The sequence below is a fragment of the Zootoca vivipara genome, chromosome 8, assembly GCF_963506605.1.
Source record: "Zootoca vivipara chromosome 8, rZooViv1.1, whole genome shotgun sequence".
NCBI lineage: Eukaryota > Metazoa > Chordata > Lepidosauria > Squamata > Lacertidae > Zootoca > Zootoca vivipara.
The window spans coordinates 85012208-85073155 of NC_083283.1; the positions used below are offsets into that span (position 1 = coordinate 85012208).

A 60948-nucleotide genomic window follows, 5' to 3' on the forward strand; every position below is an offset into this window, starting at 1 on the left:
TATGGGATTCGCTAGACGAATTTTTCGTTATAAGAAAAGACCCGTGGAACGAATTGAATTCGTCTAGCGAGGCACCACTGTAGTTGTTTATTTCCTTGACATCTAGTGGAAGTACATTCCACAGGGTGGGCACCACCACCGAGAAGGCCCTCTGCCTGGTTCCATGTAAACTCACTTCTCTCAGTTTATTTATTATTATGATTGAGAACAATAATAATCAATGGATAACCACAGAAAGCCCTTTGATCGCTACAGGCCTTTTCTGTCCAGCCCAGGACTATTTTGATTTTTGATTTTGATTTTTACTCAACGTGTGCTACTTATTCATAAAGTTTACAGATTCATATTTTGGGAACTTTGTCCATATTAAGTTTTTAAAAATGATGTAACCTGAGTTTGTCAAGAAAGAAACCTATTCAGAAATGAGATTTTATTAGCAATCCTTAAGTTTCAAAAATGTATGTTTGAGGGGGGGGAAACCACCCCCAAAACCAAAGCTAAAACAAAAAAATAATCGTTTTGTAGAAAGATCATGTATATTGCTCTTCGTTATAATGATCATTGGGTCTTTCTAACCATATCAAATATGGTTTCACTGAAGCCATTTAAATGGCTTGATTAGATACCAATGGCAATGCCACTATTGTAAGCCTTTGGTGTCCAACTCATTTTGCTCCATTTACATTTGAGTTTGAAAATTGACAGAATGAATCAACGGACTATCTAGGCTTAAAGGTAGCTGCTCTACAAGTCCAGATTGTTGAGGCAATGTCCCATAGCTGCCAAGTTATCCCTTATTTTAAGGGATTTTCCCTTATGCTGAATAGGCTTCCTCGCGAGAAAAGGGAAAACTTGGCAGCTATGCAATGTCCTGGCTCTCCCTCTTGGGTGCAGTACTTGGACTGGAAAGAATACATATTGTAGCTCGCCACCCCAATCTCTGAGCAGTGCAGGATTCCAGGAGTTCCAGGCACGTTTATGCAGGATCCTTGTTTTCTTTCAGGAGTAAGGCACAGCTGAGACGGTGGCACCTTTATGACATATGGTTTCTTTTCACATATATACAACCTGAGCTTATGACTGAGGGGTTCATAGCATAATCACCCAAGAAAGTCTTGCTTCCCAGTGACACAGCTCTGGATTCAAAACAAACATCAGCCATTGTGTTCTGACCCTCTCTCCAACTTGCTTTTCTCTCTCCCCCTCCCCCCCCCCCGCTTCCCTCACTAGACTCCCTCCCATTTGCGGTCTGGTTAGACTAGCATGGTGCTGATAACGCCAAGGATGCAGGTTAGATCCCTGTATGGGACGGCTGCATATCCCTGCATTCCATGGGGTTGGACTAGATGATCTTCAGAATCCCTTCCAACTCTACAATTCTATAACTCTTTGGCTTTCCTAATGACTCATTACCTTCCCTTTGTTCTCTAAATGGCTCAACTCCCAGGTGATTACCTGATCAGGAAACTGGGTGGTCTTATATTTTTACATTTACCTTGATTAAATTCTAACCCCTACTGGACCTAGACATTTAGGGGAGTCTGGCACCCTCAAACATATAACACTATTCTTTGAAGTGTCCCACTGACTTCACTTTTGAAAGTTTATTTCAATTCCAGTGAGACCTAAAATTTTGATAGCACATCATACTTGGGAATCTTTAGAGGCTTCATGAGAAGGTTATTCAAAATCCACAGCATGATCATAACTATGCAGTAAAGTATTCTAACCAATTTTTAAGGTGTATCTATAAAGGCTAGAAATTTACTTTTTATTAAATGAAAGTAAAGTTGACTGTCTAGGTGTGTTGATCTACTTCCTGGTGTTTGCTGGAGATCTGGGACATTTGCCTGGGATCTGAGACATTCATTGATTTCGTTTGGGCCAGAAAACTTTCCAAACATCTGCCTCTTATCCTCCCAGTCTGTTTTGGACTACTCTCCATGTAAACTAATGAGCAACTTTAAACTTGCCTGCAGATAAGCAAATTAAGAGAGCATGAATACACGACAAATAACTGTTTTGTGTAGCACCCTCTGTGAGAAATGCCAGTCTCTTAGTGACTGCACATGCTTTCGGACCCTTTCCAGACTGCCATCAGACTAAGAAGGCATTAGAAATCAAAACTACAAGGAGGTTGTAATCCAAGAACATTTTCCCGAGAGTAAGCTTCATTGAAAAACAATGAGACCTACTTTTAAGGAGTGACATGTAGGCTGACACTATTGCTATCACTCTGATTGCAGGATCAAACCACAGTGTTGCTCTCTAGCCTTTTATTCTTTAAAAAAATAGTTTTGTGAAATAGGCTGAATGGCCAGAACTATCCCAATGCCACCTCCATGCTATGGAGATTATAAAACTGTGAAAACTATACTTTACCCAATAATGCAGAAATCAGAACATCTATTGATATACACAAGGATTATTGTTGGTGAAAAGCGTTTGGTTTTTCAATACAATACATTTTGAGGCAGAACAAAACTTGCTTCCTGCACTCAAAATAGTCTTGTCATGCTAAGGTTGATACGGTAAAGTAAAGGTAACAGAAGAAGCGGCTATGAAGAATATTTATACTGCAAACTGTACATGGATGGAGTGGAGAAGAGAGAGGTTGCAATAAAGTGTAGGACTTAGTGCACTTCCTTCACTAGACTTCTTAGACCCTACAGATCTTGTGGTGATTGTCTGCCATTGTTTCTCTACTCAGATGGCTCTCCCACTGCTTCCCCCAATTCTTTGCTTGCTCGCTCACCACCTCTTCCCTTTCCAGTTTCTCTATAGTGACCAGTTTAGGGTGCAACCCTTGCTTGGTCTCTGGTTTCCTATCATCAGTTTAGCTCTTTGTTTCCCAGCCTTGGATCCACTGGACAACTGGGAGGCGGCAACAGGAGCACCAAAACCTAGGCTTGCATGTCCTAAACAGTCAAGCTATTGGATTCTCAGAAATGAGTCATGGACTCATGGGGGGGGGAGGAGAAATCAACCTCCTCGATGAGTGTTGGATACCAACCTTCTTATGCTATCTGATCTCAACTGGCTAGTTGCATACTGTCATATCAGCACACACACACCAACTTGCACTGTCGCAAGCAACTGTTCATCTGTATTGTTTTAATATTCGATTGGGAGCTGCCCAGAGTGGCTGGGGAGACTCAGCCAGATGTGTGGGGTACAAATAATAAATTATTATTATCTTCATCCCATAGCTCCACTCCAAATGCAACTGACTATTTCCCCAAACATCTCCCAATGCTGTTTCACCACAACAAATACACATCAAAGCCACATGGTTCTGATCAGGACGGCTCTGGCAGAGGCATAATTGTGTGGGGGGGCACAATTAGCAACATGCCCCTCTTCTCCTTCCTTGTCAGCCTTTATCCCCATCCTTTCTGCTTCACTGGGCACGTCTCACATCGGTAGCACTGGGAATTTAATTGGTTTTGCAAACTAGTGTCAAGTATATGGGGAGACCCATGGGAGGGAGACTGGGCTATTGTTCCAGAATCCTTGATGGCCTGTTGCAATTTATGGATTGGTTTTTGCTTTTTTTGTTTTTGGCTTTCCTTCCTCTAAAACCCGGGGTGTGGGTGGGGAAAGAGGTGTGTGAAGATGGATAAGAAAGGAAACAGTTTCTCAGACGACTTTCATATACAATGTTCAAAAGAACTTGGGGGGATTTGACAAAAGGAAGCTTCTGCTAGCAATCTTGTGCTCATAATAAACTATTCACATCAAGGTGCCTGATGTAATACACCCCAATGGCATGGGTGAGATTTTTGTAGGATTTAAAAGTTGTTCTCAGGGACCAGCATAGTGGAGGGCCGATATTATCAAAAGGAAGTGTCACTACATTCCAGTAACAAGAAATACCATTTGCCCTGAAAATGTTGTGGAATGTGTAGCAATCAATTATCACTGCTAACATATTCCTGAAAATCAACTCAAGATGCGTATGTAAACAGCCCATCTTCCACTTCATTTTTTTTTAAGTTTTAAAAAGTCTTTAGAATTTTTAAAAAATACAAATATCAGGCACTCACAAATCATAAAGAGAAACATACCAAAAAAAATTACAAAAATAAATTCAAATAAATTCAAAAAATAAGAATATTGCAATCATTCTCTTCTTACAAATCATATAATACAAAATTTCTCATAAAAACAAACCAAAAAAACTGAAAAAAAATACAAAAACAGAGGGGGGAAAAGACAGAAATTCACTTCCTACTATTTACAACACGCTTCCCTTTATATATTCACTTTCCCTTGCTATACCTCTTGCTTTGCATACCTATATTCCTTCCCCATGTCTATCAATTAATCCTCTCCTCTTATGCTCTCAATCTAAACACATCATTATCTTATTTTCTATAATTTCTTTTTCTTTTCTTCCTGACGACTCGACTCTCAGTGAAAGTGCCAACCAGGTCTTCGTGGCTTTCACATACGTGGCTCCATCTGTACTTGAAAGTGTGAAGGAGAAGTTTCCCTTTCAACCAAAAATCCGATCACCTCGCAGATTCATTGGCAGCCCACGGACACCAGTCAGCCCTATCTTCTCGCCCATCTTCGACTTCAGTGGACAAAGGCTGCTACCATCTACATCCAACTGTTGGACAGGCATTTACGCTTGTAAATAGGATATGCTGACTTCCATCTTCAAAAATCTAGAAGCCCTGTGGTCCCTTTTAAAATTATAAAGCAAAAGTGCATACTCCTGATCTTGTAACAATGAGTCTAATTCCTGTGATCCTGAGAATGCACTTTTGGTTGTTCTTTGCAAGAAGAATCCCAGGAACCAGCAGGCATTCAGTGCCCCACCAAAAACTGGTCAGTGATCCACCAGTGGATTACAATTTACCTTCTGCCCACCCTTAGTCTAGAAATCACTCTCCTTTGCCACAGTACGTAGAACTCTGTGATGGGCTTGCACATAACTTTCTCGGCTGATCTGGGAAAACAATTTGACTTCTTTCTCTATCATTGCAGAATGGAGATAGGTAGAAATGCTGTATATGTTGCCACCCAAACACAGCTCTCTATATTGGACAAACAGGCCAAACCCTACGCCAAAAGATAAATGGACATAAATCTGACATCAGGAACCACAAGACAGAGAAACCAGTAGGAGAACACTTCAATCTCTCAGGACATTCTATACAAGATCTCAAAGCAGCTGTTTTATTACAGAAAAAATTCAGAAACAGACTGGAAAGGGAAGTTGCTGAATTGGAACTCATTACCAAGCTTAAAACCATGGAGCCACCTGGGATGAACAAAGACATAGGATTCTTATCTCATTATGCATGATCAAGCATTCTTTAGCACCTCAGCCCTTGCTTCCCCCCCCCCCCCCGCAGGACCTATTGCAGTCATCAGCAGTCGTTAACAGCCATCAACAAGTTTACCACTCCTATCAGCCCATCACCCATTCCCACCCACCCCCACCACCCTCTGAATATACATAAGGGTCTGGCTCTTCTGTTTCAAGTGTATCTGAAGAAGTGTGCATGCACATGAAAGCTCATACCAAAATAAAAACTTAGTTGGTCTTTAAGGTGCTACTGAAGGAATTTTTTTATTTTACAATAGATAGCAAGTTAACTATACTATGTCAACCATTTTATTGCAAGTCATCCTGAAGGGTAGGATATTAATACTCTAAATAAATACATACCACATAGTTTGGGAGAGTGAAGAGTCTGCCAGAGTGCTTTAACCATCAATCCTTCTTCACAGAAAACTCTGGGAATTGTGTTTCTGTGAGGAAAACAGGGGGTCTCCTGCTGCCCCGCCCTCCTCTCAACAATGCGCCACCCACCACACCAGCTTCAGCACTGATTTTCAGCAAGATCTCACCAGAAATCAGAGGTGGGGGCAGCAGAGCGCCCATGGGGCACTGCCTTGGGGACTTCCACTGCCCAAGGTGGCTGCTTGGCCCCACCTTATGGGTGGGCCAGGCCTGGTCTCATAACTCTCAGCACCCTTAACAAGCTCCATTTCCCATGATTCTTTGGGGGAAGCAATGACAGATTAAAGTGATGCTGCTTTCAATGTATAGCACAGGTGGGACCTCCTTTCTGCTTCACACATGTGAAGCATGACTACTCTTCCTTTGCCTTGGCTGCCTCCTGTTCCAGGGCCAATAAGTCCAAGACTGCAATCAACAGTTGTGCCTACTCAGAAGTAAGCCCCATTACTCCAAAGTAGGGATGGAGGAGCAGTTCAATTCAGTTACAGGTAGGTAGCCGTGTTGGTCTGCCGTAGTCGAAACAAAATAAAAAAAATTCCTTCCAGTAGCACCTTAGAGGCCAACGAAGTTTGTCATTGGTATGAGCTTTCGTGTGCGTGCACACTTCTTCAGATGCACACGAAAGAAGAAGTGTGCATGCACACGAAAGCTCATACCAATGACAAACTTCGTTGGCCTCTAAGGTGTTACTGGAAGGAATTTTTTATTCAGTTCAATTCAGTTTGTCTTTAGAGGTGAACCTACCCAATTTGCACTTTTTGAAACAACAGGCAAACAGAAACTCGGCCATCTTTCAAAATCCTCACTTCTTCAGATTTTGCAATGCAGGTCTGCAGTCAAGTAATATGTACAAAAATTCATATATTGGGGCAGGGTGTGGACAAAAATGCAGATTGTTATATGCCACCCACAATCTCTGCCAAAAGGTAGAAAGATTCCGGGGGATTCCAGCTGTTCACCCAAAGTTGTGTTTCCGTTGGGAAATCAAGGCGTATGGAAGAAATATGGTTTATTTTATGCATAGTGACATCTAAAGCCTTCATTGGAAGAGTGCAGAACATTGCACCCCAAGAGGGTCTCTTGTTGCTCCTCTCATAGCTTCAGCAAGCTTGGGTTCAAAGCAGCAGCCAGTCGTCACACCCACCCACCCACCCCACATCTCTGAGTGCAGCCTTCTCCAGCCAGGGTCCCAAGGAGCTCTGCTTTCTTCCACCTTCTTCTTTCCAGCAGCCTTTGCAGAAAACAGCTCCTCCCCTTCCACTTCCAGAACCTTTTCTTGTAGTGACACCATGCCCCCTGTAATCCTTTTTTGTCTAATGCTGAATGTCTCACCTTTGGTCAGGGAAATGACTCTGCCATTCTTGGATGGCAGACTCTAAGCCTAGCTCCTGAGTCACTTGGCTTGACCCCCCACATTTACTAATTTCAGAAATTATGGGTAGAACCTGTTGTGTCGTGGCTTAAGAAGTCCAGATACACATCTTCAAGAGAACAGTTCTTTATTTAGGGCAAAACAGGACTAGGGATTGGGGTAAAGGGAAGCTGTATTTATAGGAACAAGGGTTGGGTGAAGAAAGATGCATTTAGGCAGGAACCAATAGCACTCTAACTTTCTGGCAGAACCCAATCAGGCTGAGGATTGTGCTTGTCCCCTTTAAACAGACAAATGAAGAGTACTCCCGCCAGATTACAGAATATTTGAATTAATACACAACAGAACCTGACACCCAGGAATTTGGGGGGATCCTTGCCCCCTGCAAATCTGTAACAAAATATTAGCAAAAGTGAACAAACATTAAAATGCATTCTATTTGGGGAAACTGCTTTGCAAAAATGTGTATACATTAGGAGACATTCCCTCTTAAATGCATATGGATTTTCATGAGGGCATATAATTATGGCCGCAAATAAAATAATCAACACTGAAGAATGATTGGAGTGGGTACACATCACGAGGTAAAGAGGTCTCAAGAGGTAGCAATGAGGCTTCAGGGGACATTGGGATAACTTGCACACAGTTGTGGAGATTCAAGCAAATTTAAGTCTTGTGCAAGACTCTCGGCAAGGTTTTTAAAAAACTGGGTGGTGTGACAAAAACCCACCGACAGCATACAAATCAATATGGCTAACCTGATCCAAAACACACACACACCCCACTCACACATGAAAACAAAGACCACCACAACCAGCCACAAATGAACCCCAACCTCTCTCGAGAGAGCCAGTGTGGTGTAGTGGTTAAGAGCGGTAGACTCGTAATCTGGGGAACCGGGTTCGCATCTCCGCTCCTCCACATGCAGCTGCTGGGTGACCTTGGGCTAGTCACACTTCTCTGAAGTCTCTCAGCCCCACCCACCTCACAGGGTGTCTGTTGTGGGGGAGGAGGGGAAAGGAGATTGTTAGCCGCTTTGAGACTCCTTCGGGTAGTGATAAAGCAGGATATCAAATCCAAACTCTTCTTCTTCTTCTCTCACCACCAAAGGATCACAAGCAGAGAACCTGCACAAGCAACGCTGACACAAAACCCCACATATATTAAGTAAAATAGAAGCATCGCCACCCGACCCCATCCCCACTCATTTTCCCCCCCCCACCATCTCTTTGCCCCTTTTCTTCCTAATGTCTCAACAAATGAAACTGATTTGTAAAAATAAAAAAGTTACATGGGGTGGGGAAATACGAGAGAGAGAGATTGCACATACCTTTGTAAATCAATAAAATCTTTAATACATTAAAATACATTTAAAAATACATTTTTTTAAAAAAAAACTGGGTAGTGCCCTCCCACCCACTTGTTTGTCCATTGTGAAGCATTTACTTTTGTGATTTTGCATATTTCTAGGGACTTTTTTCTTCTTCAAAAAGACAATGTGTACACCCAAGTAGGGAAATAGCTGCATATGAGCCCAGGATGTAAACAGGGAGTGGAGGACAGAAGAGGAGGAACTGAGGGGAGGAACAAATCAGGGCTCTTTTCACCCACTAAAGTGGACAGCAAGTGATGGAACAGCAAGGTCAATGGTGAATGAGGAATAGGAGTGGGGAGGGGTGTTTGCAAGAAAACTGTGAATGCCAAAATATCAAATTGAACATCCTGCTTGCAAAATAATGCCTCTGTGTGGACACCGTTTCTATTGTTCATCTAGGAAACAAGTGCAGTATGAGTGCCTGTCTTGTGCTATTTTCAACCATGTCACAGATTTTACCCCCATTTTCTTCCTGCTCACTGCTGGTGATCCCAGGCTCCCATGGGAACAATGGAAGTCGTATTTCTCTTTCAGTAATTATGTACTAGCTATAGCAATTAATGTCTTCTCTCCAGAACAGAGAAGGCTCTGCTTACACATTGCCTTGGCCCTGAAGGCTGCAAGATGCAGCCCGCAACAATGCAGTCATATGGGTCCTGGATGAAGATTTTTAATTCCACGTTGAGTGATGTATCAGAACATCTTAAATTACATTCTCATATAATCATACCCCAGGAGTCTTTTGACCAATGTAGAGCTCAGCTGCGTGACTTGAGTGGAACGTGTGTACTTCTTTGTGCAGATGAGATGACAGAGGATCAAATTGCAATTAAGACAAATAATCCCAAAATCTATGAGAAGTTCCTCATGGAAAAGGGTCTGAGTCTTGAAAAAACAACTGAAATTGCTCGGGAGGTGAAAAATGCTCTTCGCTGTTCTAAATAGCTATTTGCTAGATTGTTATCTTCAGATATTTAGTACAGCATTAGACTATTAGCAAGAAAAACCCCAAGAAAATGCCTGCAATTTCTGCCCCTTTGTAATCGCAAACTGGCTGATCAGTATTACTGGTGTGGAACTCCTAAAGACAGATCATAGAATCATAGAGTTGGAAGAGACCACAAGGGCCATCCAGTCCAACCCCCTGCCGAGCAGGAAACACCATCAAAGCATTCTTGACATAGGCCTGTCAAGCCTCTGCTTAAAGACCTCCAAAGAAGGAGACTCCACCACACTCCTTGGCAGAAAATTCCACTGCCGAACAGCTCTTACTGTCAAGAAGTTCTTCCTAATGTTTAGGTGGAATCTTATTTCTTGTAGTTTGAATCCATTGCTCCGTGTCCGCTTCTGTGGAGCAGCAGAAAACAACCTTTCTCCCTCCTCTATATGACATCCTTTTATATATTTGAACATGGCTACACCCAATATGCCAGCAAGTTTGGAAAACTCAGCAATGGCCAGAGGATTGGAGAAGATCAGTCTACATCCCAATTCCAAAGAAGGGCAGTGCCAAAGAATGCTCCAACTACCGCACAATTGCGCTCATTTCACACGCTAGCAAGGTTATGCTTAAAATTCTACAAGGCAGGCTTAGGCAGTATGTGGACCGAGAACTCCCAGAAGTGCAAGCTGGATTTCGAAAGGGCAGAGGAACCAGAGACCAAATAGCAAACATGCGCTGGATTATGGAGAAAGCTAGAGAGTTCCAGAAAAACGTCTACTTCTGCTTCATTGACTACGCAAAAGCCTTTGACTGTGTCAACCACAGCAAACTATGGCAAGTTCTTAAAGAAATGGGAGTGCCTGATCACCTCATCTGTCTCCTGAGAAATCTCTATGTGGGACAAGAAGCTACAGTTAGAACTGGATATGGAACAACTGAGTGGTTCAAAATTGGGAAAGGAGTACGACAAGGTTGTATATTGTCTCCCTGCTTATTTAACTTATATTCATCATGCGAAAGGCTGGACTAGATGAATCCCAAACCGGAATTAAGATTGCCGGAAGAAATATCAACAACCTCAGATATGCAGATGACACAACCTTGATGGCAGAAAGCGAGGAGGAATTAAAGAACCTTTTAATGAGGGTGAAAGAGGAGAGCGCAAAATATGGTCTGAAGCTCAACATCAAAAAAACCAAGATCATGGCCACTGGTCCCATCACCTCCTGGCAAATAGAAGGGGAAGAAATGGAGGCAGTGAGAGATTTCACCTTCTTGGGCTCCTTGATCACTGCAGATGGTGACAGCAGTCACAAAATTAAAAGACGCCTGCTTCTTGGGAGAAAAGCAATGACAAACCTAGACAGCATCTTAAAAAGCAGAGACATCACCTTGCCGACAAAGATCCATATAGTTAAAGCTATGGTTTTCCCAGTAGTGATGTATGGAAGTGAGAGCTGGACCATAAAGAAGGCTGATCGCCGAAGAATTGATGCTTTTGAATTATGGTGCTGGAGGAGACTCTTGAGAGTCCCATGGACTGCAAGAAGATCAAACCTATCCATTCTGAAGGAAATCAGCCCTGAGTGCTCCCTGGAAGGACAGATCGTGAAGCTGAGGCTCCAATACTTTGGCCACCTCATGAGAAGAGAAGAATCCTTGGAAAAGACCCTGATGTTGGGAAAGATTGAGGGCACTAGGAGAAGGGGATGTCAGAGGACAAGATGGCTGGACAGTGTTCTTGAAGCTACGAACATGAGTTTGACCAAACTGCGGGAGGCAGTGCAAGACAGGAGTGCCTGGCGTGACCGACTCTGGGGTTGCGCGCTCATCTCGCATTATTGGCCAAGGGTGCCGGCGTATAGCTTCCAGGTCATGTGGCCAGCATGACAAAGCTGCTTCTGGCAAACCAGAGCAGCACATGGAAACGCCGTTTACCTTTCCGCTGTAGCAGTTCCTATTTATCTACTTGCATTTTGACGTGCTTTCGAACTGCTAGGTTGGCAGGAGCTGGGACCGAGCAACGGGAGCTCACCCCGTCACAGGGATTCGAACCGCTGACCTTCTGATCAGCAAGCCCTAGGCTCAGTGGTTTAACCACAGCGCTGGATGTTTGTATAAAAACATGAGCGCTGTCTTGCTGCACCAGACCAAAGTGCATCTCTCCCAGCATCCTGCCTCCACAGACACCCAGAGAGGCAGAGGCATGAAGGTCGTGGTCATCTCCTGTGTGTTCCCAGCACCTGGCATTTAACAGCAAGCAGCCTCTTGACATGAAAGTTTAATGGCTAAAGCAATCAACGCCTTGCCTCCCATGAATACTGTTACACAGCCCCCCAATCTCCACAGCAGCAGGAGATTCCAGGGGTTCCAGGCGCTGACCCACGATTTGTGTTTCCTTTGGAAATGAGGCACAGCGGAGACGGTGGTGTCTTTATGATATATGGTTTATTTACACTTGTATACAACCAGAGGCTGTGATGGAGGGGCTTCTGGCGTTACACTCCCAATGTGACCACATTGTTTTCAAACTTCCAGCCCACCCTGTGTTGTGACTTCCCTTCCACCAGCTTGGAAACTGCTTGAAAATACAGCTATTTTTTCCTTCAGCTTACATCATCGCCAACCGCAATCCTGACACTTATCCCTCCATACTCTGGTGTGGTCTTTCTAGCTAACTCAGAGCTCAGAGTAGGGCCCCAGGCCTCCTTGGTGGTTTTCTTGATGAGTCATCGCCCTGTCTCTGTTTTCTGCTGGCAGCCCACCTCTCCAGGAATCCAGACTGGCTTACAGTTTTACATTTGCTGGGTCCAGCGGTTAAAAGGTCTGCATAGCTGCCAAGTCTCCCGTATTCCCCGGGAAACCCCCGTTTTTCCAGCTGTTCCCAGCCGAAAAAACGGATTTTTTTGTTTTTCCTCAGTTTATTCTGGTGCGGCGGCCATTTTGGAACTGGGCGGAGCATGCTCAGAAGTGACTTTTGATGCTGGCAGAGGGCAGAGCAGCATCAAAAGTAGCTTCTGAGCATGCTCCGTCTAGTTCCAAAATGGCGGCAGCGCTACTTCCGGTCTGCTACTTGGCAGCTATGGGTCTGTCACCCACAAACTATTAAGAGATCTGCCACCCACAAACTCTGGCACCCAAGGTACCCATAACAATATCAATCCTAGGCAGAGCAGTCCAAAACGAGCAGAGGAAAGAGTAGCCAAGGTACAGGAATATCCAAATCCTGAGTCCTGCCTCCACTTTCTTTTTTAAAAACAAGTCCCTCCCATTGCTCCCAATGGGACAGAAAACAAATACACCAGGGCCTCTGCTCTGGGTAGGTGGCAGAGACTAGGAGGGCTTTTGGATCCATCATATCTGAAGCCTCCCTGATCTACACCCCCCCCCTTTCCCCTCCTGCTACCATTGCCATTGGATCTCTTGACAGCAGAGGAAGGCAGAGGTTTCTGCAACTGCAACAAGGAGGCCTCCATGGGCCGACCTTCCCCTCTGCCTGCTGGGACAGAAAGTTGCAAAATTCTATGGGAGCTGGGTGCTCTTTTTGGAACCCATTTGTCTGCCCTGCGGCTGCATTGCAGGGGGTCGGACTAGCTGACCTTTCCAACTCTACGACTGAGAGAAGTGAACTTAAAAGTTAACCTGAAACACTTTATTAAGGACTCCCACATTTCAAGCCATTCAAGGGGACAACTGAATCAGTTTCAACAAGGGACAGTGAAGACAATCTTGCCCGCTGAAGAAGCTGCTGGGCCTTGTCCATCCACCCATCACATTTTGAGACGACCAAAAACAGCCATCGAAAGACAACCCGGAACAAAACAAGGTGTGCATTCTCCCGTAGACTTCTTCAGACATGCACTGACCTTCATTGCCTGAGCCCCCTTTTTGTCCCCAGTCCCACCCACCAGCATCCTTGAAAAGTGATGATTTCATCCTTCCGGCCAATGCAGTACAAAGACAAAAAATAAAACTCCCCCTTCCTTCATGCTTCACAGTACTAGAAACAGCAGCTGATTTACGAGGGACAAGATTCTCCCTGCAGAAAACCACAGCATAATTAGCGAACATAAAATGCTGAACTCCCCTCTGAGATTCTATCCCCAAAGGGCAGATTCCCAGCCCCTCGAAGGCCTTCCTTCCTTTCAGGAGGCACTCAGCCCCCTGCAGGATAGGAGCATAGTTAATATTTTAAGAGTGCTATGGCCATGTGGGGTGTGTGTGTGCGGGGAGAGAGAGAGAGAGAGAGAGAGAGAGAGAGAGAGAGAGAGAGAGAGAGAGAGAGAGCACAGACACAACGGCTCCTCCTATTCCAGCAGGCCTTGCTTTGAATTTGGGGGCGCAGGCAATCATGCTCTCACCCCAGCCCTTTCTCTGACATTTTCCTCTTCACTAAACTGTGGCACAATTAGGCAGCTCTTATGGCGGGGCCTGTTCTGGGAGAGAGACAAAACTGGAGAAGCACAAATGTTGCAGCCTGAAATGTTTCGGCAAAGCTGCATGGAAGGGGGTGGTGGAGAGGAGACGTGCTGGGGATGCGGGGGGGGGGGGGAGAAGGCTCCATAGCAACTGCCCAAGACTCCCCACATGCCAAGCGCAGTGCTGTCAGGCGGTGGTGGAATCCACCCAACAGCACAGCGATAGGTCACATCAGGGACGCCGCAATGTGCTGGGCTCCTCTCCAGATCTCTCCTCACCTCCTGGGGTGAGGGAAGCTGTTAGCCAAGCACGATGTGTGTGCGCCACTCACCACCCACTCATTCCTCACTACTTTTGGAAAGGAGAGAGCACTGTCAAAGGAAGAGCGGAAAACGTATCTCCCTTCGCTTGGGTCCCTCTAGATCACCTGTGGCATATGCTCAAAGGCTGCCTGTCACTGTCTCTCTCTCTCTCACACACACACACACACACCCCAAGCGCACACTGTGTGGGCGTCTCAGCTGTCCTGTCCAGTCGAGCAGGAAGGCATGAATGGCATTCCACAGCCAGCCTCGCCAGCCTGGGGGTAGCAGGTGGGAGGGCAAAGCGGGAGGAAACAAGCCGACCCACATCAAGCTTCTTTTTTACAGGGGTGGGGGAGGGAAGGAGGGGAAATATGTCGCAATACACATGAGTACATCTTAACCCCGCAGGAAGCTGGTCACATGAATGCATGTGCACATATGGGCGCACATTGTGTGTGCATGTAAACACACACACAGAGAAAGGACAAGCTTAGAAGTGGCGATCTATCTGAGCTCTGTCCACCTGCCTTTTGACCCAGTCACTTGAGAGCTCGGTAGGGCATGTGTGCGTGTGTCACTGTGGTCTATAAAAATAATCTTCCTCTCCAGATTTCCTAATTGGGCGAGTCCTGGGTTTAAGTATTTGTACACAGCATTGAAGACTAGGAAGAGAATGTTACAGGTAGGTAGCCGTGTTGGTCTGAGTCGAAGCAAAATAAAAAAAATCCTTCAGTAGCACCTTAAAGACCAACTAAGTTTTTATTTTGGTATGAGCTTTCATGTGCATGCACACTTCGTCAGATACATTATCAAGCTTAAAACCACGGAGCCACCTGGGATGAATAAAGACATAGGATTCTTATCTCATGATCAAGCTTTCTTTAGCCTCAGCCCTTGTTTTTTCCCCTGCAGGACCTATTGCAGTAATCAGCAGTCGTTAACAGCCATCAACAGGTTTACCACTCTTATAGCCCATCACCCATTCCCATCACCCCCCCACCCTCTGAATAAGGGTCTGGTTGCTTCTGTTTCAAGTGTATCTGACGAAGTGTGCATGCACACGAAAGCTCATACCAAAATAAAAACTTAGTTGGTCTTTAAGGTCCTACTGAAGGAATTTTTTTATTTAGGAAGAGAATGGTTATTCTCCTCATGCACAAGCACCTCCCACCACCTAAGACACTCCCTGCCCAAGTTAACAGAGGCAGCCTTAGGCATGGAATCATAGAATTACAGAATTGGAAGGGATCCTGAGCGTCATCTAGTCCAACCCACTGCAATGCAGGAATCTCAACTAGATGGCCACCCAACCTCTGCTTACAAACCTCCAAGGAAGGAGAGTCCACCACCTCTCATGGGAGTCTGTTCCACTTACCATCAGAAAGTTCTTCTTGGTGTTCAATTGGGATCTCTTTACTTGTAACTTGAATCCATTGGTTTGAGTTCTCTCCTCCAGAGCAGGAGAAAACAAGCTGCCTCTATCTTCCATGTGACAGCCCTTGAGATATGTGAAGATATCTCCTCTTAGTCTCCTCTTTACCAGGCTAAATACACCCAGCTCCCTCAACCATTCCTCCTAAGGCTTGGTTTCCAGACTCTTGACCATCTTGGTTGCCTTACTCTGCAGATGTTCCGACTTGTTAATATCCTTCTTAAATTGTGGCACCCAAAACTGGACACAGTACATGATATGATCTTCTTCTCAAGCTTTTAGTTCTCGGGGGATCTCGGCATCTATGCTGAGGCTGCCTTGACAGGACTTCCATTACCATCATGACAACCACCTCATTGGTCGGACTCATGGGGCAAGTCATCCACAGGACCTGATGTTCTTGGCTGGCCAGAATAAATGTATTGGAAAGTTTATATCTTTATCATGATCTGGTCACTTTCTGCTGATGTTCAGCTTTTCTGTGACAATTCCCTCTACAAAATGGTAGACCAATTAGGATGACCCACCCCAGAAAGCTGGTGGATCATTTTGGATTCTTGATAGTCCTCTGAAACTTTCCAGTTGATGTGGCTGGTGCTTCTGTCAAAGCCCCGGTGACTCTGTGGGATATGGAGATGACTCAGGTGGTTTTCACTATTGCCAGTAGGCACCTTCATTTGCTAAACAGATCCTGTTTGCCTTCTAGTTGACCAGAGACCTGGGGGCAATGAAGCATTTAGGGAGATGACTAGAATCCAAGCAGCTAAAGTTCCTCAGGGAAGCCTGTGGTGGCAGCGGCATCCAAGAAAAAAAAAGAATCATAGAATCATAGAGTTGGAAGAGACCACAAGGGCCATCCAGTCCAACCCCCTGCCAAGCAGGAAACACCATCAAAGCATTCCTGACATATGCCTGTCAAGCCTCTGCTTAAAGACCTCCAAAGAAGGGGACTCCACCACACTCCTTGGCAGCAAATTCCACTGCCGAACAGCTCTTACTGATGAAGAATACTTCATCATTGCATCCTCAGAGTGCTGTCCAACAGAGCATTTCCAAATGGTTTGGAGTCTTCTCCAGCGAGGACCTCAGGGAGAGTCAAAAGAGCAGCAGTGGTCCACTGGGATCTGTCTGCAAAATACTTCAAGGGTAAAATCACTTGCATTAGCCTCAGCCGAGATGCTACCAGTAGGACAGTTCACTCTATGGATGTTTCAATTGTTGAGCATGAGAATGTGGACAAGATGCTTGGTGGGCTGCATCTAGCCACTTGCCCTTTTGACCCTTAACCCTATTTGGTTTTTAACACCTAGCTAAAGAGGATTGACTGGTTGGGTCCAGGAGCCCATCAATGCTTACTTGTAGCAGAGAACAACTCAAGCCACCTTGGAAAGAGATGGCTGTGAGGCTGACCTTAAAGAAGCTCACTTTGGACTCCAAGGATTAAAACAAATGCCCCCTTTTTCGGAATGGTGCTCGGTAGTGTGGCTTCGATGCAATTTCAGTCACTTTTGAGAAAACTGATTTTCAGGAACCATTTCAGCCCGGTTTGCAGGATTAGTTTTGGCACAGAAACTGCCTTAGTCACTCTGATGGATAAAAACAAATGGTTGTAACCTAGGGGGGAACTTCTATGTTGTTGTTTAGTCGTTTAGTCATGTCCGACTCTTCGTGACCCCATGGACCAGAGCACGCCAGGCACTCCTGTCTTCCACTGCCTCCCGCAGTTTGGTCAGACTCATGTTTGTAGCTTCGAGAACACTGTCCAACCATCTCATCCTCTGTCGTCCCCTTCTCCTAGTGCCCTCCATCTTTCCCAACATCAGGGTCTTTTCCAGGGAGTCTTCTCTTCTCATGAGGTGGCCAAAGTATGGGAGCCTCAGCTTCAGGATCTGTCCTTCCAGTGAGCACTCAGGGCTGATTTCCTTAAGAATGGATAGATTTGATCTTCTTGCAGTCCATGGGACTCTCAAGAGTCTCCTCCAGCACCATAATTCAAAAGCATCAATTCTTTGGCGATCAGCCTTCTTTATGGTCCAGCTCTCACTTCCATACATCACTACTGGGAAAACCATAGCTTTAACTACACGGACCTTTGTAGGCAAGGTGATGTCTCTGCTTTTTAAGATGCTGTCTAGGTTTGTCATTGCTTTTCTCCCAAGAAGCAGGCGTCTTTTAATTTCGTGACTGCTGTCACCATCTGCAGTGATCAAGGAACCCAAGAAAGTAAAATCTCTTTTTACTTTTTTGGGAACTTCTATAAAGCACTGTAACGTGAACACCACCAATGTCAATAAGTGAGGACTGTGTCACATCACTTCTTTAAATAATAATACTGAACAGACCGACAGACACAAACAAACAAATAGTGCAAATAAACGTGCAACTTGTGCAGAATATAGAAAGTCTAGTAGAAGCAGCTGTAAGACCTCCTTAATATAAGAATGATACTAAAGGATCTAAAATACAACCACATGGTATACTATAAGCATAAAGTATATGCAACCTCTAGAATATTGTGAAGCATAATAACCCCATAAATCTGAAGGACTTTAACTTAGCCCAAGTAAGTAAACCCTTGACTTGATAAGGTTGCCAATCTGTGCTGTGCCATCGATCATGGAGTCACACTGGCTCCTTTCTAAATTCTTTATCCATGTGCTTGGGAAATGGTTAAATCATTGTATAAGCCAGAAATCCTCCACTTGATCAAACACAACCTGCTCTGCCCCCCCAAAAAAGGGAGAGACTTGACAGGGGAAGATATTTGGGTCTCCTAGGTTGCCTTCACCTACTCTAAGCCAGGCCTAGCAACAGGAGAGTCTGCACCAAGAACCACTTCCAGATACATTTACTCCTATAAATAGCTGTCCTATAAAGGGGAACAGGGTTTCTGCGAAAGGAGAAGTAAATATATCACTAGAAAGTGTTTTGTTACCAAGTCAGTTCCACATGTAGAACAAGGAAAGAACCAGCTTCAGTGAAGATTTCCTGCTGTAGTTTGTAGATGACTAGATCTCAAAACCCATTTCAGGAGTCACTGGTGGCTCTAAAACATGGAGCCTCCATTATGGTGCATTATTTTTAGACATTTTAAATTTTTCTTTCTCACCTTATTAGCATAGCTTTTTGGTCAGCTAACAACCATGAAATAATCCATTAAATTCATTAAAATAAAAAAATCTATGGAGCAGCAGAGAAAGCAAAGAACCATCAACATCACAACAAAATAAGAATGTGTTCGGCTAACTTTCAAAAGGCCCCGGAAACCAAACAAGTATTTTGCCTGGCAACAAAAGGACACAAGAGTGGATACCAAGACAGGCCTGTTTGGAGAAGGCATTCAAGAAGCAGGACGCCACAATAAAGACGCTTCTCCCCCTCAGAAAGCAAGGGAGTCCAGAGGAGGGCCTCCAGCAATGGCCTTACAGTGCACACAGGGGTGCTGGGGTGTAGCCAATATTTTAGGTATCCAAGTCCTGTATTGTATCAGGCTTTGGGGCCGGCCCACCCATGAGGCAAGGTGAGGCAACTGCCTCAAACGGCAGGATCCACAGGAGCAGCAGTTCTGGTCTCCAATGAATGAAGCACCCACTGCTCGGAGGCCGGATCCGGACACCTCCTCGACAGCCCCCTGATGTCGCCTCTACATTCTCCCCTGTGTTCAGCTGGGTTCTTCCCTTGACTTCCAGCCATTTCACGAACCGCTTCATTGCTCCTAAGGGGATGAACAGTCTCTGCTCAGAGGGAGAGGACATTTAGAAGTGATTATGTCAGCTGCCTGAGTCATGCCTGCATCTCCCAGTGCGACTGGGGCTCTGTCAGAAATGCTCACCATGCCAACAGGAAGCTGTTTGAGAGCACAGAAATAGCTCAGATCCCATCAGTCTCTGGGGTGGGCCATTCAAATACACACACACCCATCCTGGTGGAGGGAAAGAGCCAATGCATTAAGTGGGGTTAGTGTGACCCAAAATGGCTCCCACCCCCATTTTGTACAATAAATTGAAACAAGATGGTGATCTTGGGTGGTTTTTGGTGAAAAGGGGAACTTTTCAGTGGCGTTCTACCTGGGAACCAACATGATTCCCCCTCCCCACTTCAAAAAAAACCCAATGTTATTTTGAGGGGCATTCAAGTGGGGAGGGATGGGGTCAGCCGCCACGGACCACTGCAAGGGACACTGCCACAAAACAGGTGGTGGCACTAAATAATAATAATCAAACAGTTTTGATCCCCAAAATATTGAACCAAAGTTTTCCTTGGAAAAACTTTTGGTTCAGAACACATTATTTCCATCAGCACCTGCAGGCTATCTGCAGCGGAGAGGACTTCTTACAAGCAGGCGGTCACAAAGAGACCCTAAATAATGGGTGCCATTTCCAATTTTGCAAATTCCGGTCTCTTCAGGCCAACACCCTGGTTTGACACATTACCCTGCTTTGCATCCGGGCAATCTGTTTTCGAAGGCATCATGGCTGCAGACTCTGCACCAGAACGCTATCGTTGCTTTAGATTCTCTCAATCTTAGAGAATTTAAGGTGAGAGATAAAAACCCTTCTGGGGTTTGCGCCAGACCCCACCCCCACGTGCTTGCAAAACTAACAATGCCTTGCAGAGGCGAAACATCGTTGCTGCAGCTTGCTAAGGCCAAGGACGTTGGCTTGCATGTAGCAACAGCGCCACCTGCTGATTTTGTTTGGATCACACTAACACCCGGAGCAAGCAATTGAGATGATGGTGGTGATCATTACATATTACGGTATGTATTTTTGTGTTGTTATATTGGAAACCGCCCTGATGTAGGGCAGTATAGAAATTTAATAAATATATACGTTTCATTATTATTTATCCAAAGTTTGTTCACAACATAAAAACACAAAATGAGAACACAATATACATAATAGAACAAGAACAAACCAATAGCCACCCTCCCACAATGACATTTAAAAGGAAATAATAATAATAATAATAATAATAATAATAATAATAATAATAATAATAATTCCTTCCAATAGCACCTTAGAGACCAACTAAGTTTGTCATAGGTATGAGCTTTCGTGTGCATGCACATTTCTTCAGATGCCATGTGTGCATGCACACGAAAGCTCATACCTATGACAAACTTAGTTGGTCTCTAAGGTGCTGCTGGAAGGAATTATTATTATTATTATTATTATTTTGTTTTGACTACGTGAGACCAACACGGCTACCTACCTGTAACATTTAAAAGGCTTTATGTTCAATCTGAAGGAAATAAGCCCCGAGTGCTCACTGGAAGGACAGATCGTGAAGCTGAGGCTCCAATACTTTGGCCACCTCATGAGAAGAGAAGACTCCCTGGAAAAGACCCTGATGTTGGGGAAGATGGAGGGCACAAGGAGAAGGGGACAACAGAGGACGAGATGGTGGGACAGTGTTCTCGAAGCTACCAACGTGAGTTTCACCAAGCTGTGGGAGGCAGTGGAAGAAAGGAGTGCCTGGCATGCTCTGGTCCCTGGGGTCACAAAGAGTCGGACACGACTAAACAAATAAACAACAACAACAATGTTCAATCTGCCAAAGGCTTGGTTGTAGAGAAACGTTTTTGCCTGGTATCTAAAGACATGGAATTAAGGCGCCAATGAACTTCCCTGGGGAGAGACATCCACAGATAGGGAACCAGTGCATCAAAGATCCATTCTTGTGTTAACACCCTCTGGACCTCTCATAGAGGAGGCACATGAAGGAGGCTTCAGATGATGAAAGCAAGGTCTGGGTCAGTTCATACGGGGAGAGGCAGTCCTTGAGGTATTGCTGTCCTGAGTTCTTTAAGGCTTTATAAGTCAAAACCGGCACTCTGAATTGGGCCCAGAAGCTAATTGGCAGCCAGTGCAGCCCGGCCAGGATCATTATATGCTCAAACTGTCTTGCCCTGGTGAGCAACTTGACCACAGAAAACTACACCAGCTGAAGTTTCTGAGCCGTCTTTGAGGCAGCCCCACGTACAACATGTTGCAGCCATCTAACCTAGAGGACAGATGACAGAAGTGAGGTTATCTCTGTCCAGACAGGGGCACAGCAGGGCCACCATGAGACTGTCACCAGCACCATGGCACCTCTGCTCGGGGCCTTAGTCCTTCTGCCAGCCCCACACCCTAACTGCATTTCTGATATTTTTACATGGATGTCCAGTTGAGGTCTCAAATTTAGCATGTCCAAGAAAGTATTGGTGGGTCTTACGCCGATCCTCCCACAGCGGACACCCTGCAAGACTGTGCAGCCCAGTGCACTGGTTCAGGAACAGAACTTCAGGAACAGTAACTTGAGTTCCAGTTGCTTTTATTATATGCAGTCGAGCAAAACCCAAAGCAAAGTATTTACAAGTTACCTACCATATACAGCTCTCTCATCTAACACACACCAACTATCTCCAGACTCTCTCAAAACTCCCCAACAGCAACCTTGGAGTATCATGCTGCTTATCAGGGAACTTTCATCCAATCACAGCCTGTTGCTAGGCCTCTAGGTTGCTGGGAAAACTTTAGTCACGTAGTCCGGCCAATTTGGCTGCTTGCCAGCTTTCTAATTGCTTCTCCAAAGCTGCCTAACTTTCTCAGACTTTAACACCCCTCACAGCTTTGCAAGAACAATTAGTCTCGGGGCAAAGACAAAGTGTTTTCACTAACTTTGATTTGCAGACCCATGTTCAGACATACCGGTAGCACATTCCAGTTTACAAACGACAGAGGCTTTGTCATTATATCTGCAACATTTTCAGCACTTACTTAACCTGTACTTAACCTGAAGCAAACTTTCCCATTGAAAGTAATGGAAAGTGGATTGATCTGTTCCAGACGGTCCGCGGAGTACGCTTCAAACTGAAGCGTACTTAAACCGAGGTATGACTGTACAATGTTGTTATTTTGCACATTAAAACTGACATTCTGGTATTTAAATTGTATATGTTTGGTTCGGCTTTTGAATTGTTCTGTCCTAGACAAAGTAATACATGCCTAGTTGTCAATACACACCTTTACAGGACAAACACATTCAACCCCCAAATCTAGAAGCAAATGTTTCTAAAACTCCAGCTCGCAGCATAATTCACTCAACGCCGCAAATTCAGCCTCAGTTGATGACATACTTATTATTTTTTGACTTCTTGATTTCCAGCCAACCAATGAACCTCCCAACATTAAACTTCCGATTGCTGATTGATATAGTTCTGGGCTTTCAAACTTCGGACTCTGCTCTGAATGCATACCTGTGTTCGAGAGATCCAGTGCAAGAAGACTATAAAAATGAGTTTAAACTATAAAATAGGAATTCAGTTGAAAAGCCTCCTTCAATAAGAAAGTCTTCAGTAAGAGATGGAAGTTCAACAGGGGGGGGGGCTGTCTGACCTCAGCTGGAAGGAGTTCCTCAAAATCGGGCCCACAATAGTGAACACACAGTGCTTTCTGGATACAAGCCATGGGGCGCCACGAACAGGTGCTCCCCTAAAGATCTCAGTGATTGAGCATGGATGCCATCACCGGGGCAGGGCTCATGCACGGGGAGGGGCGTGCCACTCTCAGGAGATGGCTTTTTAAAACTGCCCTGGCCCAGAAACATTTCTGGCAAATATATGGAACCTCTTCGACTAGAAAAGACCACACTTTCACTTGTGCTGCTTCTATCTTGTCTTTGACATTTCGAGGAAGGAGAGGATGAGGATGAGGCCGAGGCCAAAGAAAGAAAGAGACTTTCAAAGTTGCCTGATCTAAAAGATGCTGAAGCTGTTCAGAAGTTCTTCCTTGAAGAGAGCTGGGCAAGGAACTACGATCACAAGGAGAATATGAAAAGGTGCTGAATGTTGATCACTTGAAAAATACCACTGCTGTGTGTGGGAAACCACAACAGTCACAAGTTCTGCAGCAGACTCTTCCACCACCAGTGTTCCAGATGCTTCTCACTAAACTCCCCACAATTAGCCAGAGAATTGTAAGTGCATGGGGCTTGGCTGAAGATGATGTGGAATGAGAAGTTTTAGCTGGAAAAACTTAGCCCAAAATAGGAGCATCACTGGGGGAAAAGAGGAGGGTAAAGGAGTAAGCACAGAACCCATGAACTGTATACCACATTTGAACCTTTGTTGTTTAGTCGTTCAGTCGTGTCCGACTCTTCGTGACCCCATGGGCCAGAGCATGCCAGGCACCCCTGTCTTCCATTGCCTCCTGCAGTTTGCTCAAACTCATGTTGGTAGCTTCGAGAACACTGTCCAACCACCTCGTCCTCTGTCGTCCCCTTCTCCTAGTGCCCTCCATCTTTCCCAGCATCAGGGTCTTTTCCAAGGATTCTTCTCTTCTCATGAGGTGGCCAAAGTATTGGAGCCTCAGCTTCACGATCTGTCCTTCCAGTGAGCACTCAGGGCTGATTTCCTTCAGAATGGATAGGTTTGATCTTCTTGCAGTCCATGGGACTCTCAAGAGTCTCCTCCAGCACCACAATTCAAAAGCATCAATTCTTCGGCGATCAGCCTTCTTTATGGTCCAGCTCTCACTTCCATACCTCACTACTGGGAAAACCCTAGCTTCAACTATACAGACCTTTGTTGGCATAGTAATTTTAACTTTGAGTAGGTTGGTTTGGCTTGACTCTAGTGCAAGGTGTATTTTGATAAATTCATTTTATAAAGACACCATGTTGAATTATAAAAAATATCATCAGTCATTTATTACTGATAGTTGCAACATTGCACATATAAAAGATGTATTACTACAATGTAAAAACCTTGTACTCGTTTTTGAAAAACCCAAAACTAAGGGTTTAAAAGACTTATCTGCCCCCCCTAAAAAAACCTAGAAAAGACCACCTTCACACCTAATCATTTATCCCCAATCAATCAATCTGTTTCCTTTATACCCCACCCTTCCTCCAAGGAGCTCCAGGCAGCACACATACTCCCCCTCCCCCATATTTTATCCTCACCAAAACCCTGTGATGCAAGTTAATGAAGAAAGGCAGTGACTGGCCCAAGATGAGCTCCATGGTGGAGTGGGGATTTGAACCCTGGTCTCTCGGGTCCATTGTACCACACCGGCTATCCTACAGCACACTGGCTCCAATTTGCCAGCTTCCTTACCCCAAAGATTGTGTGTGTGTGTGTGTGTGTGTGCGTGCGTGCGTGTGTGCGTGCGTACACACACACACACACACACACTTGCCTGGCTGTGTTTGCCAGCTCAGTCACCAAGCCTGCCCCGTGTCTCCCTCTAGCCGCACGCACACATGCTCCTGAATGTCAGCATGAATGCTGCATAGTAGACCTGCTTGATTGCACTCGGCTGAACTTCCCGTCCTAGAGGGCGAGCTGAGCTATTATTAGCCGTGGCTTACAAGACCCTGTTAATGCAACTGCAGAGGTGAGGCTTGGCAGCAGGCAGCTCCAACCGTCAAGGCTCACTAGGGTCAAATCCTGCTGGGTGCTCTTCTGCAGAGGAAGGGAGTTGTCAGTCCTGCCTACAGGGACGCCGCAGCTGTCCACACCAATCAATAGTCAAGAGAAGCGAGAACATCCTCAGCCAGATTTTTTTTTTTTACAAAAAATGGGGATCCTCATAGGGGGACGAGCAACTTTTCTGAGATGTCTGTACTGGGATGAAAGACAAATATACCTGAAAGCAAAAAAATGAAGACTTAAGATGAATATTTTTTTCTCTACAAGCACTTTTGTGCCATGAGTGTGGAGTTCTTTCACACCTGTTACCAAGGATCCAAATACATTTCCTTATGGTTACACTTCTATAAGGGGGTCTTGCATTGTCTTCGTACTAACAGAACATTTCGCTGCTGCTGTGATAATGAGAGTTCTCCCTCTAGATCAGTGGTTCCCAATAATTAGGGGTCCGGGGGAAAACCTGCGGGTCTACAGAACACACCCAGAGGATCCGTGGCCCCATCCCCAAATAATTTTTTTTGTCATTTTTGCATGGCAATATCACAAATTTTATGGTCTATTTTCACACCGTGTGATTTTTCAATATATTGGCCCAAACCAGTTTTGAAATCACACCGCAATAATGATTTTGACCTGGCAACATGCAGCAATATATCGCTCCTCACGTGAGGGAGAGCCAAGCAGCCAATTTCAAGGTGTTGTCAATATCACATTGATAACACTGATAACACTGCTGATCTGAGCTGCCTTCCCTGATGGAGCTGATGGAGAACAGGGCAGCTGATGGCCCTCACTTCAAGGCACCGTGGACGCGCATCTTCGCTGGCTGCCCCACTGATCGTGACTTGATGCACCCCCCCTCCCCATCTCCTCCCACTCAAACCATGCAGTGAAGGTGACTCCCCTTCCTCGCCTCCCGCCACCTGCACCTGATCTCTGTGACTGCTCCTCCCCTCATCCCCACGCCTGATCTCCAATTTCAGACATTGTGATATATCTGAATATTGTGATGTTTAGCTGCTTGATACATCACAATGTTGAAAATGAAGGCAGCTAAGCGGGAGATGCTGTGGCTCGGGCGCAGTGCAGGGCCAATGTGCGTGCCACTTGCATCCTTTTCAGCCACCTTCTGGCCGCTGGGGGGGGGAGGGATGCAGCAGCTCAGCATGCTAAGAGCCCAGCCCTGGGACACGCTGGTTTGGGGAGCGGCGCACCAGGTTCTGGGTTGCCTGGATTTGCATGTCACCTTGGGCCCCAGAGTAAGTTCTGCCCAGGGTGGCCACCCCACCCCCTAGCTACGCTAGTGCATAGAGTTGATGTATGGCCTTTAGGTGTACGGCTTTCCTGTGTATTTCACAGGCATTATTACCGTGTTTCTCCGAAAATAAGCCATACCCCAAAAATAAGCCATACCCCTAAAATAAGCCAGTGATAGGCAGTTTAACCTTGTAGGTTAAACTGTACCATACTTAATTTAAAAAAAAGACATCCCCTGAAAATAAGCCACCGTGTTTTGTTTTGTTTTAGGAAAAATAAATATAAGACGGTGTCTTATTTTTGGAGAAGGCAGCCCTGCTTAGGGAAGCTTTTAATGTTTAATAAATTATTGTATTTTAATACTTCTGTTGGAAGCACCCAGAGTGGCTGGGGAAACCCAGCCTGGTAGGCAGGATATGAATTTATGAATGAATGAATGAATGAATGAATGAATGAATGAATGAATAGTGCAGCAACTACTATTCTATTAGCATGAATATAAGTATTATATGCCCCAGTAACACTGAGCATAGTGATTGTAGTGTCAGACTAGGACCTGGGAGACCAGAGTTCAAATCCCCACTAGGCTGTAAAGCTCACTGAGTGACCTTGGGCCACTCGCTGTCTTTCAGCTTAACCTACCTCACAGGGTTGTTGTGGGCGATTAAATGAGGAGGGGGAGAACCATGTATGCCACTTTGAACTCATTGAAGCAAAAGGTGGGATACAAATTCAAAAGAACAACAACAACACATTGTTCTAGAACATTGCCCTGCATTTAGCCACTGCAGTTATCCAATATTACTTCATTGATTTTTCAATGAATATGTTGCCATGTGCCTTAAAAAATATCAGGGCAAGGAACAATAATGGAACATTCTAAGGGCTTTTAAACTGGTGGGGGGTAATGGTTTTTGTTTGTTAGTATGGCATGTATTTTTGTGCTTCTATATTACAAACCGCCCTGTGATCCTTGCATGAATGATATAGAAATTTTATTATTTTTAATAATAATAATAATATCTACAGGATCCATTTTTATTTTCTGTTGAGAATTTTCAAGGCATATGTTTTTCTGTGCCTTTCCAATTGTGATCACTTTAGCACCATCTTTCTACCAGCTTTGACATATCCTAAACTGGCAGATATAACACTCTCTGTGACCAAGTGTAGCAGTAGCTAATGTAGGTGACTTTCCCTCCAGTGCTTAGGTAGGTAATGGGGTGGGGGGGGATGGGGACATACCTGCAACATTTTTTTGGCCTTGCCTCTCATTCTGCTATTTTAGATGTGGCAGCCATTTTGTGTTATGTCACACATGCTCCATGGCAGCCATTTTGTGACTGGCACTCATGGTAAAGGTAAACAGCGCCGTCTTAGGCGCCCCCGGCACCGTGGTGTGCCGGATCCTCCAGCGCCAGCCGGATCCCTTCGGCGCCCTCCCGCCCCGTTCCGGCGCCCTCCCACCCTGTTTCCCAGCGCGGTGGGCGGGTGGGCGCCGCGTGCTAGGTGCTAGGTCAAACTGCTAGGTTGGCAGGAGCTGGGACCGAGCAACGGGAGCTCACCCCGTCGCAGGGATTCGAACCGCCGACCTTCTGATCAGCAAGCCCTAGGCTCTATGGTTTAACCCACGGCGTCACCCTTGTCCCTGGCACTCATGGTACTTCCTCAAAATGCCAGGTGTGTTCACTGGTCTATGAAGGCTGGCAACCACTGCAGCATAGCTGAGGTCAACCTTTCACTACCCCAATGACTGGGGTCCTGAGCTTCAGTGTTGCACTGAGCCACCGCATAAAAGGATTAGGGCTGAAAGACCAAAGGCAAATGCAAGCTCATGGAAGCCAAAGGCTACGGAATTCACAAAATGCCGTTTGTGGCATTTCAATGCAAGCCAAAATCTATACAAAATAAAGTATATTGATCATACACAGCAGCAGCAATCAGCAACTTTTCTGTATTTTCTGTGATGTTGAGCCCCAGCAACGGAAGATTGCTGTACTTTGTACCTATTGCAGCCGTTCTTCAGCCTGCCCAGCCTTCAAAGAGCGCTGGAAACACCCCTGTGAGGTTTATTGATTTAGAAAGCCCTGAATAACATGAGCCCAGGATACTTCAGGTCCTAGGCATCGGGTTCCACCCAACTTTAGGGGTGCACAGCACACACACATGCAACATCATGTGGCAGGAAGCTACGGGGGAGCAACGGACCCCATCGCAGGGAGACCTAACCTGTGCCCCAACCGAGACCTTAACCCCAACACTAAACCAAATCCTAATCTTCGCCCTAACCCTGACCCTAATATTCCAACTCAACTGCTGAGATCAACTGCATGAACATTTATGGTCATTCCCCAAGTTGGTTTGACAATGACATTGTTGATACAGTATTGTTTGACAACAATGGGAAATTGAGCTTTCGGTGTCATTGGCCAAGTCCTGTGGCCAACTGAGATTCAGCGGGCACCTTCTGGGCCAATTTTTAAATGCCTGCTGAAGTTTTCTGTCCAGTCCTATGTAGACAATTAGAAGTACACCTCCCACAATGTTCTACTGGTGCTGTTTTGTTTTTTATTTGCTTTTATCTTGCTTTTAACATTTTATTATTTTATTGCCTAGTTTTGTTTTTATATTGTTGTAAACAGCTGTGATGTATTTTTATGATACAGCAGTATATAAAATAAATACACTGGTGATGAACCTACCGTAACTGGACTGCCAAGCAAAGGTAACTCAGATACTGAGGATATACACAGATCTTGCATGGCTTGGACTTTCTGCTGCCGCTAAAAGTGGCAACCAGTGAAGCAGAGAAGGGCAGGAAAACTCAGGGCATGATGATGCCACATCACATGCTTTGCTCCTGTTGGACATTCAGTTCCAGCCCTGCTTGTTTTTCAAATATACTCACCTAAAACATGAGGGGATTTAGGAAGCGGCATGTATTTCAGGGGGTCGGACTAGATGATCCTCAGGGTTCCTGGGAGAAATGGAAGCATCATTTTCTTCTTTTGAAAAAGTGATACAATGTTCCAAATTAAAATAGATGGGAGAATGTTGAGGATATTTTCCATTGATTTAATCTTTTAGAGAAGGTGGTTTAAACAAGGGAGACTTGGGGGTCATTGAATAGCCCAGGAGCATCGGCCAGATTTCTCAAACTAAATGAGTGTGGATCTGAACCTGAAGATACGTATTTTAAAATATGACACCTGCATTTTTGATACTGTTAAATATGCCCAACCTAATAAGAAACAGGCACATTATTTTATGTCAGACATTGAAAAACTGCTTAACTGGAGTTTTTCTTGGGAGTTGAAATGGAAGGGATGCAGGAGGAAAGACTGAGACTCCATGCCCTGGGGCAGAAATGGGGTTGGTGAGACTTGAAAGTAATTTTTTAAAAATCACAACCATTATAATTTTTTTAAGATTTAACTTATATTTGAATATAATCACACAAACAGCTGCATCTATATCACTTCGTTTCTTGAACTTGTCAAAGACATATTAAAAATGGTTTTGATTAGACAAAGGAAAGTATCAACACAGAGTGGGCCAGCAAAATATTCCAGGGAAGGGAAGCCACTGCCCAAACCAGACCAGTCACCCTGTCCAAATTGGAAGTAACCCACTAAGAAGTACTAGAACCATTGCAAAACAGTGCCTCCAAAACCCACTTTGGACAGGTGATCAGAAAGGGTGACAAAGACAAGCCACAAAGAGAACCAGCAGAACAGTGACGCAGTTCTCAGTGTAGGCTACCAAACAAAGTTGTCTGCCTCAACATGGGCGTAGGCAGGGGGGCAGGAGGGGGCAGTTGCCCCCCCTAGAAGCAGGGCCGCTGGTGGCCAGCCTGCCCCGCTGCCCGCCGCCGCCTCCCCTCTCCCTTGCTGGCTGTTGGGTGGCTGGAGGGAAAACCAGCTTTCCCTCCACCCACCCTGGCGATCGCGGAGGGGTAGGAGAGGATCGGAACAGCCCGATTTCGGGGTGATCCTGGCGCCCCCTCGCCCCTGCCGATCGCGGAGGGGGAGGAGGGGGTCGGAGCAGCCCGATTTCGGGCTGATCCTGGCAACCCCTCCCCCCTGCCGGTCGAGGAGGGGGTCGGAGCAGCCCATTTTCGGGCTGATCCTGGTGCCCCCTCGCCCCTGCCAATCATGGCTTTCCTTGCCCCACTGTGGCCCCTCCCCCGTGCCTTGGCCCCGCCCCTTGCCCCCCCTAATTTTGATCCTGGCTACGTCCCTGTGTCTCAAAATGAGGCCTGAAATAGGTCCAAGAAAAATTGCTTCATCTAAGAACCCCTGAAGGTGTGGCATCCCTTTGGAGGAAAGGAACTAAATGGAAGCTGCTCACAGCCCTCTTGATGGAGAGGGCCTTCCTGTCTCAGCCTCTTCCTCTGATGCAGCCAGGTGAAATGTTGCAGATGGAGACAGCCCTGGAAGCAGTCAGTCCTTCAACTGATATTAGTTCATCATGATCAGACAGAAGGCAACTTGGACACAAAGTTCTGTGTTTTTTTTCCATGAAAGTTGCCACTTTTGTTTGTTTGGCAATGTGCCCTTTCACTTCAAACCCCACCCCCAGCCAAAACTCATTACATCTAGGAGGGTCCTCCCACTCTCAGGAGAAGCTGGGGGGGCTGCTGGGCAGGAAAGCCACTTGTCACCCACCCCCTTCTGCTGGTACTCGGGATATAAACCATGTTCTTCTCAATTATGGTTTCAACATGGAGCTTTTCCTTTGTCAATTTCTAGACTGAAGTTCCTGCTTCTTCTATTACATTTTCAATTGATATACAGTTTTTCCAATTGATCCAAGTGAAGCGTCTGTGGCTGGACGAAGATTGACTATTGTAACTGATGGCTGAATGGCATTTTATTACTTAAGTGGCTTCCATAGTAGGCTTACAAGAGGAAAAAAGACAATTATTCTCCGAATATCGTAACAGAAGTAATACACCAGCCTGATGACATTGATCTGGGTAGCTACTTTTCCAAGCCAGTAAAAACAACTATGTACTGCTTATGAGAAAGCTAGGTATCAGATAATTTAAACTTCAGGGCACTAAGTTGTTTTGGACTCTCGCTAGAAAAAAATAAGACACATTAATTTTAAAATGTCTTTTGACAATTGGGGGGGGGGACCTGTTGTGAATACTTCCCTTTCAATGAGCAACTAGTTCACAAAGCTTGGTGATTTGTCTCTTGGGAAGGCACTTCAATAAAATTGTGGCTCTTCAAATGCTCACGAATATAAAAGGAAATACAGTGGTGCCTCGCTAGACGAATTTAATTCGTTCCACGGGTCTTTTCTTATAACGAAAAATTTGTCTAGCGAATCCCATAGGAATGCATTGAATTTTGTTTGAATTTTTTTGCCCATAGGAACACATTAATTGAATTTCAATGCATTCCTATGGGAAATCGCGATTCGCTAGACAAATTTTTCATGAAACGAATTCGTCTAGCGAGGCAACCTCCGCTCGAAAAATCCTTTCGTTAAGCGGAAATTTCGTTAAGCAGGGCATTCATTAAGCGAGGCACCACTGTAAAGGAATTTAGGCTGGCTGCCCTAAGTGATGGGCTAGGGTTGAAAGGTATGACTCCAAGCCCCTAACAGCATGATCCAACAGACAACACCCCCACCCCCCATCTCTTGATATGTAGAAAAGGACTGTGAAGTTTTATGGATATCTTGAATCAAAGCCAATGCAGGTTCTTTCTTGAGGCAGTCGGAATTATGATGCTTCTCCTTCCTGAAAGCAGAAATGGCCGTTACGCTGGACCTATGTCCTAATGTCACAATTAAAACACATATTGTAACCTCTTAAGGGTTGGGACCAGGGCAGCCCTAGACATTTTGGCACTGGAACTGAACCACAAAATGGCGCCCACCCTCCCTGCCAGGGAAGGCCTGAGGCAGTCGCCTCACCTTGCCACATGGGTGGGCTGGCCCTGTTTGGGACCCGATTCCAAAACTAGGCTGACCTGTAGCTGCATTTCAGGACTAAAAAAGACGGACCAGAGAACAATACCTGCCTAAATCTGTCTGCATCCCTATCAGATTAGCGTTAGAGAAGGAAGCGGGGGAGATAGAAGGTGGGGGAGATGATACGCTCGCTACAGCCAAGTGGCCAAGCTCATTGCACCCAAGATCTTGAGAAAGGAGCTACACATCCTGTAGCAGTCTGGTGAAGGGAGCAAGCAGCAAGAGAGGCTGGTGGAGGCAGGGTTGCCACATCGCAACTCTGCAATACAACAAAACACAATGCCTGCTTTGGCAAGTGCACTGGATAAATTCAGGCTTCAGGACTTTTCAGAGTATTGCTTTTTTGCCAGGAGTGTTTTGTGAGGTTAGCTACTTAACTGTTCGTGAAATGGAGCAGAAAAATACATGGCAGTTCAAATAATTTATTCCTTTAATAACATTTAGGAGCGTGAAATAGTCTAGACTAAGGCACAACTATCAAATACTTGGTAGTTTTTAAGTACAGTATATAAACATGTTCTGCTTCCTGGAAGAGCTGAACTTTAGTTTACCTTAGTTTTTAAATACTTTACTACACAAACATGATCAGAAGCTTGCATTTGTGTCAAATTCTGGAGCACAGAAAATGTGCAGCTTGTTTGGTTGGTTGGGGCGTTTGGTTGTCTTTTACACAACTCGAAACCTTTTGTGGCTGCAAAAACATGCTTGAAAACTCAGAAACCAGTGTCTTCATAGGAAAATTCAAAATAAGGTTTAGTGTATGTTTACCATCTGGGAAATAAGTAAGATGAAGAGATTCAAAAGGTTCACACACAAGGCAGTATTTCTCCCCTACTTCATATACCTATTTTTCCTCATAACGAAATGCTAGATCTGCAAGCCTGAGCCAATAGCCTAGTTCATATTTCCTCTTTTTCCACCTTTTCCATATCCAAGTTTACTTGCATAAAGTGCCACTAATAATGAAGTATGTTCTTAATGGCACTTTATGGAAAAGAATGGCCACTTACCAGCGTTCTATGATTTGCAGCCCCTACTCACCACTGTTGGCTGGTAACAGGAAAATATTAGCATTGCTAATTAGCATTGTCCATATACCCTATGCAACTATACCTAAGTGAGCAACTCAAATACAGTCGTACCTTGGAAGTCGAACGGAATCTGTTCCGGAAGTCTGTTTGACTTCCAAAACGTTCGGAAACCAAAGCACAGCTTCTGATTGGCTCCAGGAAGCTCCTGCAGGCAATCAGAAGCTGTGGAAGCCCCGTAGAGACGTTTGGCTTCCAAAAATAGTTCGCAAACTGGAAGAGTCACTTCCCAGTTTGTGGCGTTTGGGAGCCAAAATGTACGAGTTCCAGGGCGTTTGACAACCAAGGTAAGACTGTAATTGTTTCCCCACCATTTCAATCTTCTCTTCTGCAGTTAGGGCCCTTTGGTCTGTTTTAGATTGTAAGGGACCCAGCTACTCCTTGTTTCAAAAGTCCCATGTACATATTGGTTGTTTCTATGTAAAATATTTAATCCTCTTTAGACCAATTCTCCTGAGAAGCCAAGCCTTCCACTGTCCCTCCCTTTCTCTCCCGTCACTCTGAACTGCAGTCTGAAGGGCTTTGTCCTTGCATCGTCTTTGCCTCTCAAGCATAGCACTTCTTCTTTCAGCCTTCCATTCATTCTACTTTTCAAGTAATGTATTTGTAAGTTGTTTCCTGTTCTCACTGAAGCTGAAGAGTGGCTTGGATAAAAATTCAACCAGAATAATGTAGGCTGAATACACACACAACGTAATCTCCAACAGGCCAGAAAAACAAAAACAAATTAGTTCTGCCCATATAGCACATAAGTAGTCATGTGGAGAAATGTTCAGACACTGTTCTGTCTTATTCATAGACGAGGTTATACCACTATCCAAATCTACACCTACCCATTATGACCAGAAACCTGTACATACAACAGTACACAGAAGGATTCAGTAGGCCATTAGTTGTATCGTGACTGAAGAGAATTAGTTGCAAGCCCAGAGCTCTTATTTGAGTCTCAGTCCGACCACAAACCTGGTGGGTTTGAAAGGCAAGATATAAAAATTGTAATATTATCACAAAGTTGTAGGCTGCCTGACTTGTTCATGGAAACTGAAAATGTAACAAAATAAAAATAAAATAGAAAAATTCCTTCCAGTAGCACCTTAGAGACCAACTAAGTTTGTCACTGGTATGAGCTTTCGTGTGCATGCACACGTCTGTCATTCCCCCCCCAAAAAAAGAAACAGGTAGGAACCTCCAACAGAATGTCAGATCCACAAACAAGGAACATTAAGAGAAAACCCATGGAAAAAATAACAAGTAGCGGACATTTATTCCTTAACTGTGCAAGGGTATTTGAAAATAGACAAGGAAGAGCACCGTGGCTGAATGAGGTTGAGCCCAGCACCCTCTCCACTGCAGATTAAACTTATTCACATTTAAGGTTTTTTTTGGGGGGGGGGTAGGAGAGACACTCGTTTAACAAGTAAATTTTAAACTACATTTTTACTATTTTTCAAACGAATGCCATTCAAAGATATTTCATGTACAATGAACATTTCCAAGTGATTTAGTGCAAGTCTTTAAAAGCTATATTTTGTGTTAGTCTGTGGATGCCTCTGTAAAAAAAAAAATTCCCACCTTGCCCTTTAACACCCATTCTTTAAAATTACACAAGGAATCCCTTCGCTACAGCACACAGGCACGGGTTTAGTTCCATGTTAAACAGAACTTTCTGAAATGTTGTTCAATCAGCAAGTTGCTTATCTGGCTTACGGTAACAGTCAAGCTCTGACATACAAGCATTCAGATTTCCAGATACCAGTTTATCATGGACGATGGCGTTTTCACACCCTACTTGAAGTTTGTCTCACCGACTTGCTTATTCTATGATGAAGCTTAAAGACTGAATATTCTCAAATGCAACTTCCTAAAATACAGGAACTATAGACTAAATCTTAGCCCATAAAAAATTAAGCCTATTCACACAGTTATATGTAATGACTGTAGTAATCAGTTTATTACACAGATTAATCATTCTTGAACGTACAAGCTCCAAAGGAGCATTTGGGTCTTTAAATATACACAAGTCTGTCAAATGAATTTTTACCCTTACATCCAGAAAGACCTAAGCAGTTAAAAACTTAAGAAAATAAGAGCTATTAGCTATGTTAACTGAGAAAACACATACAAACCAAAATTATGAAGGGAAGGGGGGAGGGGGGGAGGAGCTGAAACAAAATCAACGTCACTTGATGCACTAATAGCTCCAATGCATTTAAATGCTGACCAGTTAAACTTAGACCTTTAAACACAGGATGTGGGTACAGTTTGATCTTGTTGGTCATACATTTACCAAAGTAGGTCCTTCAGAATAAAAATACAGAAACAGCTTCAAGTTCTTCACATACATTTTTCATAACTGTTATGAGTTTAAAAGGATTCCACTTAAGCAAAATTCTCCTTTTCAATCACTGAAAGACTTTTACTCTCTGCCCCCTCCCCCTACCTTTGGTTTATGCCCAATTTAAATATTTTAGGAATGCTTTTATGCTCACAACTAGACTTTGAAGAACTGGCTTTTCACACACATTTCTTTGCTAGGAGTCAATGTTGGTATGGAATACAGTATTTCATTGTTCCAAGTATGTACAACACGCAGCACGGCTGTATCAGGTAAACATGTGCACAGGGGAAGATGAGGCGTGGGCTCATAGAAAGCAGTCAAATGGAAATCAAAAGGACTTTCTCTTTCAGAGTTCCCCTATCTTTATTTGTAGAGGTTATCCAATAATTTCTTTAATTACATCGCATACTTCTGAGTCCATTCTCGAGCTATTCTGTTGTACCTGTATGTATAAAAAAGGACGATTAATGACGTGCAAACTGCACCAAGCAGTAGAAGCCCTTTGCTAAGATCATATTAACCATAAGTTATTTCTAGCACCCAATCAAGATAAAGCACTAGGCAAAGTAACTTTACAAAGTCTCCATAACATTGCAATCAGAATACAGTTAATAATGATAATGATGATGATGATGATGATGATGATGATGATGATGATAATTCTATACTGCCCTTTATCTGAGGATCAAAGGATACTTTACGATGTAAAAACACATACCATACATAGTAACAAACAAAAACAGTAACCACATACACATATGCTACACAGAGTTTAAAAGGCATTTGAAATGTTTGAGTTCTTAAGCAGTACAAAATATTCAAGAAAAACTTCAGAAAGCCTTGCAGTTCATAAATGGTGCCTGAAAACCATTAAAACAACAACATGGGCCACAGTCTTGCAAAATCTTCTAAATTTTGAACGTTTGTTTCCACTTGCTCTTGCCATCTGAACAATTACAAACCAGTAGATTTTCAGTTTCATATCAGCAAGCATAACTGGAAGAATTTAAGAAACATTTTATGCAGCAATCACCTGTTATTCAAGTTTGCACTTTTAGAGAAGCTCAAATGTTAAGAACCAACTCCAGGTTCTTGTTTTTAGTCCTGACTTGTCACTTTTACAATTATCTTGATGTCGGGTGTTGAAAGATGCTGCATTTCAGAGTGTGCCTTTTCATTGCGCTCAAGCTTCACTAAATGCTTTTTACACTGTTAAAGGAAGTTTTAGTTCCATGTTGTAATAGAATTGCCTCAAGTTGAACTATTCATTCATGGTAGTAATTGACTGGGAAAATATATAATTAAAATGAATCAATTGAACCTCAATAATTTTTCACTACAATTAGCAATATCTGTCCATTATTATCCCTGCAGCTACTCATGAAGCCAAACTCATGTATTTCTTTTTCACCTACCACCACCAGAATCAGGTTCTGCAGAAGTTTAAGTTGTTTCTCCCTCTGTAGCCTAAAAGCAGAAACTGTAAGGACTAAGAGAGGCAACTGCAAAACAGTCCTGTATAAAGGTACAGAGGACACTAACTGAAATTTTATTGGATTAACCAGCCCAATTGAAAAAATAACCCTAATTACTGACCGAGATCGAATACTTTAAAGCTGGAAATATAAATACAAGGCAACTAACAGAAGCAGATGACACCCTGTAAAAAGAAAGATTAGTGCCAATGGCACAGAGTTAGTCAAAGAGTTAGTTGACAAAGTCTTCAAACTGTTTGTCCATTCTTGGGTTTTCAGCTTTAAAAAAAGCTTCCATACTCACTTTTCTCTATCTGTTTTGTAGATCCGTGCAATCTCAGGCACTAAGGGATCATCTGGATTGGGATCACACAACAGAGAACAGATGGACAAAAGTACTAGAGGGAAGAACACACTACATTAGAATTTTTAAGTACAGCTGAATACAGGTAAGAAGCAAGTTCATTCTATTCTTCATTTAGCCTCCATCCCACCTTTCTGTAATTTTATAATCTAGCACTGAGGTGTAGGTTGAAACTGCTCTCCTTCCACATGGCTGAAAAACAGGGGAGTGGGTGTGTGGTTCAAGCACCTTCCCTTCTGACACACCTTCCCTACTCTACACACTGGGGCTGGTGGCAGAATTGGAAACTATGCCTTTCCTGACTAATGTAGGGAAACAGCAGCCACATTGCCAGTTGGAATTTAAATACTGGAGCTTGGCAACCATGAGAATAGAATTGGCACAAGAGTCCAATTTAAGACACTGGGAATGTATGTTCCTTCCTACCTCGCCCGCAACCCTGTATTTCTTTTTCACCTCCCACCACCTTTTTATTTTTAAGGAAAACAAAGACTCCTTTATACTATATTAAAAATACATACAGGTTAACAAAACTAAAAACGTTATGGTTCCTGCTGGTTTAGATGTTCCATAGTTTGTGTATAAAGCTAAAAATCCCAGATTTCCAGGAATTTTCTTTCAAATACTTCCTCTATGAGGTTGACACTTACTTGACATTTCTGGTACTATTTATGGCTAATAAAACAAGGTCCATCATGGAACAGTACTCACTTGTACAGAATTCATATACATTGAAAGCTACTTACTTCAATGGGAAAAACTATAGCCAAGAAATAACACTCAACATCTTATGCAGCAATGAAACCAAAAAGGCTTCAAACACAACAATTTGCTGTAATATTGGATAAGTGTATTAACTGCAACAAGCCTTTCTAGGTGTTCCCATCAGCTTTAGCTGTGCTGCCTGGGGCATAGTTCAAAACTACACTGGTGCCTCGCTAGACGAATTTAATTCGTTCCACGGGTCTTTTCTTATAACGAAAAATTCGTCAAGCAAATCCCATAGGAATGCATTGAAATTTTTTTTGCCCATAGGAACGCATTAATTGAATTTCAATGCATTCCTATGGGAAACCGTGATTCGCTAGACGAATTTTTCATAAAACGAATTCGTCTAGCGAGGCAACCTCCACTCGAAAAATCCTTTCGTTAAGCGGAAATTTTGTTAAGCAGGGCATTCGTTAAGTGAGGCACCACTGTACCAGGTGGAGAAGGCTGCCCTGAACTGATCATAATTTGAAGTTCCTCTCCCCTCCCCCAGCAATCAGAAATATTTTATTTGAACAGAGGGTTTGTTTAAAAACAACAACAAGGGGCAAGGGGGGGGTTAAAAACAGCTTTGCTCAGTTGGGTTGGTATTGGTTCTATTTTTTAATGTAACAATATTTTTTGGGAAGTGGAAAGGTTCTTCTATGGATAGTTTCCCAATCTCTCATCACTAGCTAGCTAAGTTTCAGCTCAAGGATGTGGAAAGAGTGCTTGGATCAGTCAGGGTGACTGCTCACAGTCTGGATCCTTGCCCCTCTTGGCTGATAAAAAAACTAGCAGGGAGATGAAGGCTGGCTGGACCAGGGATGTGATTAATGCCTCCCTGCAAGATCAGGGTGCTCCCTGCCTGCTTGAAAGAGGCAGTGGAAAAATCACTCCTCAAGAAATTGAATGCAGCCACTCTTAGTGGTTGGGGTTCTGTGGACCAGATGGATGGGAGGTTGCCTGCTCTTGATGGGACTACATTCCATCTGAAGCAGCAGGCAAACAGCTTGGGGGTACTTCTAGATCCTTGGCTGCCACTTGAGACTCAGGTGGCCTTGGAGGTGCTTAGTGGCTTCCATCAGCTTTGGCTGGTGCCCCAGCTATCTCGACAGGGAAAGCCACGCTTCTGTCATCTATGCTTCAGCAACCTCTAGGTTAGATTACAGCAATGTGGGGCTGCCTCTGAAGACAGTCTGGAAACTTCAGCTTGTGCAGGAATTCGCCAGCCAGGCTGTGCACCAGGGCAAGATGGTTTGAGCATTACACCAACCCTGGCTCAACCGCACTGGCTAACCATTTCCTGGCCCTATTCAAAGTGCTGGTTTTGACCTATTAAGCCCTAAACAGCTCAGGACTGCAGTACTTCAAGAACCACCTCTCCCCATATGAACAAACCCACACCCTGTGATCATCATCTGAGGCCCTTCTTCATGGGAGGTCTAGAAGGTGGCAACATAAGAACAGGCCTTTTCTGCAGTGGCTCCCCATTTGTGGAACACTCTCACTAGATATGCAGATACCTCAGATATGCAGATGACACAACCTTGATGGCAGTAAGTGAGGAGGAATTAAAGAACCTTTAAATGAAGGTGAAAGAGGAGAGCGCAAAATATGGTCTGAAGCTCAACATCAAAAAAACTAAGATCATGGCCACTGGTCCCATCACCTCCTGGCAAATAGAAGCGTAAGAAATGGAGGCAGTGAGAGATTTTACTTTCTTGGGTTCCATGATCCCTGCAGATGGTGACAGCAGTCATGAAATTAAAAGATGCCTGCTTCTTGGGAGAAAAGCAATGACAAACCTAAACAGCACCTTAAAAAGCAGAGACATCACCTTGCTGACAAAGGTCCGTATAGTTAAAGCTATGGTTTTCCCAGTGGTGATGTATGGAAGTGAGAGCTGGACCATAAAGAAGGCTGATTGCCGAAGAATTGATGCTTTTGAATTATGGTGCTGGAGGAGACTCTTGAGAGTCCCATGGACTGCAAGAAGATCAAATCTATCCATTCTTAAGGAAATCAGCTCTGAGTGCTCACTGGAAGGACAGATCCTGAAGCTGAGGCTCCCATACTTTGGCCACCTCATGAGAAGAGAAGACTCCCTGGAAAAGACCCTGATGCTGGGAAAGATTGAGGGCACTGGGAGAAGGGGACGACAGAGGACGAGATGGTTGGACAGTGTTCTCGAAGCTACGAACATGAGTCTGACCAAACTGCGGGAGGCAGTGGAAGACAGGAGTGCCTGGCGTGTTCTGGTCCATGGGGTCACGAAGAGTCGGACTCGACTAAACAACAACTCCCTAGACACCCGCACTGCATATCTTTAGATGCCAAGCAAAAATCTTTCTCTTCCAGGCCTTTAGCTAATTAAACAATATTTGACCTTTTAAATTGTGTGTGTGGTTTGGCAGATCTCTCTTAAAACAACACACTGCCTGTACAGACCAGTTACTGGGGATGGAGTGACAGCACACATGTACCGCTAATTAAACTGAAATAATTAATCACAAAGGGACTTAAAATTGTGACTGACAGGGCTATCTCCCTTGCCACCACTATGCAACATACCTGCTGTTGCCTCAGCCCCTTCCAAATGCTTTTAAACTAGCATCTTCCAAAGATCTAGATACTTAACACCAAGTGTTGGGCGCTGAACAGAACACATCATGTGTCACCTATTCAATTAGTTTACATGTAAATTGAGACTGACAAAACTGGGACAAAACCAGGTCAGGGGCTGCTTACATGAAGTGGGAACCAGATTATGAAACAGAAGCATAAATCAGAATTGGGAGGGACCCATAGGATCATTTAGTCCAATCCCCTGCAATGCAGGAATATGCAGTTGTCCCTTATGGGGATTGAACCTACAACCTTGGTGTTATCAGCCTCTAAGGGGAGGCTAGCAGAGCAGATAATCTTTTTTTGGGGGGGGGGGAACTAGTTTGGATGAAATCTGAATTGAATTTCAAATTTAACTCCATTAAACTGATTAAACTGGCGGGCTATTTACAGCACTGGCGTATCCACAAGATAATTGGGAGTTTTTGTGTGCAGGCTCATCAAGCAAGAAAATCAGCAAAAGTGGGGGGGGGGCATAGGCTCCAGGTATCAGATGCATGCAGCCATGGTAAAAGGGGAAAGTTGCCTGGGCACGCTCAATGTCCTTCTCATTACTTAATTCTTGTTATATTGCAACTGCCATTGCACCTAAAAGCATATTCTGACTCTGCAGCTACTTTCATGTTTTCAATAATAGCCCTCAAGTTGTAGCACACTCTCCCTAAGGAGGCTCACATAACAATTATCTGTTCTAACTCAGCTTATGTGCAACAGTGCTAAACCACAACAACTGTAATTGAGTTTCTGTATGCAGCTTATAGATGATTGTTTATTTATTTCATTTCAACAATTTATATACCACTTAATTACAAACACACACCACAATGGAGATAAGTTTTGGTAACTAGCTAGTAAGGAAGCTACACTATGGATTCACATAATAACCTCTTTTAGAACAATTTAGGCTAATGACCACCACATAATACCTATATTTGTGTGTGTGTGTGTGTGTGTGTGTGTGTGTTGTGCTTACTAAATACAAATCAAACAAGCTGAATCAGATCCCAATCTACCTGGGGCATCAGAAAATGTTCAGATTCAAAACTTTCCAAAAACCGTCACCTCTGGGTGTCATATCTTTTGCTTGACTGGTAGTTTCCAGATGCTGTTTTGCCCCTTGTTATATATATATCCCTTCAGTACTCCACACTGACCTTTGTTACGCTTAGAAAGCAGCAAGTCTCTCCTTCATCTGTGATACAGGTATCTTCTGGTGAATGTTGCACACATGTTAAGATGCTACTTCGCCCTCTCAACCATAGTACATGCTTGAAACAGGGCCCTCCTAACTGTTCAATATTGGCAGACTAGCCAGCTCAAATTTAGTAACCTAGCTGGGCAGAGGAAGCTTTTGTAGAATGCACCATACATAGCTTTAAATACTTAATCAGGTACAATCAAGAAACTGGGCAGTTAGTATGTGCCAGTTAAAGAGATAAATCACCTTGGGAAATATGCAATGCATTTTACATTAACATTAGAAATCACTTACCATTCATTTAGGCTCAGAGCCACGATGCTTACCTTTTGAAATAGTTAATGCTGGAGACCACTGTGACCGTAGAATATCAAGACAAATACTGCCATTACTGTTGATATTTGGATGGTAAATTCTTGTTGTAAATGCAACCTGTAAGACAAGGACATTCTTTCATGCAGCTTTTGTTTACTAAAACAGATACTACATCAGCACTGTTAGGATGTAAACAAGAAACCCACCTTAGGTGGTTTGAAGGGATAATCTGTTGGGAAGTGAATCGTCAAGAAGAACACCCCACCCTGATAAGGACTGTCATTCTGAAAAGAAAAGAAAAACTATTAGAAGAAAGTTTAAAGTTAAGTTTATAAATGCTATTTCAGGTTAGAAAGATACTTACTGGTCCCATTATTGTCGCTTGCCAATGGAACACTGGAAGAGGAAGGAAAACGAGATATGACCTTACTTGCAGCTATCAGTCCAAATAGAATGCCTTGAATATGGTGCAGCAAAAGTAGATCCGTCACCAATATTTCACTCTTGGCTCGACTAGGGAGTCAGTATTTCCAGCTTACTGTCTGGCTTACACACTCAACTTTGTCAAATGTTGCGACATAAGCAGGGTATGGACAACATGCAAGAAACCAAATAAAACATGCCATGTACAGAATTACTCCTGCAACAACAGTCAAGGCCTCAAAAATGAAGTTAATTGTTCAGTGGAAGTAGATGTGTGTTCTATTCACCCCGGAAACTACAACTAATCCAGAATGCGGCAGCTAGACTGGTGACTGGGAGCGGCCACCGAGACCACATAACACCGGTCCTGAAAGACCTACATTGGCTCCCAGTACGTTTCCGAGCACAATTCAAAGTGTTGGTGCTGACCTTTAAAGCCCTAAACGGCCTCGGTCCAGTATACCTGAAGGAGCGTCTCCACCCCCATTGTTCTGCCCGGACACTGAGGTCCAGCACTGAGGGTCTTCTGGTGGTTCCCTCACTACGAGAAGCCAAGTTACAGGGAACCAGGCAGAGGGCCTTCTCGGTGGTGGCACCCACCCTGTGGAATGCCCTCCCACCAGATGTCAAAGAGAATAACAATTACCAGACCTTTAGAAGGCATCTTAAGGCAGCCCTGTTCAGGGAAGCTTTTAATGTTTGATGGATTTCTGTATTTTAATATTTTGTTGGAAGCCGCCCAGAGTGGCTGGGGGAACCCGGCCAGATGGGCGGGGTATAAATAATAAATTATTATTTTTATTATTATTCATGTTTCACAACAATCTATTTGGAAGAAAAGCATTTTTCATATTGAGCATTTTAATACAGATAACTACTGTACTTAGGAAGGTGCAAGAGTTGCCTCTTCACCACAACACACAACTTACTTCTTGTAATAGACCTATCAAAGTTTGTTCAAATTAGTCACTAAATGCTTCATTTAAACACATATTTATTTTCCATTAAGTACTTTACTGGAGAGACAGCCTTACAAGGAAATTTATAAGCTTAGTTTATTGAATGCATAGATAATTTCCTGCAACAAAAAGTTATAAAGAAATTAACAGCAAAAATTTGTTCAAGATAAACATTAAAGATTCTATCATGTGGTCAAGTAAACATGTTATTTTTAAAAAGAGTGAGACTATCACCAATTTGTTTTAAGTTGAAATAAAGGGCATGTAGCCTTTGGAGAAGTTTGGGCAGGTAGTCGCCAGGGTGAAATTTGTTTAACCAATTTAGTCACTGTTTAATTGTATATCCTAAAAGAAAATTAAGATTATGTAATTCTGGTTCTAAATTGACTATGCCTGTTTAAAGATTTTAAAAACAAAACCTCAATTGTATATGTGCAAGTCGGTTTTTCCTCTCTGCCTGAGGAAGTGCTCTTTTGAAGGCCTTTTCTCAATTATAGGTACTTACTATCATCTCCAACAGGCCCTGCTGAACACTGTGCTGGAGGATCACGTGCCAGATCATTCAATTCCTAAAAACAAACACACAATTGACTCAAAATACAGTAATTTTATTTCCATACAACAGTCGTAGCAAACAGCACTCTACTATAGCTATTATTATTATTATTATTATTATTATTATTATTATTATTATTAAATGCCAATTAAAAACTTACAGAAAAACACAGAAAATATCAACATTAATACCTATATTTAAGTTCTGTTATAAAAACAAAATGCTAATATATGAAGCAACCTGATTTTTGTGAAGCATAGCAACTTTCTTTCAGTGCTTCAAATGAACGTTGTTAACATTAAGGAGGCATAGTTCTATAACTTGCTAGACTATTTGCTTCTAATTTAGTTTTAGCTTGTTTCCAGCATTAGATATATGTTTCACACAATCATGTATGGCAGAGGTTTTCAACCTTTTTGGGTCCACAGCTCCCTTGGCCAACTACATTCTTCCTGTGGCACCCCTGTGGGGCTCAGGAGCCCAGTTAGGTCACCCCTTGCCTGCAGAGCCGGCAGAAACGCAAGAGGACATCAGAGGAAGGGAGGGAAGGAAAGAGGGACAGAGGCCAGTGTTACTCACGGCACCCCTGACAATCATTCAAGGCACCTCAGGGTGCCATGGCCCACTGATGTATGGAATTAACACCTTATGTCAGATAATAAATGTGGTGGACTTCCCCCAAGCTAAAAGACTTCTGGGAAAAGATTTATAATGAGGGGGGAAAGGTGTTGAAATACACATTTCATAAACAAACCAGAGGCCTTTTTGCTTGGAATTGTTGGAGAAGAAATTAATGTTAAAGACAGAACATCCTTTTTGTATGCCACAACAGCAGCTAGGTTGTCAATAGCTAAATTATGGAAGACACAAGAGATACCAATGATTGACGATTGGCAGATGAAGATGGAATATATGGAACTCGCTAAGATGACTGGGAGATCAAGATGAGGAGAAAATGGAAGATTGGCAGAAATTTAAAATTTATTTGATTATTTTTTTAACAATATAAAAATTACCGTAGGGAAGTATATGTAAGCTTTCAGTTTGTATTAGAATATTAGATAGAAATTAAATTTAAAATTATGTTAGAGATATGTACTTTTAAGATGAACCTGCCAAAGAGGTTGAAAGAAAAGGAACCTCAGAAGGTGGGACTGAGGGAAGTCCCCGCATGATGAAAAATAAATAAGTTAGTAAAGACTAAGGAATTTTTTTCTTTTTTGTTCTTTTTTATTTTATTGCTTGTTTGTTTTTTATTGTATTTTTGTTATTTGTATTTTTGTTATCTGTGTATTGTTTATTGTTTATTTTTTGTATATTGTGTATTTCCTGAAAATGAATAAGAAGTATTTTTTTTAAAAAAAACCATTTTGTACATACATGTTGGGCTTATTGGGTTCTATTTAGGATAAATGAGATTTCTTGGAGCAAAGTATAACAGAATAAACAAAACTTCAAAGTATAATATCAGTTATGGTACTTCAGGCATTTCTTCAAAAAGTTATTCAATTAAACAGTATCTGAAAAGCTAATCAGCCTTTCCTTTTAAAAAGTCTTCCACAGCAGAGTGGTAACTTGCTGTTGCATGATAGAATTAACGCTTTGAAAGAATTATTGTACTGTACTTCATTTCATGATTATTACAACAAAATCTGTATCAAACAAAATTCTGGAAAAAAATAAACTCACACATCAAACAAGTCTGAAAACATTGTTGCACATGACGTTTCATTTTTGTGAACTGCCATAAAAATATAATATTTGCCGATATGCAAGTTTGGCCAGTTGCAGGCCTTGGTTCAGTCCTTGTTAGAACTTTCACTCACATCCAGACTAGATGGGTCAAGAAATAATGATGCGAGTGACCAATTTTACTAAAAAGATTACAGCAATATATCACATTTTACATGCCCTTTTTTCTTTTGCAGCCAGTCTTTAGTGAAAATATATTTGTACATGTCAGATTCACCAAAAAGTTAGTAAAATAGTTAACTTGTGTCTTCCCATATTTTATGACAATAAAATAACTGGAGCAGTTATTCGACACTCCCATTGTTCTAGGCTCATTTTGCGACAGGGAATTTCATTAGCACAAACCGTTTTTGAGCTTTGCGCACAGGACTGCGCCTAATATTTCAGATTAAAACTGCAGAGTGGAAGGAAAGAAGGGCCTTTTTCTGCCTCCCCACTTCCACCTACTTTCTGAAGACTGGAGAGGAGACCCTCTTAAGAACATTAGGGGGTGGGCAGGGGAAGGACTAGAGCATGTAAAAAATGAACATAATATTTTAGCTGCAGTTCATTCATTTTCAGCTTTGTATTCTTGTTGTTAAAAAAAGTGTGCCTAGACATTCCATTGTTCCGTCCATAACCTAGGTTTAAGGTGCCCTTTACCTCCCAACTTTCACATCTCAGTTTCTAACACTGAACTGAGGCTGAGTCTCAACTCACCACTGAACCCTGTACAACAAGTCACAGCTTGTCCATACAAATCAAAGCCAATCAATGCTGGTTCAGACAAGCTGAAACCACTTTGGAACATATTTTTAACAGAAAGGCCTGACTAGCTTTTCAGATACTTTTTAATTGAATAACTTTTAAAAGAAATGCCTGAAGTAACTGATATTATGGCTTGAAGTCATGTTTATTCTGTTATATTTTACTCCAGGAAGGCGCATTTATCCTAAATAGAACGCAATAAAGCAAACATGTACATAGGGCTGGGTGATATCTGGTTTTCAACGTCGCAATATATCACCAGCTAAACATAATGATATTTCGATATACAGTATCATAATGTCTGATAGCTGGCTTCCCTGTGGCTGCAGAGGGCCCCCTTTTGTCTCCCCGTGGCAGTGGAGGGCCACATTGGGTTTACCCATGGTGGCAGAAGCCCTCCCTGGGCCTCGCAGCCTCCTCCCAACGAGCATATTGCATGTGTGATGTCATGCACATGCGATGAGACACCCCAATGCTGTGCAGAACTCGGCACCTCTGCTTCAACTAAACCATTAAAGATTTCTGGGGAATATATCACACTCTTCTATGGAGTTTTGTGGGCATATTTAAAATTTAAGGAAGTAGTAGGTTTCAAGTTTGATTATAAAAGCTACATTGTCAGAAACCTAGATCTACACCCTATACTGTACGTCAGGGGTCTACAAATCATGGCTGGGCCTGGTAACTAAGCAGAAGCTTCTAGTAAGCAGCTATGAAGTCTAGTTCCACAACAATATCATACAAATTCATCAACACTGATACTGAAGTTATGCAACTTGGGCTTTATGTATGTTTGTTTGATTCTTCTGTCCAAGAAATTTTATTATGAGAACAGAGAAGAGATGATGAAAACCAGATTTTAGGCATTAAACTCCTTCATTTAAGACGCTCACAATTATGGATTGCTTAACCATTTGAATAAAAATGATCTGATCCAATCACAATCATATGCCACTAGGGAAATGTCACCTAGAGAGAAAACCCAAAACCTGAGAAGATATAGCACCTAACAAATGAACATTGCATGTAATCATAGAATCATAGAGTTGGAAGAGACCACAAGGGCCATCCAGTCCAACCCCCTGCCAAGCAGGAAACACCATCAAAGCATTCTTGATATATGGCTGTCAAGCCTCTGCTTAAAGACCTCTAAAGAAGGAGATTCCACCACACTCCTTGGCAGCAAGTTCCACTGTCGAACTGCTCTTACTGTCAGGAAGTTCTTCCTAATGTTTAGGTGGAATCTTCTTTCTTGTAGCTTGAATCCACTGCTCCGTGTCCGCTTCTCTGGAGCAGCAGAAAACAACCTTTCACCCTCTTCTATATGACATCCTTTTATATACTTGAACATGGCTATCATATCACCCCTTAACCTTCTCTTCTCCAGGCTAAACATACCCAGCTCCTTAAGCCATTCCTCATAAGGCATTGTTTCCAGGCCTTTGACCATTTTGGTTGCTCTCCTCTGGACACGTTCCAGCTTGTCAGTATCCTTCTTGAACTGTGGTGCCCAGGTGAGGTCTGACCAGAGCGGAATACAGTGGTACTATTACTTCCCTTGATCTAGATGCTATACTCCTATTGATGAAGCCCAGAATTGCATTGGCTTTTTTAGCTGCTGCATCACACTGTTGACTCATGTCAAGTTTGTGGTCTACCAAGACTCCAAGATCCTTTTCACATGTACTGCTCTCAAGCCAGATGTCACCCATCCTGTATTTGTGCCTTTCATTTTTTTTGCCCAAGTGTAGTACTTTACATTTCTCCCTTTTAAAACTCATCTTGTTTGCTTTGGCCCAGTTGTCCAATCTGTTAAGGTCATTTTGAAGTGTGATCCTGTCCTCTGGGGCATTAGCCACCCCTCCCAAATTAGTGTCCTCTGCAAACTTGCTCAGGATGCCCTCAAGCCCATCATCCAAGTTATTGATAAAGATGTTGAATAAGACTGGGCCCAAGACAGAACCCTGTGGCACCCCACTAGTCACTTCTCTCCAGGATGAAGAGGAGCCATGTAAACACCACCTAATAATACTATAAGAAGTTATTTCAACAATAAATTCAAGGGTAAAAGAGAGGTGGATAGAAAAGGTTTTTTGTATTCTAATTATGAAACTGCCATTTCAACTGCCCCATCACATACTGGTTCCTACGCATACTTATCTGGAAGCAAAATAAAAAAATTCCAGTAGCACCTTAGAGACCAACTAAGTTTGTCATTGGTATGAGCTTTCGTGTGCATGCACACTTCTTCAGATACCAAGCAGCCAAGCATTCAACGGTACTTCTGAGTAAACCTGTAAATATTCAACTTGTAAAGCACACTGAGCATTTGTTTAACGTTCTTTCTCTGTCAGTTTAAATGCCACCTTTAGCTTTTAATTAGAAAGGCAAACAATCTTACAAATAAGTGTTCCTACCTCAAGCTTCTAAATAGGAAGCCCAAAGAAAACCTGGATTCTTCTCTCAAAGATTTTACTTTTATTTTTTGATATTTAGTTCTTCTCAGTTCAAATTAGGTCTAACATATTAAGCCACTAAATAACCACAAAAGGTTGCAGATTTCTTTTTTTAAAAAAAGGAGGCTCACGCGCTGACCTTCATTCTCCCAGCTTTGTTTTTGTTGAAATCCTTGCTTGATTCTACTGATCAATATCAGTAATTGAGGGAGGAAATCTACTATACTAGGGACGAATAACCCATGGCCCTACACATGTTGCTCCACTCCAGCTGCCATCAGCCACAGCCAGCATAGCAAATTGTGAGAGATAATAGAAGTTGGGACTCCAGCAATTTCTGGGGGGCCAAATGTTCCTCATCCCAGCCCAAGAAAGAGTGACTGAGACTTCTGGGTCTCCTAACAAAAGCCTGCCCCCCTAACAAAAATCCTGACTATGCCCACACACCCCATTCTACTGGTAGAAAGGTAGCTATTTAAATGTTTTGTTTGTAAATAGAACATGCTTTATTTATAATTTTTATAATTTATACAAAATATAATTACATAAAATGACAAAGCATCCATGACAGATGGCCATCCCACCTCCAAGGAAGGAGAGTCCAGAACCTCTTGAGGGAGATCCATCTTCCATGTGTTATAAAAATTGAAGAAACACTTATTTGACCCAAGTTAATTGACTACAGATACAGTCCAAAAGGCGCACAGAGAGTTCTGTATATATATGGGAGAATTTTAAAAAGCAAGTGGCGCTCACTGACCTAGTGCAAAAAGATTTTGTTATCCAGAGGAGCCCTGTTTACCAAGATAAAACACTATAGCCCTCCCTCCATGCATACCTGGCAGTAAGGTCCACTGAACCTAGTGCAGCTTTCTTCTGAGTAGATACTTAAGTTATTTACTAGATTCAAGTCAGCGGCACCAGACAACCCCTTGGCAACATCCAAAGGCCCTGATCTGCTAGGTGCTGTGGTGGATTGCACCCTGTGCCTTGCAGAGTTAGGCCCAGGCTGCCACTGGGCCCAGCACTGCCGGCAGCAACAAGCAGCTCCGGCTCGCCCAGCCCTACCCATTGCCACTCCACCACCACACTTACCTGACCTGGGGGTCTGGATTGCGGGCTCTACTGGTCAAAATGAGAGCCTCAGCAATCCACCCTCTCCTGCTGGAAACAAACTAGGACTGCTCCAAGGAAATGCACATGAGGAAAAGGAGCATTAGGCCCCAGTGGGACACCCCCAACCCACTTGTGATTGGCCAAGCAGATAGCCAGCCAATCAGGATTTTTTAAATTTTAGGAAATGATCTCTTTTCCTCACTTCCCTCTGTGGCCCCCTAGCCTTGTGCTGTGGCCAATTTACGCATTTTTCATCTGTGGCCCTCTTGGAATATCTGGGGGGTGGGGTGGGGGGGCATATGGCCTCCGGTTGGGAAATACTGGTCCAAGGAACCACCCACTATCATTGCCTCTGTCTTATATCGACTGAGCTTCAGTTTATTGGCTCTCTTCCAGCTCATTACCAAGGCAAGACACTGGTTACAGCACATCCACTGCCACACCTGCAGATGTAAAGGCGAAAACAGAGCTATCTCTATCTTCAGCATACTGCTGCCAATGCACGCCAAAACTCTGGATGGCTCCACTCAGCAGCTTCATATAGATATTAAACAAAATAGGGTATATAATTGAGCCCTGAGGGACACCATATTGAAGGCTTCATGGTGCTGAAAAATAGTCCCCAAGCATCAACAACTGAAAAGGACCATCCAAGTAGTACAGGAACCACTGCAGAGCAGTGCCACCCACCCTCAACCTAGATAGCCTCCAGGAGGATACAGTGGTCAATGGTATCAAAAGTCGCTGAGAGGTCAAAGAAGATTAGTAGGGACATGTTGCCCCATCTCTCTCCAAACAGAGATCGTCATATAAGGCAACCAAGGCAGTTTCTGTGCCAAGGCCAGACTGAAACCACAATTGAAACTGATCTAGAATAGTAAGGATGCGATGGAGGCCGCAAAGCAGTTTAATTTTACACAAATCACAATGAGCAATGAATAGAATATCAATAAACAAACCAGTAAAATAATAAAACCATGTAAACTAACCCATAAAACAATAATGGAGTTGTAATGGAGGATCAGGGACCATCCCCTAAACTCATTTGTATAGCCCAGATTATGGATTAGCACAATATCTGATCAGTCTTTATCAACCCACAAAGCTGCGCAAGTACTCACACTAGGACTCTGAATGGACAATCCTCAAGACAGAAGCCCATTAAATACACAATTGCACTGAATGAGCAAACCTTTTGTATTACTCGCACAGGGAGCAAAAAGCCTGTTCACTATTACGATTGTCTTTGTGTCTAACAACTTCCTCAAGAGCAACATAATTTTTCTCTCTCTCCTCCTCCCAAACCTGAGTGGAGTGCAGGGCAACAAAGGAGGAGGAGGACAAGTTAAGTTAAGTTGCTTTCATCAACACTGCAATGCATTTTCCCAATATTCTTTTATAGGTGAAGTATTTTTCTTTAAATGCAATTTTGATTAACAATAAACCAATTGATTAATTTCAGTTACAAGTCTTTGGTCTTTGCCACTGGTTACTTTACCAGCTGATCCACTATGTCAGGGGGTCAGCAACCTTTTTCAGCTGTGGGCCAGTCCACCGTCCCTCAAACCATGTAGTGGGCCAGACTATATTTTGAGGGGGGGAAATGAATGCATTCCTATGCCTCACAAATAACCAAGAGATGCATTTTAAATAAAAGCACACATTCTACACATGTAAAAACACACTGATTCCCGGACTGTCCGCGGGCCAGATTTAGAAGGCGATTGGGCCGCATCCGGCCCCTGGGCCTTAGGTTGCCCACCCCTGCACTAGGTTCTAATGAGAAAATCTGAATACAGAGCATGCTGCTGGGTGTCCTTTTCAGCAGTGGGAAGACACAGGCACTGCCTTAGGCAATGGATTTCTGACTCCTACACTTATGCAAACAGGCTGAACATCATTTGGCCAGAAGCATTCCTTGTTATTTAAACTTTTCTCTCTTACAGTTTGAGATAACTTTTTCCAAGGCTTGTCTTGTCAATTAGCAGTAATGACAAGGAAACAATTCAGATGGACAAACTATCTTCTGTACTGTTCATTCCTGAGAAGCATTTATTGCAATTTAATGACAAAACTGGTATCATTTAAAGCACAAACAGAAGCATCACCATATACTCTAGGTAAGAGTTTACATAAAAATTAGAGCATTAATTGTTAAAGCTAAGGTTAGTACACGACTACTCTAGATGAACTTTGTCAACCAACAGGAATTCATATCAATGTCCTCTTGAATTGTCAAGAAAAATTATTACACTTTGGTAATATGGTCCTCTTATTATAAAGTACATCCCACTCCAGTAATAAATAGCAACTGAACCTGTATGCCAAAAACAAATAAATTTGTCAATTTGTACCATAGTATCCTATCTGATGGGTGGCGCTGTGCGTTAAACCATTGAGCCTAGGGCTTGCTGATCAGAAGGTCGGCAGTTCAAATCTCTGCGACAGGGTGAGTTCCCGTTGCTCGGTCCCAGCTCCTGCCAACCTAGCAGTTCAAAAGCACGTCAAAGTGCAAGTAGATAAATAGGTACCGCTACAAAAAACTATGGCAAGTTCTTAAAGAAATGGGAGTGCCTGATCACCTCATCTGTCTCCTGAGAAATCTCTATGTGGGACAAGAAGCTACAGTTAGAACTAGATATGGAACAACTGACTGGTTCAAAATTGGGAAAGGAGTACTGTACAACAAGGTTGTATATTGTCTCCCTGCTTATTTAACTTATATGCAGAATTCATCATGCGAAAGGCTGGACTGGATGAATCCCAAACCAGAATTAAGATTGCCAGAAAAAATATCAACAACCTCAGATATGCAGATGACACAACCTTGATAGCAGAAAGTGAGGAGGAGAACCTTTTAATGAGGGTGAAAGAGGAGAGCGCAAAATATAGTCTGAAGCTCAACATCAAAAAAACTAAGATCATAGCCACTGGTCCCATCACCTCCTGGCAAATAGAAGGGGAAGAAATGGAGGCAGTGAGAGATTTTACTTTCTTTGGCTCCATGATCACTGCAGATGGTGACAGCAGTCACGAAATTAAGACACCTGCTTCTTGGGAGAAAAGCAATGACAAACCTAGACAGCATCTTAAAAAGCAGAGACGTCACCTTGCCAACAAAGGTCTGTATAGTTAAAGCTATGGTTTTCCCAATAGTGATGTATGGAAGTGAGAGCTGGACCATAAAGAAGGCTGATCGCCAAATAATTGATGCTTTTGAATTATGGTGCTGGAGGACACTCTTGAGAATCCCATGGACTGCAAGAAGATCAAACCTATCCATTCTGAAGGAAATCAGCCCCGAGTGCTCACTGGAAGGACAGATCGTGAAGCTGAGGCTCCAGTACTTTGGCTACCTCATGAGAAGAGAAGACTCCCTGGAAAAGACCCTGATGTTGGGAAAGATTGAGGGCACTAGGAGAAGGGGACGACAGAGGACGAGATGGTTGGACAGTTCTCGAAGCTACGAACATGAGTTTGACCAAACTGCGGGAGGCAGTGCAAGACAGGAGTGCCTGGTGTGCTATAGTCCATGGGGTCACGAAGAGTCGGACACGACTAAACAACAACAGTGGGAAGGTAAACGGCATTTCCGTGTGCTGCTCTGGTTCGCCAGAAGCGGCTTTGTCATGCTGGCCACATGACCTGGAAGCTGTATGCCGGCTCCCTCGGCCAATAACGTGAGATGAGCGCCGCAACCCCAGAGTCGGTCACGACTGGACCTAATGGTCAGGGGTTCCTTTACCTTTACCTATCCTATCTGAATTTGGTATCACTTGCAAATCTCAGTAGGAAAAAGACTTTTTTTCTCCAGCAACGGGATTTGACAACATGTCATTTTGAAAGTAAATAAATTAAGCTTTGGCCCTCACCTCTCATCTATCTAACCTAAGAATTGTGGCTAAGAATGTGCCATTTACTTGGTAACTCAACCAGAAAGTTATCTTGCCAGGTTGTTTACCATTTGTTTGCAAGGCAAGGCAACTTCAAGATTCAAGATTCAGAAACTATGTTGCAGTTTCTTTTTAAACTACAGTATCTCCTGGGCAGGCAAGTTGGTCCGCAACTCCAGCAACTGAACTTCACACTCCACTAGTCTAATACAGTGGTACCTCTGGTTGTGAACGGGATCCGTTCCAGAGCCCCATTCGCAACATGAGCAGTACGCAACCCGTTTCTGCGCACGCACGGGTTGCGATTCCGCGCTTCTGCGCATGTCGTCATTTGATGCTTCTGCGCATGCTCAAACCACTGAACCCGGAAGTAACCTGTTCCGTTACTTCCGCGTTTGGCGTGTTCGTAGCCCGTGTTGTACGCAACCCACAGCATTCGTATCCAGAGGTATGACTGTAGTGGGATTCTGTCATGATGCTGTTGTCATTCAATGTCTTCATAAACGACTTGGATGAAGCAATTGTGAGGACTCTCATCAAATTTGCAGGTGACAGCAAACTGGGAGGGGTAGCTAATGCTGCAGAAGACAGAATCAGAATTCAAAATTATCTTAACAGATTGGAGAACTGGGCCCAATCTAACAAAAAGAATGTCAACAGGGACAAATGTAAGGTTCTGCTCTTAGGCAGGCATAACCAGATGCACAAATATAAGATAGCAGAAACTTGGCTTACTAGCAGTACATGTGAAAAGGATCTAGGGGTGTTGGTAGACCACAAGCTTAACATGAGTCAACAGTGTGATGCAGCAGCAAAAAAACTGCTAATGTTATTCTAGACTGCATCAATAGAAGTCTAGTGTCCGGATCAAGGGAAATAATAGTACCCCTCTATTCTGCCTGGATCAAACTACACCTACAATACTGTGTCCAATTCTGGGCACCACAATTTAAGGAGGATGTTGTCAGGCTGGAACGTGTGCAGAGGGCGGCAATCAAGATGATCAAGGGTCTGGAGGAGTGCTTGAAGAAGCTGGGCACCATATGTTTAGCCTGGAAAAGACGAGATTGAAAGGAGATACGATAGCCATATTGAAATATCTTAAGGGCTGTAACATGGCAAAGGGAACAAGCTTGTTTTCTCCTGCTGTGGAGGGTAAGGACTCAAATCAATGGCTTCTAGTTACAGGAAACGAGATTCTGACTGAACCTCAGGAAAAACTTTCTGACAGTAAGACCCCCAGGAGGTTGTGGACTCTACTTCCTGGGAGGTTTTTAAGCAGAGGATGGATGTCCATCTGTCATTGATGCTTTAGTTGAGATTCCTGCATTGCAGGGGGTTGAACTAGATGACCCTCAGGGTCCCTTTTAACTCTACAATTCTACAATTCTATGAATATACTACAGGCAACAACCATTTTACGCTAGTTCAATGCACGTGCGATCATGGCACACATGCATTGCTGCAACCCAGAAGTGGCCAGAAAAGGGGGCTTATCAGGGCATAAAGAGCAGACTTACATGTAAATCGGGGTTGCCTGTACATGGTAGATTTTTGTATTCAGTATGAGAAAAGATGGGCAGGAGAAATTTGGCCCAGTTCATGGAGGCTTTGAAAGTTCATATGGAAGGTAAAGTCTGAAAACCGCTTCTAAGGCAATGCTTTGAAATCTGACTGCCAATACAGATATAAACTATTTATGAATCTGAGAAGTGGCAGATACAGGCGGCAACCATTTGGTTCTGTTCCTGACCGCCCCCCTGTGTATCAGTGGAGCATGCATAAGCCCAACCCATTTCTGGACTACTTCCAGGTCAGCAGCAACAAGCATGTGTGTGATCAATGTGTCAAGTGGACACATGTAAAGTGATTGCTGGTTGTAAACTGTTTTTAGTGGTCCCTGATTTTATTTATAAGCTGCCTTTAGTCCAGACCAAGGAAAAGGTAGGGTATAAATAAATATGATGATGATAATAATAATAATAGTAATAATAATAGGGCACGTGCATGTATGATTTAACCTTTAAAATGCATGTAAGCCGTGAGTGGGAAAGGGTTGGGTGTATTTTAAAGGGGGCAGTGGCTTTCAGAGTCATTTTCTACATCTCTAGGAGCCAAAGTTTTCCAAGTTCTTGCTGGCAAAGCCAAGCAATAGAGCTGTGTCCACCATCCCTTTTCTAGCTGAGAAGATTGTACTGCTGGGTGTCAGAGTCTAAAGGCACTCCATGTTGCAGGCAATGGTGACAACATTTGCCAGTTCCACCATCCGAGAGAGAAAGGAAGTGGTTTCCAGTAGCTCTGCAGACGTTTTGTCAACACAGCTGCCAAACAATCCTCAACAACAGCCTACACCCACTTCAAAGTTCTTCAAACCTGGGAGGAAAGTTGCTCCACCAGTCTTCAGAGGCTTTGGCAAGTGAATTTGCTGGAACCTGTATATATCTGATGGAATGCACATGCATTTTTGCACCATCATGATATTTGAAGGGAGTTTGAAAGCAAACATATGAGAGATTTGCAAAAAGAGTGAAGAGGAAGACTAGAAAAACTCAGGATTTCATGTATGGCTTTTACTTTTACATTTATATGTAATAGATGCATTACATACTCATGGTTCTTTCTGTCCAGCCATTTTATTTTCAAAACAGCCCTGCGACATAGATTAAGGCCCAGGGGTAGTAGGTAACCTAAGGCCCGGGGGCCGGATGCCTTCTCAATCCAGCCCGTGGACAGTCCGGGAATCAGCATGTTTTTACATGAGTACAATGTGTCCTTTTATTTAAAATGCATCTCTGGGTTATTTGTGGGGCATGGGAATTCTGTCATATATTTTTTTCTGGCCCACCACATGGTCTGAGGGGTGGTGGACTGGCCCACGGCTGAAAAAGGTTGGACTCCTGGTAGGCTGAGCACACACAACTGGCCCAAAAACATCCAATTGGGGCTGACCCAGCCCGTTTTGCCATCTGAGGCAAAACAGGAAGGTGCCACCCTGCACATGTGCAGTTACCGGTAGAAACGCATGACCAACAAGAGAAACCAAACCATGTGGGCTTAACTGGCATGGAAAAAAAGAATTACAAAACAGAGGTGCAGATTCCCAATTGAGTGTGTAAGGTGGTGAGCAAGGGTCCACTTGCTGGTTCTTAACCAGAGGCACCACTGTACAGTGAACTAGTAAAGTTCACAAAAGAGAAAAAGAAGCATAGGCATCTGCCGGAATTTTTCAGGGAGGCAATGGCAAAGACAGACACTGAAAGCAGAATCTGCAAGCTAGTTTCTTACAAGAATATGAGAAGAATAATGCCTGAACATTTTGTCTCATATCTTAGGTTCTACAAATACTAGAAGCTTTAAAAAAGAAAGAAAGCTGGGGATCTGGACATCCTGAATTATTGGGGAGGGGGGTACACACACACATCTCCCATGGACACCCACGGTACAGTGTTCAAAATTAGCCAGGCACATTTTTGACCTGGCATTTGATCACTTGTGACCAAGATGCCTGGGAGCCAGGATGGCACCTGACATCTCCACCATCTGGGGATCATTGGAGCTGGACTGTTTTCACACACTAATACCCCAACCTGTAGAATTCTATCAGTTATATTTTATCTGCACAATCAAAATGAATTTCTGAAACCCAAATGCTTTTTCTGTGCAGCCTAAGCAAGTGCACTCACCATTAAGAAAAAAGAAGTTGCAACAGGCCAATATATATGTGGACTGTCCCTGGATCAAGTGACTTTTCTTCTTTCAAGTTCTCAAACCTCAAGGTTGTCATCTGAACTAGCCAGATCTTTAACTGAGAATCAATCAGTCAGTGCATCATTTAAAGCAGTCTTGCCCCAAAATGGCAACTAGAAATTCCATTTCGGCGACTATAACCTTGGAGTAAGGATCCATTTGGCGCCTGGCACATATATTTTGTGTTTCTAACACTGCATATGGGGCCTTAACATGAAGCTGAATACTCATATATACTGCTAACATTTTTTAATTCTGTAACTGAACAAACCAAAACATTTAGAGTATATACTGTATATAAAACAAGACGACACACAACAAATTCCACTTTCATAAATCTTAAAATTACTGTTTGATGCAAAAGGCATAGTTACAAAGCCTATACTGTAGTCACGTATGTTACTACAAAAGACAGCATAATTTATGCTACTGCTAAATCACCTGGGACTATTACCTGTCAACCATAGCAACCAAAAAGAACCAGGAATCTCCTATGGGAGGATTTTAAGTGAAGGCAAATGAAGCCACCACCTATACTCTTGCTGCAAGAACTAGCTGGAAGCTAGCTCTTCCCTTATATGTGCATGTACGTGACACGTGATATTAGGTACCACCAGCCAGTAATGTTTGACCTCATGATCAATATTGTCAGGCAATAGGTACCATCAAGTTTCCCGTATTATTCACATCTCCCGATACCAAATAATACAAAATGTCAAAACTATGCCTTAGCCCAGGCATCCCCAAACTTCGGCCCTCCAGATGTTTTGGACAATTCCCATCTTCCCTGACCACTGGTCCTGTTAGCTAGGGATCATGGGAGTTGTAGGCCAAAACATCTAGAGGGCCGCAGTTTGGGGATGCCTGCCTTGGCCTAATAACAACCCTTACAGAATGTCCATGTTTTTAGGACTAGTGACTTCAGTAGGCCTGGAGAAAAGGAATTTATCCACAAAGGTTTCAGGTCTTTTTTTAAAACTATGTGCACAAGAGGGAGATTTTCATATTGACTTCCTCACCTTTTTCTCTGACTGGCTTTATTCCCCATTAGAATACTGGCTAATGTTAACCAGTTGAAAAATAAGGATCCAAAAAGTAATATAAATAAGTCCTACTCATGTTTACTTGGCAGTAAATCCAACCCAGTTCAATGCAGCCTGCACTGCAGCTTGGACGTTTCTTCCAGAAACAAAATGAACCTTTAAGCCACGTTTCTGAAGGTGAAGCAAAGAATTCTGTAGCACCTGAGACATAGGCACTAGAAGGGGCAAAAGGAGCAGAAGGAGTGACTGAGGATATAGGTGTAGCTCTAGCAGGAGTAGTGAGCAGCATGGCCCTCGGTATGAAGACGGCCAGAGCCAGTGTACGACACCACCACCGGCTCAGCTCACTGCATGCAGGCGTTTTCTCTCCGTTCACATAAAACTCAACGGAGTAACTCACTCCACTGATTTTGAAAGGAAAGAAATTAGGCTTTGGCCCCCACCTCCACAACCTGCTTTGGTACAGAATTTCTATGGAGCAAAAGGGAGGATCTGCAGCCCAGGGAGCTATTTGGGAGGGGGCACACACACCTGTAGCCACATGCGACTGATTTTAGCACATCCTAGTCTAACCAGGGTTCGTTCGTTTGTTCCCCTGAAGGGCCTTCAAGTCTGGGCCAGGATCCTGCTTCGAAGCGAGAAAACTATCGAGCCGAGGCGTCTCTCCCAGTGATGGCCACCAGACTTGTTTTTGTTTTGCAACAGTATTATCAAAACTGCATCGGATGAGGAAGGCAGGGAAAGCTATAGATGGCGTGGCGTTGCCTCCGGGGAGGCCGCAAGGACGGCAGAAGCTCGGGGAAAGGAAGGAGGGAAGGATGAGAAAAGGATCGAGGCGCCTCTGAACAAAGAGAAGGTTCGTTCGAGAAGCGAGCGAAGGCACCGATCCCGGGAGGCGCTGGGAATGGAGCGCCCCCCCTCCCCGAAGGCGCCCCCCGCCGGCCGGCCGGGATGCCGCGGCCCGAACGTGGTGGAAAGCTGCCGCGAGGCCTCCCCGGAGAGGGAGGCCGGCCGGTCGGCCGGCCCAGGACAGGCCCAGCTTATGCAAAGCGGAGGTAGCGGAACCCCTCACGGCCGCCCAGGCCTCCAAGCCCAGCTTCGCGCGTCCGCGATGACCCCGCCGAGGGCGCGAGGAAATCCGGACCCGGCCAACCCTTGGAGCCGCGAGGAGGAGCGGAGGCTTCCGTGCCGGCCTCCCGGCCGCGTTGACTCCTTACCTTGTGGATTCTCTTCAGCGCCATCGCGGCGGCGGAGCCTGTTGAGGGCGGCGCGCGAGAAGGGAGGGAGGGAGGGAGAGAGGGAGGAAGGAGGGGAACTACTTTTCGGCCGCGGAAGAAGCGCGGAGGGCGGTTCGGCGGAAGCGGGCAAGGCAGGGGCGCGCGAGGAGGGGCGTGTGCTGGCCCCGTCGAAGGCCGGAGGCTCTTTTCCCCCCGTGTTCCTTCTTCCCAGCCCTGCCTGCCTTGTCGGTCCTCTCAGCGGCGCTGTTCGCCCGCTCCCCTCGCGAAGGCGGCGGAGGCGGCCTTCCCCCACCCCGCGCGCGCGTGCGCGCCCTGACTCCCGCCCCTTCAGGCAAGCGGCTGCCCCGGCCGCATCACCCCGCACGAAGTTCTTTTATGACGCCTGCAGCGTCGGAGGTCAACGGGATTCCTCCGCTGTGCAGGGCCGAGCGGCGCATGCGCCCTTTTTACTCGGGAGGGCTAGGAGGTGGGCAAGCGGTGACGGCGGGAAACGGCGTTACAGGCAGGACGGGAGGAGGCGGCGGAAGCAGGCAGTTGGGAGGGGTGGGGGAGGAGAGATAAGGAGCGGGTCGGCAGCCGGATATTCCTTGTGAGGTGCTCA

The 60948-nt window shown here is 43.9% G+C and overlaps 1 protein-coding gene across 2 annotated transcripts; it reads right to left on the reverse strand.

Annotated features, from left to right (window-relative positions):
* Nucleotides 1-35274: 35274 nt before the first annotated feature.
* UBE2D2 (ubiquitin conjugating enzyme E2 D2) lies at nt 35275-60706 on the reverse strand. Of its 2 annotated transcripts, none has more exons than XM_035103474.2 (7): nt 60327-60706; nt 44305-44368; nt 42782-42813; nt 42624-42701; nt 42429-42534; nt 37470-37563; nt 35275-36132 (listed from the first exon to the last, which is right to left on the reverse strand). In XM_035103474.2, exons 1-7 carry the CDS (start codon nt 60348-60350, stop codon nt 36087-36089), a joined length of 444 nt encoding a protein of 147 aa, XP_034959365.1. In that variant the 5' UTR covers nt 60351-60706; the 3' UTR covers nt 35275-36086. The 2 variants fall into 2 exon arrangements, with proteins under 2 accessions (XP_034959365.1, XP_034959366.1); XM_035103475.2 differs by lacking the exon at nt 60327-60706 and adding an exon at nt 52781-53104.
* Between the last annotated feature and the right edge of the window lie 242 nt (nt 60707-60948).

Bases quoted from the DNA above. Each gene is read 5' to 3' on its own strand.
- UBE2D2 (XM_035103474.2), bottom strand. From the start codon at position 60,350: ATGGCGCTGAAGAGAATCCACAAG. The intron at 44,369-60,326 runs GTAAGGAGTCAA...GTTTGTTTTTAG, and splicing joins CGCTGAAGAGAATCCACAAG to GAATTGAATGATCTGGCACG. The intron at 36,133-37,469 runs GTGAGTATGGAA...TTATACATACAG, and splicing joins TACAAAACAGATAGAGAAAA to GTACAACAGAATAGCTCGAG.